Here is a 71,630-nt window from a genome sequence, read left to right as displayed (position 1 = left end):
TCTCTCCTTCTACAGCACAGCCTGCACCCTCCGCTCCTCTGACACTAACTGCCTCACTGTGCCTCGTTCTTGCCTGCCCCGCTTTTGACCCCCGGCCCACGTCCTTTCCCTGGCCTGGAATGCCCTCCCTCCACACATCCACTAAACTAGCTCTCTTCCTACCTTCAAAGCCCTACTGAGATCTCACCTCCTCCAGGAGGCCTTCCCAGATTGATCCCCCTTTTCCTCTCCTCCTCCCCTTCCCATCGCCCTCTGCCCTACTCCCTTCCCCTCCCCACAGTACTTTTATATATTTGTACATATTTATTACTCTATTTTATTTGTACACATTTACTACTCTATTCTATTAATCATCATCATCAGTCGTATTTATTGAGCGCTTACTATGTGCAGAGCACTGTTCTAAGCGCTTGGGAAGTACAAATTGGCAACATAGAGATACAGTCCCTACCCAACAGTGGGCTCACAGTCTAAAAGGGGGAGACAGAGACCAAACATACTAACAAAATAAAATAAATAGAATAGATATGTACAAATAATTTAAATAAATAGAGTAAAAAAAATGTACAAACATATATACATATATACAGGTGCTGTGGGGAAGGGAGGGAGGTAAGATGGGGGGATGGAGAGGGGGACGAGGGGGAGAGGAAGGAAGGGGCTCAATCTGGGAAGGCCTACTGGAGGAGGTGAGCTCTCAGTAGGGCTTTGGAGAGAGGAAGAGAGCTAGCTTGGCGGATGGGCAGAGGGAGGGCATTCCAGGCCCGGGGGATGACGTGGGCCGGGGGTCGATGGCGGGACAGGAGAGAGCGAGGTACGGTGAGGAGATCAGCGGTTGAGGAGCGGAGGGTGCGGACTGGGCTGTAGAAGGAGAGAAGGGAGGTGAGGTAGGAGGGGGCGAGGTGATGGAGAGCCTTGAAGCCCAGGGTGAGGAGTTTCTGCTTGATGCGCAGATTGATTGGTAGCCACTGGAGGTTTTTGAGGAGGGGAGTGATATGCCCAGAGCGTTTCTGGACAAAGATGATCCGGGCAGTAGCATGAAGTATGGATTGAAGTGGAGAGAGACACGAGGATGGGAGATCAGAGAGAAGGCTGATGCAGTAGTCCCGATGGGATAGGATGAGAGCTTGAATGAGCAGGGTAGCGGTTGGGATGGAGAGGAAAGGGCGGATCTTTGCAATGTTGTGGAGCTGAGACCGGCAGGTTTTGGTCACGGCTTGGATGTGAGGGGTGAATGAGAGAGCGGAGTCGAGGATGACACCAAGGTTGCGGGCTTGTGAGACGGGAAGGATGGTAGTGCCGTCAAAAGAGATGGGAAAGTCAGGTAGAGGGCAAGGTTTGGGAGGGAAGACAAGGAGTTCAGTCTTCGACATGTTGAGCTTTAGGTGGCCGGCAGACATCCAAATGGAGATGTCCTGAAGGCAGGAGGAGATGCGAGCCTGGAGAGAGAGGGAGAGAGCAGGGGCAGAGATGTAGATCTGGGTGTCATCAGCGTAGAGATGAAAGTTGAAGCCGTGGGAGCGAATGAGGTCACCAAGGGAGTGCGTGTAGATCGAGAACAGAAGGGGATCAAGCACGGAACCTTGGGGAACCCCCACAGTAAGAGGATGGGAGGGGGAGGAGGAGCCTGCAAAAGAGACTGAAAAAGAACGACCGGAGAGGTAAGAGGAGAACCAGGAGAGGACAGAGTCTGTGAAGCCAAGGTCAGATAGCGTGTTGAGAAGAAGGGGGTGGTCCACAGTGTCAAAGGCAGCCGAGAGGTCGAGGAGGATTAGGACAGAGTAGGAGCCGTTGGATTTGGCAAGCAGGAGGTCATTGGTGACCTTTGAGAGGGCAGTTTCCGTGGAATGTAGGGGACGGAAGCCAGACTTGAGGGGGTCGAGGAGAGAGTTGTTATTGAGGAATTCTAGGCAGCGAGTGTAGACAACTCGTTCAAGGAGTTTGGAAAGGAATGGTAGGAGGGATATGGGACGATAACTAAAAGGTGAGGTGGGGTCGAGAGAGGGTTTTTTTAGGATGGGAGAGACATGGGCATGTTTGAAGGCAGAGGGGAAGGAACCAGTGGAGAGTGAGCAGTTGAAGATGGAAGTTAAGGAGGGGAGAAAGGATGGAGCGAGAGATTTAATGAGATGAGAGGGAATGGGGTCAGAAGCACAGGTGGCCGGAGTAGCACTTGAGAGGAGGGAGAAGAGCTCCTCTGAGGATACTACTGGGAAGGATGGGAGAGTAGCAGAGAGTGTTGAGAGCCGGGGGATTGGACAAGCGGAGGAAGTGACTTTGGGGAGGTCGGACCTGATGGATTTAATTTTATTAATGAAGTAGGAGGTCAGATCGTTGGGGGTGAGGGAAGGAGGAGGGGGAGGAACCGGGGGCCTGAGAAGGGAGTTGAATGTACGGAAGAGCTGGCGGGGGTGATGGGCATGGGTGTCAATAAGGGAGGAGAAATAGTTTTGTCTGGCAGAAGAGAGGGCTGAGTTAAGGCAGGAAAGGATAAACTTGACGTGAACGAGGTTGGCATGGTGTTTAGACTTTCGCCAGCAGCGTTCGGCAGCTCGAGCATAAGAGCGAAGGAGGCGGACAGTGGCAGTGATCCAGGGCTGTGGGTTAGTGGTGTGAGAGCGGCGAAGGGAAAGGGGAGCGAGTGAGTCTAGCTGAGTAGAAAGGGTAGAGTTGAGAGCAGTAATCTGATCATCAACACGTGCACATAGGTATAATTCTATTTATTCTGATGGCTTTTACACCCGTCTACTTGTTTGGTTTCGTTGTCTGTCTCCCCTTTCTAGACTGTGAGCCTGTTGTTGTTTAGGGACTGTCTCTATATGTTGCCCACTTATACTTCCCAAGCTCTTACTACAGTGCTCTGCACACAGTAAGCACTCAATAAATATGATTGAATTGATGAATGAATGAATGATTGAATGAATAGAACACAGTCCGTGTCCCACGTGGTCTTCACAGACTAAGCAGGAGGGAAAACAGGTATTAAATCCTCATTTTACTATTGAGGAAACTGAGGCATAGAGAAATTAAGTCACTTTCCCATAACTATGCAGCAGAGAACTGGTAGAGGTGGGAGTAGAACCTAAGTCCTCTGACTCCCAGGAATGTGCTCTTTCCAATAGTGCACCCTAGTGCTGCACAGCTCGAAGCTTGGTGCTTCCAACAGAATGGAACCTCCTTGGGGGCAGTGATCATATGTACTAATATGATCTAAGAGAAGCAGCGTGGCTCAGTGGAAAGAGCACTAGCTTTGGAGTCAGAGGTCATGGGTTCATATCCCGGCTCTGCCAACTGTCAGCTGTGTGACTTTGGGCAAGTCACTTAACTTCTCTGTGCCTCAGTTACCTCATCTGTAAAATGGGCATTAAAACTGTGAGCCCTCTGTGGGACAACCTCATCACCTTGTAACATTCCTAGCGCTTAGAACAATGCTTTGCACATAGTAAATGCTTAACAAATACCATTATTATTATTATTATTATTATTATTATTAATACTGTGTCCACTGTAGATACTCAATAAACAGATTGATTGACTTAATCCTATTCCTTCACCCCAACATCAATGTCTCTAAATTGAAATCTTCACTGTTCCTGTATAGGGAGTCGACATCATTCCCCAGATATTTTCAGTGTCTCCACGGTGAACTCAAAGATCATTTTGAATTCAACAACTGTCTTCTCTCCATAGAAAATCACGAGCAAGTCAATTCCTTCACTCATACTATCAATTGACTCTAACTTTGGATCTTCCCTCACCCATTGCAGAAAGTCAGTCCTGTCTCCCCAAAAATTCTTAACGTCTCCGTGGTGAGGGAATTCCTCCTGCTGGAATTCTCAGACATCCGGGAGCTGCAGCTCGTCCACGCCGCGCTGTTCCTTCTGGTCTACCTGGCGTCCCTGATGGGGAATCTCCTCATCGTCACAGTCACCATCTTCGATCGGCGCCTCCACACCCCCATGTACTTCTTCCTCAGAAACCTGTCCATTGTCGACCTCTGCTTCATCACCGGCATCTTCCCAAACGCCGTCCTCAACTCCTTGATCAACCACAACTCCTTCTTGGGCTGTGCCGCTCAGGTCTTCCTGGTTGTCCTATTTGTCGGTTCAGAGTTTCTCCTCCTCACAGCAACGACATACGACAACTACGCTGCCAATCAATCAATCAATCAATCGTATTTATTGAGCGCTTACTGTGTGCAGAGCACTGTACTAAGCGCTTGGGAAGTACAAGTTGGCAACATATAGAGGCAGTCCCTACCTAACAGTGAGCTCCCAGTCTAAAAGAGGGAGACAGAGAACAAAACCAAACATACTAACAAAATAAAATAAAATAAAACCAAACATACTAACAAAATAAAATAAATAGAATAGATATGTACAAGTAAATTAAATAAATAAATAGAGTAATAAATATGTACAAACATATATACATATATACAGGTGCTGTGGGGAAGGGAAGGAGGTAAGATGGGTGGGCTAGAGAGGGGGACGAGAGGGAGAGGAAGGAAGGGGCTCAGTCTGGGAAGGCCTCCTGGAAGAGGTGAGCTCTTAGGAGGGCCTTGAAGGGAGGAAGAGAGCTAGTTTGGCGGATGGGCAGAGGGAGGGTATTCCAGGCCCGGGAGATGACGTGGGCCGGGGGTCGATGGCGGGACAGGCGAGAACGAGGTACGGTGAGAAGATTAGCGGCAGAGGAGCAGAAGGTGCGGGGTGGGCTGTAGATGGAGAGAAGGGAGGTGAGGTAGGAGGGGGCGAGGTGATGGAGAGACTTGAAGCCCAGGGTGAGGAGTTTCTGCCTGATGCGCAGATTGATTGGTAGCCACTGGAGATCTACCATCTACCACCGCCTGTACTATGAGCTCATCATGACCAACACGGCCTGTAGAAAGATGGCAGCCTTTTCCTGGCTCAGCGGAATGCTTTTGAGGGTTTTGTATTCACCGTCGACTTTCTCCCTGAGATTCTGTGGGTCCAACAACATCCAGCAGTTCTTCTATGACGTCCCCACTGTGCTGAAGATCTCCTGCTCCGAGGACCATGACATCAATGATGTGAGCGTCACCGGTGGGGTAGCTTTAGGTTTAGGCTGCTTTGACTTCATCATCATCTCCTAGGTTCACATCTTGCAGGCAGTGCTGAGGATGCCGGCCACCGAGGGCCGGGCCAAAGCCTTCTCCACCTGCCTGCCTCACCTCGCTGTTGTCACCATCTTCATCTCAACGGCCGCCGTTGCCTACCTCAAGCTTGTGTCTTACTCCCCCTCGACCCCGGACCTGCTGGTGTCCGTGTTCTACAGCATGGTGACCCCCATCATGAACCCTGTCATCTACAGCCTTAGGAACCGGAACATGAATTCTGCCCTGGGGAGAATTCTAAAGGGGAGATTCCACTTCCCTCCTCTAAGGGATAAAATGTCTGTTTCCCTTTGCTGATTATCCCATTCCCCATCGGGGTTCTGACCGTGAGGTTATCCATATGAAAAGCTGTCCAAAGAGAAAGTCCAGGGTCTAAGGATTTGTCAATGTCTGGGAAAAAGTTTGATAAGACGTGTGTGACTGTAAGCCCGGTGAGGGCAGGGATTGTCTCTCTTTATTCTTAATTGCACTTTCCAAGTGCTTAGTCCAGTGCTCTGCATACGGTAAGCACTCAATAAATATGATTGAATGAATGAATAAACGACTGACAAGTGATTGTTTGGGTGGCATCATGGCTTAGTGGAATGAACATGTGGCTGGGAATCATGAAATTTGAAAGGTCTGCCCGATTCTACCACCGGCCTGCTGTATGATATTGGTCCAACCAGGTAGCCGCTTTGGGTCTCTCTGTAAAATCGGAATTCAATATGTGCTCTCTCTTTCTCTTACAGTCTGAGCCCCTGTGTGTCAGGAAACGTGTCCGATCTGATGAGTTTGTTTCTACTCCAGCACTTGGCAGTCTTTTGCAAGTAAATTCTTAATAAATTCAATGATGATAATGTACTACTCCTGATAATAACAATAATTCTATGAATATTAAGATCACTCTTGGTGGTTATGAAAATCAGAAAATCAGAGGGTGACAAGGGAGCAGGAATGCAATCATGAAAACTTTCCCCTACATTTGACTGCCTGTTTACTTGTTTTGATGTCTGTCTTCCCCCTTCTAGACTGTGAGCCCGTTGTGGGCAGAGATTATCTGTACTTGCTGCTGAATTGTACTTTCCAAGCACTTAGTACAGTGCTCTGCACACAGTAGGCACTCAATAAATACGATTGAATGAATGAATGAATTTGAGCAAATTTTGTCTCTAATCAATTCATTCATACATCCATCCGCCCGACCATCCATCAGTCCATCTGTCTGTCTGTCAATCAATCAATCAATCAATCGCATTTATTGAGCGCCTACTGTGTGCAGAGCACTGTACTAAGCGTTTGGGAAGTACGAGTCGGCAACACATAGAGACAGTCCCTACCCATCAGGGTACCCATCTGTCTGTCCATCCATCCGTCAGTCCATACATCCATCCACCCATCGATAATAATAATAATAGTGGTATTTGTAAAGCACTTACTATGGGCCAGGCACTGCGCTAAGTGCTTGGGCGGATACAGGCTAATCAGGTTTTACACATTCCCTATCCTACATGAAGCTCACAGTCTCAATACATATTTTACAAATGAGATAACTGAGGCACAGAGAAGTGAAGTGCCTTTCTCAAGGTTACACAGCAGACAATCCACCCATCCACCCATCTATCCATCCATCTACCCTCCCACCCTTCTATGCATCCATTCTTCCATCCATCCAACAATCCATCCAAGCATCTGTCTGTCAATCCATCCATCTATCAGTCAATCAGTGATATTAGTTGAATGCATCCAGGGTGTAAAGTACTGTAGTGAACCCTTCAGAGAGATCAAAATAAATTAAACAGCATCCCTGCTTTCCAAGAGCTTAAACTCTAACAGGGGAGATAGACACAGAACTAAGTAATGGGTGGATGAAGAAGAGAATTGAAATAATGCTAAATAAATGACTATATGCTTAAAGAGTATATTTTTAAAAAAGCCACTATGTACAAAACTATAATAGTGGGTATGAGTGCAAAAATGGAGAAGATGTTGATTGGTAGTTGGGAGAAGACTATTTAGGAAGAAGAAAACTGAGGTATACTGGAAGTGGTGGGATGACGAATGGAGGGGCTTTGAAGATGGGAAAAGCTGTGTTCTGACAGGCTGGAAGGGGGGAGGAGGAAATGTGGGCTAACAGACTATTTCTCTATTTTCCATTACTGAGATGTTTTGAAAGGAGACAGGGCCATTCAGAACAGAGAGTGCAGTGACTTCCTCACCCCAGTTTGGTACAGCGTTTCAATTCTGAGATAGAAGAGTACTAACCCTAGGCTACAACCTATTCCTTCTAAAACCAGGGATTTTCCTGTCCTGTCCACCCAGCCGGTATCAGTGGTTCCTTCCCATCAACCCCTTCTCAGAAACCCTCAGCCCCTACCAAACTGATAATAATAATATCAATAATAATAAGTGCATTTGTTAAGTGCTTACTTTGTGTCAAGCACTGTTCTGAGCGCTGGGGTAGATACAACATAATCAAGTTTTCCCATCTGGGGTTCACAGTCTTATTGGCAGTGTCAAAGGGGAAATTTGGTTCAAGCAGAGAATCTCCACTTTGCTTTCCCTAGCTAAGGAGTTCTTCAGGGCCGTGAGATGAAAAAGTGGAAATCTGCTCTAAGAGGAAAGTCTCCTGCTGTAATTTCTCTATCTAAAGTTTTCAAAGCCTGAAAATACAATATTTGGGGTTAGAAAAGGAAAATTTTGCTTCAGGCAAAAACTCTCCTCCTTATTTGTCCACCCAAGGTCTTCAAGGCATCAAAAGAGAGTACTTGAGGGGCCAAAAAAGAAATCTGTTTCCCTGCAAATGCATCCCCTGCTCCTTTCTCCACTTCGGACCTTCAGGGTCAATTAATTGAGAATTAATAAAGAGAATATTTGAGGAAAAAAGGAAGAAATTTTCTGCATGTGAACGATCTTGGCTTTTCTCTTTCTGACTGAGGATTTTGAGGCCTCCGAAAGAGGGTATTTGAGGTGAAAATGGAAAGGTTTGTCTCACGCACAAAATCTTTAATTGATACTTTTCTAAGATCTTCGAGGCCTGAAAAGAGAATCTTTCCAGGGAAAAAGGAGAACCTTGCTTTATGCAAATCATTTCCTGCTTTCATTTTACTCACTAAGTTCTTGAGGGCCTGAAAAATGCTATATGGCATTAAAAAAAGGAGACTTTTACTTAATGCAAAAACTGTCCTGCTTATTTGTCCACCTTAGGTCTTCAAGGCCTTCGTAGGGCATCTGAGAAGTGAAAAACGATCCATTTGGTGCATGCAAACAATTTCGAGGTTTAATTCCCATAAGGTCTTCAAGGCCTTACAAGAGAATGATTTAGGTGGTAGATACATCTTCTGTTCATTACTCCACTTCAGGCCTTGCAGGCGTTTTCACTGAGAATGAATAGAGACTATTTGAGGTTCAGAAGGAGTAATTTGCTTCATGCAAACCATTTCCAGCTTTTATTTCTCCTTCTGAGGTCTTCAAGGCTTTCAAAGGGAATAGCTTAGGTGAAAACAGATAAATTTGTTTCATGCAAAACCATCTCCTGCTTTCATTTGCCTACTTAAATCTTCAAGACCTGAAAAGTGGATATTTGAGATGGAAAAGAGGAATAGTGCTTCATGCAAAGCCTTGCATCTTAGATTTCTCTACCGAAGGTCTTCAAGGCCAGCAGAATATTTGAGGAGTATGAGGAGAAATATGCTTTGTGCAAACCTCCTCCAGCTTTTACTTCTCTACCGAAGGTCATCAAGGCCCAAAAAGTGAATATTTGAGGTGCAAAAGGAGAAATGTGCTTCCTGCAAACACCTCCAGGTTTGCCTTTTCTACCCAAGTTCTCTAGGCGAGAAGAGAGGGCATTTGAGGTGCATAAGGAGAAATTTGTTTCACGTAAACCATCTCCAGCTTTGCTTTCTCTACTTAAGGGCTTCAGGACCTTATAAAAAGAGAATATTTGAGGTGAAAAGGGAGAAATTTTCTTCCTGCAAATACCTCCAGCTTTGATTTCTCCACCTAAGGTCTTCTAGTCCAGAAGAGAGGGTATTTGAGGTGAATAAGGAGAGATTTGCTTCATGCAAACCGACTCCCACTTTTACTTCTCTGTCTAAAGTCTTCAAGGCCCCAAAAGCAAGTATTTGAGATGAAAAAGGAGAACATTTCCTTCTTGCTAACAACCTCCAGCTTTGATTTCTCTATTAAGGGTCTTCAAGGCCAGAAAAGAGAATATTTGAGGTGGAAAAGGAGAAATTTACTACATGCTACAAGTGTCTGCAGCTTCTACCAAGGGTTTTCAAGGTCCCGGTAGAGGATATTTGAGGTGAAAAATGAGAACGTTTCGTGCAATCTCCCAGTTTGTATTTCTCCAACGTCTCCAAAGAGAATATATGTAGTGTAAAAGGAGAAATTTGCTTTATGCAAACAATTTCCCATGCTGATTTTTCTAAATCTGATCTTCAAGGCCAGAAATATATATATATATATATATATATATATATATACACACACATATACATATACTATATGTATATGTATATATATATGTATATGTGTATATGTATATACATGTATATGTATGTATATGTATATACATACATATATGTATGTATGTGTGTATGTATATGTATGTATGTGTGTATGTATATACGTATGTATGTATGCATGTATATATATATATATATATATATATATATATATATATATATATGGTTAAAGAAGGATAATTTTGCTTCATGAAAATACTGTCCTGCTTATTCATCCTCAATAAGTCTTCAAGGTCTTTGAAAGAGAATATATGAGGGGAAAAATGATCAGTTTTCATCCTGCAAATAATCTCCAGCAGTTATTGCTGTAAGGTCTTAGGTCTTTAAGGCCTCAATAGAGAATATTTGATGTGGGAAAGGAGAAATTTGTCTCATGCAAACGAAGTCTAGCTTTTATTTCCCTAAGGTCTTCAAGGCCTGAGGAGATAGTATACGGCATTAAAAAAAAGAATTTTGTTTCATGCAAAAAATGTCCTGCTTATTTGTCAAACTAAGGGCTTCAAAGCCTTTCCAAGACAATATATGAGGTGAAAAAGGATTAGTTTACTTTCAGAAAACAATCTCCCGGTGTTATTTCTGTGAAATGTTCTGTGAGAACATTTGAAGTGGAAAAGGTGAAATTTGCTTCATGCAAACCATCTCCAGCTTTTACTTCTCTGATTAAAGTCTTCAAGGCCTCAAAAGAGAATATTTGAGGAGGGAAAGGAGAAACCTGGCTTCATGCAAACAACCACCAGCTTTAATTTTTCTATCTAAGGTCTTCAAGGTCAGAAAAGAGAATACTGGATGTGAAAATGGAGAAATTTGGTTCGTGGAAGCCAACTCTAGTTTTTGATTTCTCTAAAATCAATCAATCAATCAATCAATCGTATTTATTGAGCGCTTACTATGTGCAGAGCACTGTACTAAGCGCTTGGGAAGTACAAATTGGCAACACATAGAGACAGTCCCTACCCAACAGTGGGCTCACAGTCTAAAAGGGGGAGACAGAGAACAGAACCAAACATACCAAGAAAATAAAATAAATAGGATAGAAATGTACAAGTAAAATAAATAAATAAATAAATAAATAGAGTAATAAATATGTACAACCATATATACATATATATAGGTGCTGTGGGGAAGGGAAGGAGGTAAGACGGGGGGATGGAGAGAGGGACGAGGGGGAGAGGAAAGAAGGGGCTCAGTCTGGGAAGGCCTCCTGGAGGAGGTGAGCTCTCAGCAGGGCCTTGAAGGGAGGAAGAGAGCTAGCTTGGCGGATGGGCAGAGGGAGGGCATTCCAGGCCCGGGGGATGACGTGGGCCAGGGGTCGATGGCCGGACAGGCGAGAACGAGGTACAGTGAGGAGATTAGCGGCGGAGGAGCGGAGGGTGCGGGCTGGGCAGTAGAAGGAGAGAAGGGAGGTGAGGTAGGAGGGGGCGAGGTGATGGAGAGCCTTGAAGCCCAGGGTGAGGAGTTTCTGCCTGATGCGCAGATTGATCGGTAGCCATTGGAGGTTTTTGAGGAGGGGAGTAATATGCCCAGAGCGTTTCTGGACAAAGATAATCCGGGCAGCAGCATGCAGTATGGATTGAAGTGGAGAGAGACACGAGGATGGGAGATCAGAGAGAAGGCTGGTGCAGTAGTCCAGACGGGATAGGATGAGAGCTTGAATGAGCAGGGTAGCGGTTTGGATGGAGAGGAAAGTGAGGATCTTGGCAATGTTGCGGAGCTGAGACCGGCAGGTTTTCGTGACAGCTTGGATGTGAGGGGTGAATGAGAGAGCGGAGTCGAGGATGACACCAAGGTTGCGGGCTTGTGAGACGGGAAGGATGGTAGTGCCGTCAACAGAGATGGGAAAGTCAGGGAGAGGACAAGGTTTGGGAGGGAAGACAAGGAGCTCAGTCTTCGACATGGTGAGCTTTAGGTGACGGGCGGACATCCAGATGGAGATGTCCTGAAGGCAGGAGGAGATGCGAGCCTGGAGGGAGGGGGAGAGAGCAGGGGCAGAGATGTAGATCTGGGTGTTATCAGCGTAGAGATGATAGTTGAAGCCGTGGGAGCTTCAAGACTTCAAGATCTCCCAAGAGAATATTTGAGGTGGGAAAGGAGAAATTTGCTTCATGCAAACAAACTCTAGCTTTTATTTCTCTAAGGCCTTCTATGTCTGAAGAGATAGTATTTGGCATTAGAAAAGGAGAATTTTGCTTCATGCAAAAAATGTTCTGCTTATGTGTCAACCTAAGGACTTCAGAGACATCTGAGAGAATTTATATGGTGAAAAAATGTTGGATTTGCTTCATGGAATCAATCTCCGGCTGTTATTTCTCTATATAAGGCAGTCCTTCAAGGGCAGATACACTTCCTGTGCATTACTCCACTTCAAGGTCTTGTACTGCAGAGTGAAAAGAGAATATTTGAGGTGCAGAAGCAGAAATTCGCTTCATGCAAAGCTTTTCCAGCTTTTACTGGAAAAAGGAGAAAATTGCATGCATACAATCTCCAGTTTATATGTCTCTAAGGCTGTCAGGGCCTCATAGGAGAAGATTTCAAGTGAAAAGGGGGAAATCTACTTAAGGCAAAACAATTTCCTGCCCTTATTTTTCTAAATCGGGTTGTCAAGAAATTAAAAAATATACGAATTTAAAGGAGAATTTTGCTTCGTGAAAAAAACTGCCAGCTCATTTGTCCACCTTAGTTCTTCGAGGTCTTTCCAAGAGAATATAAGAGATGAAAAATATTTATTTTACTACATGTTAAACAATCTACAGGTGCTATTTCTCTAAGGTCTTATGTCTTCTAGGCCTCTAAAGAGAATATTTAAGGTGAAAAGGGATAAATTTGCTTCATGCAGTCTAACTCTAGCTTTTATTTCTCCAAGGCCTTCCAGGCCTGAAGAGATAATGTATGACATTAAAAAAGGAGGCTTTTGCTTCATGAAAAAAATGTCCTGCTCACTTAACAACCTAAGGTGTGCAAGTCCATCAAAGAGAATATCTGCGGTGAAAAAGGAGGAATTTGCTTCATACAAACTATCTCCAGCTTTGATTTCTCTATACAAGGTCTTCAAGGGAGATCTTCAAGTGCAGATATACTTCTTGTGCATTCCTCCACCTCAGGCCTTCAGGGCACTTTATTTGAGAATGAATAGAAATTTTGCGGAGGTGTAAATAGGAGAATCTCCAGTATTTTCCATCTCTTAGATTTTCAAGACCTCAAAAGTGAATACTGGAGGGAAACCAGAGAAAATGGGTTTCATGCAAACCACCTCCAGCTTTTATTTCTCTACTCTAAGGTCTTCAAGTCCAGAAAAGAGAAAAATTGAGGTGTGAAAGGAGAAATTTGCTTCATGCAAAAATCGTCTCCAGCTTTTACTTCTCTGTCTAAGGTCCTCAAGGCCACAAAAGAGAATATTTGAAGTGGGAAAGGAGAGGATTTGCTTCATGCAAACAACTTCCAGCCCTTATTTTGCTACCTAAGGTCTTCAAGGCCAGAAAAGAGAATATAGGAGGTGAAAATGGAGAAATTTGCTTCATGCATACAATCTCTAGCTCTTATTTTTCTAAAGGTCTTCAAGGCCTGAAAAAATAATGTTTGAGTTGAAAATGGAGAAATCTGTTTCATACAAGCCATATCCTACTTTGATGTCTCATACTGAATGTCTTTAAGACCTGGCAAGAGAATATGTGTATTGAGAAAGGACAAGTTTTCTTCTTGCAAACAATCTCCTGGTTTTGTTTCTGTGCCTAAGGGCCAGAGAAAGTAATATATGGAGTTAAAAAGGAGAAATTTCCTTGATACAAAAACTCACCTCATAATTTTCCACCAAAGGTTTACAAGACCTGAAGGGAAAATGTACGAACTGGAAAAGGAGAAATTGGCTTCCTGCAGAAACACCTCCTGTGTAGTAGTTCACCTCAGGCCTTCACGGACCCTTAAATAAGAATGAATAGGGCATATTGGTGGTGAAAGGGAGAAATTTGTTTCATGCAAAAAAAATTCTGCTTTGAGTTCTCTCCATAAGGTCTTCAGGGCCTGAAAAGAACATATTTGAGGTGTTCTCTCCATAAGGTCTTCAGGGCCTGAAAAGAACATATTTGAGGTGAGAAAGGAGAGGTTTGCTCAATGCAGATTTATCTCCTGTTCATTACACTACTTGAGAACTTCTAGGCATTTTAATGGAGATTATTGACTCATTGGTTCGCTCGGGCCCCGGCCAACTCTGTTGCTGACCCACTGGGTCACCAAGCTACTGACTATGCATCCTAGAGGTTTCAGTGAGTGGCGAGCGATGCTTTCAGCTCGGGTAAGAGCCCAGGACACAGGGGAGTAGAAGGGAAGGAGACTTAGACATGAAAGGGAGTCAAAGGAAAGGAATCCGTTCAAATAATACCTAAACGAAAAAATGACTCCAGAGAAACTGAAAATACTAGTCGGATCATTGTACCCCCGCTTCTTGGGGAATTTGACAGGATTTGCGTGGCTAGGTGGAAAAAGCGTGGGCTTGGGAGTCAGAGGACGTGGGTTCTGATCCTGGCTCTGCCACTGTGTTGCTGTGTGACCTGGGGCAAGTCACTTAACTTATTTGTGCCTCAGTTACCTCATCTGGAAAATGAGGATTAAGACTGTGAGCCCCACGTGGTACAACCTGATTACCTTGTAACTACCCCAGTGCTTAGAACAGTGCTTGGTACATAGCAAGCACATAGCAAATACTATTATTGTTATTGTAATAATTATAATTATCATTATTATTATTATTATTATTATAATTAATCCCCATTTTCCAGATGAGGTAACTGAGGCACAGAGAAGTTAAGTGGCTTGCCCAAGGTTATACCGCAGACAAGTGGTGGAGCCTGCATTAGAATCCACATCCTCTGACTCCCAAGCTCGGGCTCTTGCCAGTAAGCTATGCTGCTTCTTATGTTGTTTCTCTGGGTTGACTCCCCAATCCAGCCAGGGGGAGGGTCTTAGGATGGATTTAGAGTCATTTCTCATTCTCTCTAGATTTGCAATCAGAAGACGTCAGAAAATACAACTGATTAAATGACCGATTGATTGTTTGAGGTCATGAACAAAATGAAACTCAGAGAAGCAGCGTGGCCGTGTTGATAGAGCATGGACCTGGGGGTCAGAATGACTTGGGGTTTAATCTTGGTTCTGCTACCTTTCTGCAGTGTGACCTTAGGCAAGTCTCTTCACTTCTCTGGGCCTCAGGTCCCTCATCAGTAAAATGGGGATTGAGCCCCATGTGGGACAGGGACTATATCCCACCTGATTAGCTTGTATCGAATCCCAGCACTTAGTACAGTGCCTGGCACATAATAAACACTTATCAAATATTACAATTATTATTTTTGTTATTATTATTATAATTAAGGATGGAGAGGCAGGCTTTTTACACGGACCCAGACTGAGACAATTAAGCACCCAGGGAAACGGAAGCACAGGGAAGCAGCATAGACTAGTTGATAGTGCATGGACCTGGGAGTCAGAGGACCTGAGTTCTAATACTGCCTCCACCACTTGTCTGGAATGTGAGGTTGGGCAAGTCAACTAGCCTCCACTAGCCTCAACTAGCTCATCTGTAAAATGGGGATTAAGACTGGAAGTCCTATGCGGGACAGCGACTGTGTCCAACCTGACTAGCTTGTATGTACTTCAGTGCTTAGAATGGTCCCAGGAAAACAGTAAACATCATGTACCATTATGAAAAAAATAATCAGGGATGGTCCTGTGGATTTTATATAGTTTCAGGGAGGAAATTTGAAGATGGGAAGCCCTGTGGTCTGGTGGATATGAATGGAGAGGGAATTCCTAGTGGGGGAAATGTAGTGAGGTAGGGTTCTGAGTGGGGGGAGTTGGGAATGATGCACAGTGAAATGGTGGGTTTGGGAGGAATGGAGAATGCAGATAGAAATTCAGGAGGGGAAAACAATGCATATCAATAGATCGACCGCATTTATTGAGCGCTTACTATGTGAAAACCGTGGTACTAAGCGCTTGGGAGAGTACAATATAACAATATAAAAGGATTGGTAGCCACATTCCCTGCCCATGATTAGCTTGCAGTCTAGAGGGGATTGTCTAAAATGGATTGCTGCAGATTGCAGCTCGTCCCAAACGCTGGCATAGGATGAAGCTCCAAACCGCAGAGCTTAACCAGAACGCTATTATTAATCGCAGAAATGGAATGATGATTAGTCTGTTTATGTTGTCATGAGAAGGAGTCCCAGAGTGGGAACCACATGGGATTGGGCAGTTATTTAAGTTGTGGGGGCTGGGATCATAGAGAGCCCACGATACCAGCCTTCCGAGATTCCCGGATAGTCAACTGTCTCAGCGGAGCACTGGACCCGTCCTCCCATGGGGAATCCCCCAGGAAATAACCCGGCCGTCACGTAAAGGGACGGTGCAGCCATCTGGAAAGCCGAGAAGGGGAGGGAGGATCCTAAGAGCTCTCACCCCTCAACCAGACCTTCCTATCACCGCCACAACCGACGAGATGCAGTAAGCCTCTCTCTCAGTAGAGGTCGATGCTCCCCAGTCCAGGACAGATCCGGTGTCTCCGGGTAGGAGCAGAGGAAAGGTGAGGGAAATTACAATAAGGAACTTGAAGGGTGACCAGGATTAGAATCACAATTTCTCTATATTAGAAGCAGTGTCACTTAGTGGAAAGAGAATGGGCCCAGTAGTCAAGAGGGCCTGGATTCTAATCCCAGTTCTGCCACTAACTGGTATGTGACATTGGGAAAGTAACTTCATTTCTTGTGCCTCAGTTACCTCATCCGTAAAATGGGGATTAAGACTGTGAGCTCCATGTGGTACAAGGACTGTGTCGACCCAATTTGCTTGTGTCCCCCCAGTGCTTAGTACAGTGCCCGGCACAGTGTAAGCCCTCAGCAAATACCATTAAAAAATTCTGAGAATAAGAGCTTGTTGATAGACTCAATTTTGCCATAATCCTTGCTTTTGCTGGAATGTGTCGTGGCAAGGAGGCTGTCTGAGAATTAGCAAATTTCCATTCTCGGTGCCTGTTTGGATGCAGAGTGCTGTATTGCAGGAAGAAATGGCTTGTGTGTATGTGTGTAGTGTCGGACAAAGTAAATTGCACAGCATCAGCCTTCCTTAAACACGGAGTTTTGTGATTACATAACCCCTGCGTTCTAGATTTTTATAAACCCAAATAAATCAGTGGAACATACTGAAAACTTACGGTGTGCAGAACAATGGCCACACAAGCATCCTTGCTCAGTGGATAGAACATGGGGCTAGGAGTCAGGAGACTTATTGGTAGCCCCCACCCCTTTCTAGACTGTGAGCACGTTGTTGGGTAGGGATTGTCTCTATGTTTTACCTTAGTGTACTTTCCAAGCGCTTAGTACAGTGCTGTGCACTCAGAAAGAGCTCAATAAATGCTATTGAATGAATGAATGAATGAATGGCCACAATCACTGCAGATGTTTCAGGATAAAATGGACATCAACGTGGAACATTTTCTGTATTGTACTGAATTAAGACAGAAGGAAGAACGAAATGACCAGGTGAGGTTCTCCTTCTAGACTGCAAATTGGCTGTGGGAAGGGAACGTGTCTACCAAATCTGTTGTAGTGGACTTTCCCAAGTGCTTAGTACAGTGCTCTGCACACAGTAAGCTCTCAATAAATACCATTGATTGATTGATTGACTGAGGTTCATCCCCGGACAAGGGCATTCTCTTGCAATGTGAGTTTCTCCCTGAATGTTTTTAATCCCTATCTGAAATCAGGTCCTATCATGATGCTCAAGGGCATTTTGCAGGAGATTCCCAAAGTTTCCACGGTGAGGGAATTCCTCGTGCTGCGATTTTCAGAGATCCGGGAGCTGCAGCTAGTCCACACCGCACTGTTCCTCCTAGTCTACCTGGCGGCCCAGATGGGGAATCGTCACCATCACCGCCATCGATCGGCGCCTCCACAACCCCATGTACTTCCTCCTCAGAAGCCTGTCCATCCTCGACCTCTGCTACATCTCCGTCATCGTCCCCCAATCCATCCAAAACTCCCTTACCGACCGTAGATCCATCCCCTTCCTGAGCTGTGTCACAAAAGTCTTCTTAGTGGTTTTCTTCGGAGCTGCAGAATACTTTATACTCATGGTGATGTCGTTTGACCACTACACCGCCATCTGCCTCCCCTTGCGCTACGACGTCGTCATGAACAGAGTGGCCTGTGGGAAGATGGCTGCTGCCTCGTGGCTCGGTAGGAGCCTGTTTGGAGTCTTGTTCTCAGCTTCGACCTTCTCCCTCTCCTTCTGCGGGTCCAGCGTCATTCAGCAGCTTTTTTGTGACGTTCCTTCCTTACTGAAGATCACCTGCTCCGAGGACCACATCGTCATCGACGTGAGCGTCACCGCCGCGTTAGCGTTAGACGTCGTCTGCTTCATTCTCATCATCGTCTCATACGTCGCATCTTCCGGGCTGTGCTGAGGATGCCGGCCACTGACGGTTGGGACAAAGCCTTCTCCAACTGCCTTCTATACCTCGTCGTCATCACTCTTTGTGTCATAACTTGTTTCTACGCTTACGTGAAGCCACCCTCAGATACCCCTTCAGAACTGGACCTGTTGATATCCGTGTTCTACATCATGGTGGCCCCCGCCCGCCCTGAAACCCCTCATCTACAACCTGAAGAACTGGGACATGAAGGCCGCCATGGACAGGATCCTTAAGGGGTCCCTCATCCAGCCTCCACTCTGGGATGAAATGTCTCCTTCTGTGTGCAAATAATCGAACACCACCACTTAAACAAGGAATTGCCCTTGGACCTAGTCAGATACTAAGCTGTTTTACAGGGTTCAAAGAAAACGCTGGACGTTGATGAATTGTCAAAATCTGGGAAGGTGGCGGCTAGCACTGAAGTAGGACTGACAATCCAGGTTTGGGGAGGCATCATGGCCTAAAGGAAGGGGAGTCTCTGTAGACTGCAAGCTTATTGTGGGCAGGGAAGTTTTTCTACATCTCTGTTAAACTGAACTGTCCCAAGTGCTTAATCAGTAAATCCTGTTTTGGGGCGGTTCTAATCTCTGCTCTACCACTTGTCTTTTGTGTCACCTTGGTTGAAGCACTGAACATCTCCGTGCCTCAGGTACCTCATCCGTAAAATGGGGATTAAGACTGTGAACCCCATTTGGGACAACCCGATTACCTTATATCTACACCAGTGCTTAGAACAGTGCTTCGCATATAACAAGTGCTTAAAAAAGACCATAAGGTTTTTTTCTGAATTTTATCATGGCCTAAAGGAATGGGAATCGTCCTAGACTGTAAGCTCACTGTGGGCAACGAACGTGTCTACCGACTCTCTTATATTTAACTTTTCCAACTGCTTAGTAAAGTGCTGGGACCAGAGTAAGTGCTCAATAAATATTGTTGATTGATTGATTGAGACTTGAGTCCTGAGGCCAGCTCTGCTACTGGCCTTCTGTGTGACCAAGGGTCAGTGACTTAACATCCCTAGGATCTCTCTTCCTCCTACACTTTGAGCACCTGTGAGACAGGAATTGTGTCTGAACTGATTCTTTTGTTTCTACTCCATGAATGAAACGATTTAGGCACACAACCTCTTAATACAATAATGATATCATTATTAGTAATGTCTATGAAATTGTAATGATACACTCTTTAGCATGACTCTGAGACTGGGAATAAAAGTTGGAAAATGGGAAGAGGTATGGAAGAAGGAAAGAAAGGATGACTGCAGCTTCATCTGTCTTGTCAAATCCATCTTCTCTCATTAATCCATCTTTTCTTGCTTACTTCCATCCATGCTTCCAACCGTTCATCTATCCATCCATCCATCCACCCAGAGCAAGGGTTGGGGAATCAGAAGTAGTGGGTTTTAATCCTGGTTCCGGTACTTGTCTGCCATGGGACTTTGGGCAAGTCACTTCATTTCTCTCTCCTTCAGTTTCCTCATCTGTAAAATGGTGATTAGGACTGTGAGCCCCAAGTGGGACAGGGACAGTGTCCAGCCTGATTACCTTGTATCTACTTCAGCACTTAAAACAGTGCCTGGCACATCGGAAGCGCTTAACAAAGACCATAAGTATTACTATTATTATTATCAATGGTATTTGTTGACCACATTCTGGGTGCAAACCACTGTAGGAAGCTCTCAGGAGAGTTGAAAAGAGAGATAAAATTGAATTGTTCCTGCTCACCAGGAGATTATGATCTAATGGGGGACAAGACACAGAATAAATTACGTAGAGGAGGAAGGAGAGAAGGGAAAGATGAGAAAGTGGATGAATGATTTATTCAAGTGTACAGTTTATGTTTTGTTTTGTTGTGTGTCTCCCCCTTCTAGACTGTGAGCCCGTTGTTGGGTAGGAACCATCTCTATATGTTGTCGACTTGTACTTCCCAAGCTCTTAGTACAGTGCTCTGCACATAGTAAGCGCTCAATAAATACGACTGAATGAATGAAAGAATGAACAAAGCTTCAACGGATTTGCAATCAGGACAAGTCAGAAGAAGCAGCGTTGCTTAGTGGGTAGAGTGAAGGGCCTGGGATTCAAGCGGACCTGGGTTCTCATCCCGGTTCCACCATATGTCTGCTGTGTGACCTTGGGCAGGGTCCTTTAACTTCTCTGTGCCTCGGTTCTCTCATCTGTAAAATAGAGATTGAGATGTGGGCCCCACGGGGGACATGGACTCTGTCTAATCTGATTGGCTTGTAACTACTCCAGCACTTAGTACAGTGCTTTATATATAGTAAGCGCTTCACAAAGACCATAAGAAAAAGTTACAGTTGGTTGATTGACTGACAGATTGAGTTTAGACAACGGTGAAAGCATTCATAGTGGCTAAAGACTGTTGTTGAAACCAGGAACCGTTGGGAGACTGGAATGCAGATACAGCAGTTTCCACGGGAATTCCGAGGGTCAGCGCAATCGCTGATGCTGGAGGGACCGGGCCCTTGCCTCCCAGAAGCCTCAGGAAACATGTGACCTTGGCAAGGCCCCAGTCCATCCTCCAGCGATTCCCCCAGGAGGAGTTGCTGCTTTATCTACAGAGACGGGGGGCCTAACTGGAGAGCTTCTCAGGGTCTGAGGGAAAGCGGAGAGGGATTGAGGGCTCCTCTCTGTTCCTTTCTTTCTGACCTAACCCAGGGGTCTGAGGGGAAAGAGAGGACCAACCCGGGCCTGCAGAGGTCAGCGGCCCCCAGCCCCACCCTGACTCGGTGAGAGTGACCGGGGGTGAGTGGGATGGAAGGGCAGGGGAGGACAAGGGTAAGGATGGAAGAGAGGGAGCCAGCCTGGGACCTAACTTGGGGTTTGGACCGGGGCCACAGCATCCAGCGGGGCAGGGGGGCTGGCAGGAGGGGAGGTATTTTCCAGTTCACTAACCCCCAACCTTCACACACCTTTCCTCCTTCCTCTTCAAACCTTGCCACCATGCCAACTACCCACCAGGATAGAGTGCTCCAGCACAGAGTCAGCAATGTGGACAGTCACTTTAGCTTTCAGTGGGACCCAGAATCCCTTGCAGAGGGTAAATGACAGGTAGAGTTTAGAGAGTGTGACCAACTTTGAATAGCTACTGACACTATCAGCAATTCCTCCCTATAAGAGTTCTTCCCACATATTGGGAGAAGACAAATAGTGGGAAAGGTTGGAATCCCTGCCCTCAAGAATTTTCCACCCTACTAGTCTAGGTTGACAAAGTGTAATTTACTATCAATCAATTAACCTTGAATCATATTTATTGAGCGCTTATTGTGTGCACTAAGCACTTGGAGAGTAATAATAATAATAGTAGTATGAGTTAATCTCTTACAATGTTCCAAGCCCTGTCTTAAGCCCTAGGGTAGATACAAGTTAAGCAGGTTGGATACTATCCTTGTTTCACATGGGGCTCACAGTCTTAACCACATTTTACAGATGAGGTAACTGAGGCTCAGAGACGTTAAATGACTTGCCCGAAGTCACACAGCTGGCAAACAGCAGATCCGGGATTAGAACCCAGGTCCTTCTGATTCCTTCTGACTCCCAATCCCGTGCTCTAGCCACTTCGTAACACCATAGCAGACACAATCCCTGCCTCTTCTAGAAGGAAAGGAAGAATGGAAAGGTGAATACACAGTTATTGAATGCCATTTTACATATAAGGAAACTGAGGACCAGAGAAGTGAATCGACTTGCCCAAGGTCCCACAGCAACAATGGGACAGAGGCAGGATTAGAACTAAAGTCCTCTGACTCCCACTAAACTATGTTTGGGAGAGTGCAATAGAACAGAGCTGGTAGATGTGTATTCAGCCCTCAATGAGCTCACAGTCAAGAAGAGAACTCCTGGGCCATGCTCTTTCCACTAAATGAGGATGGAAATGAGTTGATTCGTGCTTGAGTTAGGTGAAGTGAGTTTAGAAGGCTGGGAAATGAGTCAGGGAAGCTGGCTGGAGAAGCGGGGATTTTAGCAGTTCTCAGAATTCGGAAAGAACTGTGCTCACTCTGATTTTGAGTGGATAAGAGAGGGAGTTCCAGGCTAGGATGGAAATGGGAGAATCGATCACGTGTAACATCTAGAAAGTTCTTTGAAATCTGAGAAGACATGTTAAACAATTGGAAGGGGGTGAAGTGCCGTCATAGGACAGAGAACATTCAAGCCGATTGTGAGTTTTTGTTGCTTGTGAAAAGACACAGCTTGTCCTGAGAGGAAGTTGAGGAGAGGAGAGATTTAGGCTGAATGATACTTTAGTAAAGGACTAAATGAATGATGAGGTATTCTTGTGTTTATATGTGTATAAGTGTGAATGCATCATCATCATCATTATCATCAATCGTATTTACTGAGCGCTTACTATGTGCAGAGCACTGTACTAAGCGCTTGGGAAGTACAAATTGGCAACATATAGAGATAGTCCCTACCCAACAGTGGGCTCACAGTCTAAAAGGGGGAGACAGAGAACAAAACCAAACATACTAACAAAATAAAATAAATAGAATAGATATGAACAAATAAAATAAATAAATAAGTAAATAGAGTAATAAATATGTACAAACATATATACATATATGCAGGTGCTGTGGGGAAGGGAAGGAGGTAAGATGAGGGGGATGGAGAGGGGGACGAGGGGGAGAGGAAGGAAGGGGCTCAGTCTGGGAAGGCCTCCTGGAGGAGGTGAGCTCTCAACAGGGCCTTGAAGGGAGGAAGAGAGCTAGCTTGGCGGACGGGCAGAGGGAGGGCATTCCAGGCCAGGGGGATGACGTGGGCCGGGGGTCGATGGCGGGACAAGCGAGAGCGAGGTACGGTGAGGAGATTAGTGGCAGAGGAGCGGAGGGTGCAGGCTGGGCTGCAGAAGGAGAGAAGGGAGGTGAGGTAGGAGGGGTCGAGGTGATGGAGAGCCTTGAAGCCCAGGGTGAGGAGTTTCTGCCTGATGAGCAGATTGATTGGTAGCCACTGGAGATTTTTGAGGAGGGGAGAAATATGCCCAGAGCGTTTCTGGACAAAATTAATCCGGGCAGCAGCATGAAGAATGGATTGAAGTGAAGAGAGACACGAGGATGGGAGATCAGAAAGAAGGCTGATGCAGTAGTCCCGACGGGATACGATGAGAGCTTGAATGAGCAGGGTAGCGGTTGGGATGGAGAGGAAAGGGCGGATCTTGGCAATGTTGTGGAGCTGAGACCAGCAGGTGTTGGTCACGGCTTGGATGTGAGGGGTGAATGAGAGAGCGGAGTCGAGGATGACACCAAGGTTGCGGGCTTGTGAGACGGGAAGGATGGTAGTGCCGTCAACAGAGATGGGAAAGTCAGGTAGAGGGCAAGGTTTGGGAGGGAAGACAAGGAGTTCAGTCTTCGACATGTTGAGCTTTAGTTGGCCGGCAGACATCCAGATGGTGATGTCCTGAAGGCAGGAGGAGATGCGAGCCTGGAGAGAGAGGGAGAGAGCAGGGGCAGAGATGTAGATCTGGGTGTCATCAGCGTAGAGATGATAGTTGAAGCCGTGGGAGCGAATGAGGTCACCAAAGGAGTGCGTGTAGATCGAGAACAGAAGGGAACCGAGCACTGAGCCTTGGGGAACCCCCACAGTAAGAGGATGGGACGAGGAGGAGGAGCCTGCAAAAGAGACTAAGAAAGAACGACCGGAGAGGTAAGAGGAGAACCAAGAGAGGACAGAGTCTGTGAAGCCAAGGTCAGATAGCGTGTTGAGAAGAAGGGGGTGGTCCACAGTGTCAAAGGCAGCCGAGAGGTCGAAGAGGATTAGGACAGAGTATGAGCCGTTGGATTTGGCAAGCAGGAGGTCATTGGTGACCTTTGAGAGGGCAGTTTTCGTGGAATGTAGGGGACGGAAGCCAGACTGGAGGGCGTCGAGAAGAGAGTTGTTGTTGAGGAATTCTAGGCAGCGAGTGTAGACAACTCGTTCAAGGAGTTTGGAAAGGAATGGTAGGAGGGATATGGGACGATAACTAGAAGGTGAGGTGGGGTCAAGAGAGGGTTTTTTAGGATGGGAGAGACATGGGCATGTTTGAAGGCAGAGGGGAAGGAACCAGTGGAGAGTGAGCGGTTGAAGATGGAAGTTAAGGAGGGGAGAAGGGATGGAGCGAGATATTTCAAGAGATGAGAGGGAATGGGGTCAGAAGCACAGGTGGCCGGAGTAGCACTTGAGAGGAGGGAGGAGAGCTCCTCTGAGGATACTGCTGGGAAGGATGGGAGAGTAGCAGAGAGTGTTGAGAGCCGGGGGATTGGACAAGCGGAGGAAGTGACTTTGGGGAGGTCGGACCTGATGGATTTAATTTTGTTAATGAAGTAGGAGGTCAGATCGTTGGGGGTGAGGGAAAGAGGAGGGGGAGGAACCGGGGGCCTTAGAAGGGAGTTGAATGTATGGAAGAGCTGGCGGGGGTGATGGGCATGGGTGTCAATAAGGGAGGAGAAATAGTTTTGTCTGGCAGAAGAGAGGGCTGAGTTAAGGCAGGAAAGGATAAACTTGAAGTGAACGAGGTTGGCATGGTGTTTAGACTTTCGCCAGCAGCGTTCGGCAGCTCGAGCATAAGAGCAAGGAGGCGGACAGTGGCAGTGATCCAGTGCTGTGGGTTAGTGGTGCGAGAGCGGCGAAGGGAAAGGGGAGCGAGTGAGTCTAGCTGAGTAGAAAGGGTAGGGTTGAGAGCAGTAATCTGATCATCAAGACTGGGTAGAGAGGAGAGGGCGGCGAGGTGGGGTGTGAGGCGCTCCGAAAGATGGGTGGGGTCCAGACAGCGGAGATCTCTGTGAGGGAGTAATACGGATTTACAGGGGAAAGGAGTGTGAGTGAGGAGGCAGGTGAGAAGATTATGATCAGAGAGAGGGATCACAGAGTTGGTGAGGGTGGACACAGTGCAGCGGTAGGAGATGATGAGGTCGAGGGTATGACCAAGTTGGTGAGTGGGTGAGGTGGGGTGGAGGAAGAGGTTGGCCGCGTCAAGGAGAGATAGAAGGTGGGCGGCAGAGGAGTCGTTAGGGATATCCATGTGGAAATTGAAATCTCCGAGGATCAGAGTGGGCATGGAAAATGAGAGAAGGAAGGTGAGGAAGGGGTCAAAGTCGTTAAAGAAGTTGGAAGTGGGGCCGGGAGGGCGGTAGATGACGGCTACAAGAATCTGGAGGGGGTGGTAGAGGCGAATAATGTGGGCTTCAAAGGAAGGGAAGGAAAGGGAAGGGGGAGGAGGGATAGTGCGAAAGCGACATTGGGGGGCGAGAAGGAAACCGACACCTCGTCCTTTTCCGGTGAGTCTGGGGGAGTGGGAGAAGAAGAGGCCTGCACTGCAGAGAGCAGCAGAAGAGACCGTGTCGTCTGGAGACAGCCAAGTTTCAGTTAGGGCGAGGAGGCGTAGAAAGCTGGAAAGGAATAAGTCCAGGATGAAAGGGATCTTACTTAAAACGGAGCGGGGGTTCCAGAGGCCACACTTGGCAGCTGCTGTCGAGGGAGGGGAGGGAGGGGGAAGGGTGGGAGGGGTGGGGAGGGTTTGGATTGGGATGAGTTGGCGGGGTCTGGGCGGGGAGAGTGGGAAGGGGGGTGGCGATGGGAAAGGAGAACTGGGATGGGGTGGGCCGGGGAGAAGGGGAGGGAGGGGGCCGGGAGGGAGGCGCGGGGGATCTGCGCTGGTACAGAGGAACCCTTGGTAGGTGGTGAGGGGGAGTGCTCTTGGTGGGAGAGAGGGAGGGAAAAAGCTGGGTGGGAGAGGGGAAGAGGAAGGTGAGGAATGGGAATGGCAGTTGGGAGCAAGGGAATTGAAAGTTCATGGTGAGTTCAGCAGGGCGAGTGACAGAACAGCGAGAGGTTAACAATTGAGATGCAGAAGCAATAAAACAGTAGCAATGATATAAGTAGGCGATGGCATCACAGGGTGTAGTTAAACAATCAATATGCTATAGCAATAATAAAATTGGCAGATAATTATGTCACAGAGAGCAGAAACAAAATATTAAGTGCTGGAGTAGGGTGGGCCTGTTAAGGGGGGGTCAGGAAGCAGAGATACCTGGGGAGAGCAGCGAACAGTCAACTAGCATGGGAGGGCTGAGGAGGTGCGAATGAGGTTGTCGTTAATGTAACATGGTGCTAACAAGGGCTTTTTACCTGGGGGCGGGGGGAGAGTCAGTCAGGACCGGACCGGGAAGGGGAGGATGAGGGGCACTTTAAGGAAGGTTGCCTAAGTGGCGGGGGGAGTGGAAGCAGTGGGGGCGTCCGTGGGGAGCTGTGATGGCGGGCGGGCGGGCCTCTCGAGAACGGAGTCCCGGGCGTCTATGGCGGCGCTCTGAGGAGAGGATCCTTCCGGGAGCAGCAAGGCCGCGCGGTGTGATGGCGGGTGGGCCTCTCGGGAACGGAGTCCCGGGAGTCTATGGCGGCGTTCTGAGGAGAGGATCCTTTCGGGGGCAGCGGGGGTCGCGCGGGGTGATGGCGGGCGGGCCTCTCGGGAACGGAGTCCCGGCCGTCTATGGCGGCGTTCTGAGGAGAGGATCCTTTCGGGGGCAGCGGGGGTCGCGCGGGGTGATGGCGGGCGGGCGGGCGGGCCTCTCGGGAACGGAGTCCCGGGCGTCTATTGCGGCGCTCTGAAGAGAGGATCCTTCCGGGAGCAGCAAGGCCGCACGGTGTGATGGCGGGCGGGCGGGCCTCTCGGGAACGGAGTCCTGGGCGTCTATGGCGGCGCTCTGAGGAGAGGATCCTTCCGGGAGCAGCAAGGCCGCGCGGTGTGATGGCGGGCGGGCCTCTCGGGAACGGAGTCCCAGGCGTCTATGGCGGTGCTCTGAGGAGGGGATCCTTCCGGGAGCAGCAAGGCCGCGCGGCGTGATGGCGGGCTTCTCGGGAACGGAGTCCCGGGCGTCTATGGCGACGCTCTGAGGAGAGGATCCTTCCGGGAGCAGCAAGGCCGCGCGGTGTGATGGCGGGCGGGCCTCTCGGGAACGGAGTCCCGGGCGTCTATGGCGGCGCTCTGAGTAGAAGATCCTTCCGGGAGCAGCAAGGCCGCACGGTGTGATGGCGGGCGGGCGGGCGGGCGGGCGGACGATGAGGAGATTCCCTGTCGGGGCCGCCAGGTAGACCAGAAGGAACAGCGCGGCCTAAACCAGCTGCAGCTCTCGGACTTCCAAGAATCCCAGCAGGAGGAATTCTATCTTCACGGTGACAGTCTTCACAGTTACAGAATGCACATATGTGAGCAAATGGAATCAGGAGTATACTTTTTTATTGTTGTTGTTTGTTCGTTTTATGGTATCGTTAAGGGCTTATTATGTGCCAGGTACTGTACTAAATACTGGGGTGGTTACAAGCAAATCAGGTTGGACATAGTCCATGCCCCATAGGGAGCTCACAGTTGCAATTCCCATTTTCAAATTAGTTAACCGAGGCACGGAGAAGTTAAGTGACTGACCCCAGGTCACACAGCAGACAAGGAGGTGAGAGAGGTTTAGAATCCAGACCCTTCTGTTTACACATTCTCTCTCCAGTAAATGGAAGAATTTATTGTGTAAAGACACTTCGTTTGACTCTAAAACCACCGAAAAAAATTTCACAAAATTCGTGTACATACCTTTATGTGTCATGTACATATATTTATGTTCTCTGACCTCTGCTATCTGATATTCATTTTAGTTTCGGTCACCTCAACAAAAAATAATTCTCTTGATATTTTTTAACTGCTTATTTTATGCCGGGTAAAGTATTAAGTACTGGGGGAGATACAGGACAATCTGGTAGAACACAGTCCATATCTATCCCAAGAGGGATGCACAGACCATATAGGAGAGAAAACAGGTGTCGAATCCTCTTTTTGCTATTGAGTAAACTGAGGCAGAGAGAAATTAGTCACTTTCCTATGACTATGCAGCACGGAATTAGTAGTGTTGGGATTAGAACTCAGGTCCACTGTCTCCCAGGTCTGTGTTCATCCCATCAGTGCACCCTGCTTCTACACGGTTCAAAGCTCGGTGTTTCCAATACAATGGAAGCAATGTGAGGGCAGTGATCATATGTACTAATACCATGTCCTCTGAAAGTACTCACTAAATAGGATTTAGTGATTTAGTGATTCAGAGCGCCGCCATAGACGCCCGGGACTCCGTTCCCGAGAGGCCCGCCCGCCCGCCCGCCATCACCCCGCGCGACCCTCACTGCTCCCGGAAGGATCCTCTCCTCAGAACGCCGCCACAGACGCCCGGGACTCCGTTCCCGAGAGGCCCGCCAGCCATCACACCGCGCGGCCTTGCTGCTCCCGGAAGGATCCTCTCCTCAGAGCGCCGCCATAGACGCCCGGGACTCCGTTCCCGAGAGGCCCTCCCACCCGCCATCACACCGCGCGGCCTTGCTGCTCCCGGAAGGATCCTCTCCTCAGAGCGCCGCCATAGACGCCCGGGACTCCGTTCCTGAGAGGCCTGCCCGCCATCACACCGTGCGGTCTTGCTGCTCCCGGAAGGATCCTCTCCTGAGAGCGCCTCCATAGACGCCCGGGACTCCGTTCCCGAGAGGCCCGCCCGCCCGCCATCACACCGCGCGGCCTTGCTGCTCCCGGAAGGATCCTCTCCTCAGAGCGCCGCCATTGACGCCCGGGACTCCGTTCCCGAGAGGCCCGCCCACCCACCCGCCATCTCAGGGCCCCCACGGACGCCCCCCCCCTGCTTCCACCCCCCCCACTTAGGAGGCCTTCCGTAAAGTGCCCCTCATCCCCCCCTTCCCGGTCCGGTCCTGACTGACTCTCCCCCCGCCCCCAGGTAAAAAGCCCTCGTTAGCACCGTTACATTAACGACAACCTCACTGGCACCTCCTCAGCCCTCCCATGCTAGTTGACTGTTCGCTCCCCTCCCCAGGTATCTCTGCTCCCTGACCCCTCTTAACTGGCCCACCCTACTCCAGCTCTTAATAGTTTGTATCTGCTCTCTGTGACATCATTATCTGCCAATTCTATTATTGCCATAGCATATTGATTGTTTAACTACACCCTGTGATGCCATCGCCTACTTTTATCATTGCTACTGTTTTATTGCTTCTGCATCTCAATTGTTAACCTCTCGCTGTTCTGTCACTCGCCCTGCTGAACTCACCATGAACTTTCAATTCCCTTGCTCCCAGCTGCCATTCCCATTCCTCACCTTCCCCTTCCCCTCTCCCACCCAGCTTTTTCCCTCCCTCTCCCCCACCAAGACCACTCCCCCTCACCCCCTACCGAGGATCCCTCTGTACCAGCGCCAGTCCTCCACTCCTCCCTCCCGGCCCCCTCCCTCCCCTTCTCCCCGGCCCCACCCCATCCCAGTTCTCCTTTCCCATCACCACCCCCTTCCCACTCTCCCCACCCAGACCCCCGCCAACTCATCCCAATCCAAACCCTCCCCACCCCTCGCACCCTTCCCCCTCCCTCCCCTCCCTCGACAGCTGCTGCCAAGTGTGGCCTCTGGAACCCCCGCTCCGTTTTAAGTAAGAGCCCTTTCATCCTGGACCTATTCCTTTCCAGCTCTCTACTCCTCCTCGCCCTAACTGAAACTTGGCTGTCTCCAGACGACACGGTCTCTTCTGCTGCTCTCTGCAGTGCAGGCCTCTTCTTCTCCCACTCCCCCAGACTCACCGGAAAAGGGCGAGGTGTCGGTTTCCTTCTCGCCCCCCAATGTTGCTTTCGCACTATCCCTCCTCCCCCTTCCCTTTCCTTCCCTTCCTTTGAAGCCCACATTATTCGCCTCTACCACCCCCTCCAGATTCTTGTAGCTGTCATCTACCGCCCTCCCGGCCCCACTTCCAACTTCTTTAACGACTTTGACCCCTTCCTCACCTTCCTTCTCTCATTTTCCATGCCCACTCTGATCCTCGGAAGCTACAATATCCACATGGATATCCTTAACGACTCCTCTGCCGCCCGCCTTCTATCTCTCCTTGACACGGCCAACCTCTTCCTCCACCCCACCTCACCCACTCACCAACTTGGTCATACCCTCGACCTCATCATCTCCTACCGCTGCACTGTGTCCACCCTCACCAACTCTGAAATCCCTCTCTCTGATCATAATCTTCTCACCTGCCTCCTCACTCACACTCCTTTCCCCTGTAAATCCGTATTACTCCCTCACAGAGATCTCCGCTCTCTGGACCCCACCCATCTTTCGGAGCGCCTAACACCCCACCTCGCCGCCCTCTTCTCTCTACCCAGTCTTGATGATCAGATTACTGCTCTCAACTCTACCCTTTCTACTCAGCTAGACTCACTCGCTCCCCTTTCTCTTCGCTGCTCTCGCACCACTAACCCACAGCCCTGGATCACTGCCACTGTCCGCCTCCTTCGCTCTTATGCCCGAGCTGCCGAACGCTGCTGGCGAAAGTCTAAACACCATGCCAACCTCGTTCACTTCAAGTTTATCCTTTCCCGCCTTAACTCAGCCCTCTCTTCTGCCAGACAAAACTATTTCTCCTCCCTTATTGACACCCATGCCCATCACCCCCGCCAGCTCTTCCGTACATTCAACTCCCTCCTCAGGCCCCCGGTTCCTCCCCCTCCTCCTTCCCTCACCCCCAACGATCTGACCTCCTACTTCATTAATAAAATTAAATCCATCAGGTCCGACCTCCCCAAAGTCACTTCCCCCGCTTCTCCAATCCCCCGGCTCACAACACTCTCTGCTACTCTCCCATCCTTCCCAGCAGTATCCTCAGAGGAGCTCTCCTCCCTCCTCTCAAGTGCTACTCCGGCCACTTGTGATTCTGACCCCATTCCCTCTCATCTCATGAAATCTCTCGCTCCATCCCTTCTCCCCTCCTTAACTTCCATCTTCAACCGCTCACTCTCCACTGGTTCCTTCCCCTCTGCCTTCAAACATGCCCATGTCTCTCCCATCCTAAAATAACCCTCTCTTGACCCCACCTCACCTTCTAGTTATCGCCCCATATCCCTCCTACCATTCCTTTCCAAACTCCTTGAACGAGTTGTCTACGCTCGCTGCCTAGAATTCCTCAACAGCAACTCTCTCCTCGACCCCCTCCAGTATGGCTTCCGTCCCTTACATTCAACCGAAACTGCCCTCTCAAAGGTCACCAATGACCTCCTGCTTGCCAGATCCAACGGCTCATACTCTGTCCTAATCCTCCTCGACCTCTCAGCTGCCTTTGACACTGTGGACCACCCCCTTCTCCTCAACACGCTATCTGACCTTGGCTTCACAGACTCCGTCCTCTCTTGGTTCTCCTCTTACCTCTCCGGTCGTTCATTCTCAGTCTCTTTTGCAGGCTCCTCCTCCCCCTCCCATCCTCTTACTGTGGGGGTTCCCCAAGGTTCAGTGCTTGGTCCCCTTCTGTTCTCGATCTACACGCACTCCTTTGGTGACCTCATTCGCTCCCACGGCTTCAACTATCATCTCTACGCTGATGACACCTAGATCTACATCTCTGCCCCTGCTCTCTCCCCTCTCTCCAGGCTCGCATCTCCTCCTGCCTTCAGGACATCTCCATCTGGATGTCTGCCCGCCACCTAAAGCTCAACATGTCGAAGACTGAACTCCTTGTCTTCCCTCCCAAACCTTGCCCTCTCCCTGACTTTCCCATCTCTGTTGACGGCACTACCATCCTTCCTGTCTCACAAGCCCGCAACCTTGGTGTCATCCTCGACTCCGCTCTCTCATTCACCCCTCACATCCAAGCCGTCACCAAAACCTGCCGGTCTCAGCTCCGCAACATTACCAAGATCCGCCCTTTCCTCTCCATCCACACCGCTACCCTGCTCATTCAAGCTCTCATCCTATGCCGTCTGGACTACTGCATCAGCCTTCTCTCTGATCTCCCATCCTCGTGCCTCTCTCCACTTCAATCCATACTTCATGCTGCTGCCCGGATTATCTTTGTCCAGAAACGCTCTGGGCATATTACTCCCCTCCTCAAAAATCTCCAGTGGCTACCAATCAATCTGCGCATCAGGCAGAAACTCCTCACCCTGGGCTTCAAGGCTCTCCATCACCTCGCCCCCTCCTACCTCACCTCCCTTCTCTCCTTCTACAGCCCAGCCCGCACCCTCCGCTCCTCCGCCACTAATCTCCTCACCGTACCTCATTCTCGCCTGTCCCGCCATCGACCCCCGGCCCACGTCATCCCCCTGCCCTGGAATGCCTTCCCTCTGCCCATCCGCCAAGCTAGCTCTCTTCCTCCCTTCAAGGCCCTACTGAGAGCTCACCTCCTCCAGGAGGCCTTCCCAGACTGAGCCCCTTCCTTCCTCTCCCCCTCGTCCCCCTCTCCATCCCCCCATCTTACCTCCTTCCCTTCCCCACAGCCACCTGTATATATGTATATATGTTTGTACATATTTATTACTCTATTTATTTATTTATTTTACTTGTACATATCTATTCTATTTATTTTATTTTGTTAGTATGTTTGGTTTTGTTCTCTGTCTCCCCCTTTTAGACTGTGAGCCCACTGTTGGGTAGGGACTGTCTCTATATGTTGCCAATTTGTACTTCCCAAGCGCTTAGTACAGTGCTCTGCACATAGTAAGCGCTCAATAAATGCGATTGATGATGATGATGATAATGATTGACTTAGTCCTCTTCCTTCACCACCAACATCAATGTCTCTAAATTGAAGTCTTCCCTCCCTCTTCTTGTGAAGGGAGTCAACTTCATTCCCCAGAAATGTTCAATGTCTCCACGGTGAACTCAAATAATAATAATAATGATAGTATTTATTAAGCGCTTACTACGTGCAAAGCAGTGTTCTAAGCGCTGGGGAAGTTACAAGGTAATCAGGCTGCCCCTCGTGGGGCTCACATGCCCATTTTAGAGATGAGGTAACTGAGGCCCAGAGATGTTAAGTGACTTGCTCAAAGTCACCCAACTGACAGATGGCAGAGGCGGGATTTGAACCCATGACCTCTCACTCCCAAGACCGGGCCCCTTCCTACTGAGCCACATTGCTTCTCTAAGCATTCAAAGATCATTTTGAATTCAGTAACTGTCTCCATAGAAAATCACCAGTAAGTTTCCTGTCAATTTCTTCACTTATCCCATCAATGGATTTTAACTCTGGCTCTTCCCTTATCCACTGCAGAAAGTCAAAGCTGCTTCCTAGAAGTGCCCAAAGTCTCCACGGTGACAGGATTCCTCCTGCTGGGTTTCTCAGAGATCCGGGAGCTGCAACTAGTCCACGCTGCGATGTTCCTCCTGGTCTACATGGCGGCCCTGACGGGGAATCTCCTCATCGTTTCCACCACCGCCCAGGACCGGCATCTCCATTCATTCATTCATCTATTCATTCATTCATTCATTCGTTCATTCAATCGTATTTATTGAGCGTTTACGGTGTGCAGAGCACTGTACTAAGCACTTTAAAAGTACAAACCAGCAACATATAGATATGGTCCGTACCCAACAACGGGCTCACAGTCTACAATGGGGAGACAGACAACAGAAAAAACAAGTAAACAGGTGTCAATACCAACGGAAAAAATAGAATTATAGCTATATACACATCATTAATAAAACAAATAGAGTAATAAATATGTACAAATATACACATGTGCTGTGGGGAGTGGAAATAGGTAAGGCAGAGGGATGAAGGGTGATGGGGAGCATAGGAGGAAAGGAAAAGGGCGGCTCAGCCCGGGAAGGCCTCCTCGAGGAGGTGAGCTCTCAGTAGGGCTTTGAAGGGAGGAAGAGCGCTGGTTAGGCAAATGTGTGGAGGGCGGGCATTCCAGGCCAGAGGTAGGGGGTGGACCAGTTGTCGACAGCGGGACAGGCGAGAACGAGGCACTGGGAGGAGGTTAGCAGCAGAAGAGTGGAGGGTGCGGGATGGGCTGTAGAAGGAGAAGAGGTAGGTGAGGTAGGAGGGGGTGAGGTAATGGAGAGTTTTGAAGCCTAGAGTGAGGAGTTTTTGCTTGATTCGAAGGTTTATAGGCAACCTCTGGAGATTTTTCAAGAGGGGAATGACATGGGCAGAGTGTATCTATAGAAAGATAATCCGGGCAGCAGAGTGAAGTATAGACTGAAGTGGGAAGAGACAGGAGGAAGGGATATCAGAAAGGAGAATGATCATCATCATCATCATCAATCGTATTTATTGAGCGCTTACTGTGTGCAGAGCACTGTACTAAGCGCTTGGGAAGTACAAGTTGGCAACATATAGAGACAGTCCCTACCCAACATTGGGCTCACAGTCTAAAAGGGGGAGACAGAGAACAAAACCAAACATACTAACAAAATAAAATAAATAGAATAGATATGTGCAAGTAAAATAAATAAATAAATAAATAGAGTAATAAATATGTACAAACATATATACATATATACAGGTGCTGTGGGGAAGGGGAGGAGGTAAGATGAGGGGGATGGAGGGCGACAGAAGGGAGAGGAAGGAAGGGGCTCAGTCTGGGAAGGCCTCCTGGAGGAGGTGAGCTCTCAGTAAGGCCTTGAAGAAAAAAGGGAGCTAGCTTGGCGGATGGGCAGAGGGAGGGCATTCCAGGATCGGGGGGTGACGTGAGCTGGGGGTCGATGGCGGGACAGGCGAGAACGAGGCACGGTGAGGAGATTAGCGGCAGAGGAGCGGAGGGTGCGGGGTGGGCTGTAGAAGGAAAATGATTTGCCCAAGTTCACACAGATTAAGTGACAGATCCGGGATTAGAACCTAGGTCCTTCTGACTCCCAAGCCTAAACTGTATCCATTAGGCCATGCTGCTTCTTTTCAGATTAGACCCAGGTCCTTCCTGCCCACAGTCGGATCGAGTAAGTGCACACAGTAAGTGCTCAATAAATGCGTTGGAATGAATGAAGGAATCGAGGTAACCGCCCGTGGATGGCAGAGGAAAACGGGACCCGGTTAATCGGATTCCTCCTGAAGGGACTGTCGGATTGGCCGGAGGTGCGATTCGTGGCCTTCGACGTGGTCTACTCGGCAACGCTCCTGGTCAACGGTGCCCTCCTCCTCGCCCTTCTCGCCGACCGCCGTCTCCACACGCCCACGTACATCTTTCTTGCCAACCTGTCGTTGCTAGACATTTCACGCCCTACGGCCGCGGTGCCCAAAATGCTGTGGGGCCTCGCCACCGGAGACCAGCGATCTCGTTGGTCGGGTGCGCCCTGCAGCTCTATTTCCTGGTGGCCCCGGCGGGGATGGATGTCTTGCTCCTGGCGGTCACGGCCTCTGAGCATGGCTTGGCCGTCCTCCGCCCTCTCCTCTATGCTGTTTTTATGGATGGGAGGGTGTGTCTCGTGCTGGTGGCTGGAGCCTGGCCGGCCCGCTCCAACTCCCGCCGGCACAAGTCCTTCACCTTCACGCTGACCTTCTGCCGCTCCAACCGGGTGGCTCAGCGTGGCTCAGCAAAAAGAGCCCGGGCTTTGGAGTCATGGGTTCAAATCCCGGCTCCGCCACTTGTCAGGTGTGTGACTTCGGGCAAGTCACGTAACTTCTCTGTGCCTCAGTTATCTCACCTGTAAAATGGGGATTAAGACTGTGAGTCCCACGTGGGGCAACCTGATCACCTTGTAACCTCCCCAGCGTTTAGAACAGTGCTTTGCACATAGAACACGATTAATAAATGCCATCATCATTATGATTTTTTTATTACTGAGACGTCCCTGTCCCGCTCTGGCGGTGGGCGGGATCGGCGCCTTCTCCATCACTTTAGGCTCCTAGGTTCTCATCGTAGCCGTCATCTTGAAGGGCCACTCGGCCGAGGGGAAGTGCCGGGCTTGGTCCAGCTGCACCTCCTGCCTGCTAGCCGTAGGCCTCTTCTACGGCCCTTCCACCTACACCTACGTACGCCTCCTTCCGATCACTCTCCCGGAAGCGACGGGCTCTTGGGCATGCTTTATGGCGTCCTCAAACCCCTTATCGACGGCCTGAGGCACGAGGAAGTCAAGGGGGCCCTTCGGAAGTTGCTGAGGCAGAAGTTAGGCCCACTGGAATCTCTTCGGCATCCATAGGAGTGCTATGGACTGGACTCCCCCGGGAGATGGTGTCCTGGACTGAGTGCTTGGTTAAACGCAACAGGAGACTCATTCCACGGGGAGTTTACCAACCTCGGAAGCAGCGTGGCCTACTGGAAAGCTCACGGAGCTGGGCGTCAGAGGACGTCATTCAGTCATTCAGTCAATTGTATTTATTGAGCGCTCCCTTTCATTCCTTCAACCATTCAATTCTATTTATTGAGTGCTTACTGTGTGTAGAGCACTGTATGCACGGTACTGTACTAGGCACTTGGGAGAGTACAATATAACAATAAGTAGACCTTTTCCCCGCCCATAACGAGCTCGCAGTGTGTTCTGATCCTGGCTCCACCACCTACCTGCTGTGTGACCTTGGACAAGTCACTTCACGTCTCTAGACTGTAGTTCTAGACTGTAGCTCTACACTGTAAGCTCGTTGAGGGCAAAGAACATGTGTGTTTATTGCTTCATTGTACTCTCCCAAGCACTTAGTTCAGAGTTCTGCACATGACAAGCGCTCAATAAATGCGACTGAATGAATGAAACGAACTCTCTATGTCTCAGTTCCTTCATCTGCAAATGGAGGTACAATACTTGTTCTCCCTCCTACTTGGACTGTGAGTCCCATGTGGGACCTGATCATATTATCTAACCCAATGTCTATTGTGTCTAACACAGTTCTTGGCATGTAGTAAGCACTTTAGCAAGTACTCTAATCAGTGAAACAGATCAGAATGGGCTGACAGCTAGTGGACCCAGGATAAAGGATTAAAGTGGCACTGAATCTATGATTTATTTGAATGTTTGTCTCCCCCTGTTGTCTGTAAACTTGTTGTACTCTCCCAGGAGCTTGGTACAGTGCTCTGCACGGTCAGTGCTCAGTAAATATGACTGCTTGCTTGATTGATAGATATACATAAATATATAGACAAGTTTACAGAAACAGTGTGGCCAAGTGGATAGAGCACGGGCCTGGAAGTCAGGGGACCTGGATTCTACTCGCAACTCTGCCACTTGCCTGATGTGTGACCTTGGACTCGTCACTTCACTTTACTGTGCTTCAGTTTTTTTTCTATAAAATGGAGATTCAAATCATGTTGCCCCTTTTACTTCGAACTGAGCCCCCTTTGGGGCAGAGACTGTGTCTGACCTGATTAGCATGTGTCTACCGCAGTGCTTAGTATAGTGCTTGACACAGAATAAGCACTTAGCAAATGCCACAGTGTTGATGCTGATGATGATATTAATACTAATAATGCTAATAATGATTTTCTGATTATGTTTGAGAATGAAATACTAGCCACTTCACTTCTCTGTGCCTCAGCTGCCTTATCTGGAAAATGGGGATGAAGACTGTGAGCCTCACGTGGGACAACCGGATTACCTTGTATCTACCCCAGCACTTAGAACAGTGCTTGGCATATAGTGAGCACTTAACAAATACCATTATTATTATTATTATGTGCTTTGCTACACTTTTGCATACCTCCTCAACATTTAGTACAGTGTCTAGCACTCAGTAGGTACGTGATAGAATGAAAAGAACAAAATTGGTTGCACGTTATCTCCTTTGACCTGTAAACGTCTTGAGGCCCGGGGACAAGTGTCTTGTACTCTTCCAAGCATTTAGTTCCAAACCTACCACTGAGTAGGTGCTCAATAACTGCCAGTGAAAGATTGATCTCATGGATCTCCATTATACTGTAAGTTACTCAAGGGAAGGAAACGTATGACTTACTACTCATTCAATCGTATTTATTGAGCGCTTGCTGTGTACAGAGCACTGTAATGAGAGCTATTGTCGTATATACTTCAAGGATTTGAAGCAGCACGGTCTAGTGCAAAGATCATGGGTCTGGGAGTCAAAGGACCTGAGTTCTAATCCCGGCTCCTCCGCTTGTCTGCTGCGTAACCTCGGGCAAGTCACTTGACTTTTCTGTGCCTCAGTCTCCTTGTAAAATCGGGATTCCATCCCTGTTCTCCCTCTCCTCCACACAGAGAAGCCAGTTAACTTCTCTGTGCCTCAGTTAACCCATCTGTAAAATGGGGATTAAGACCGTGAGCTCCATGTGGGACACGGATTGTTTCCTATCCGATTATCCTGCCTCGACTCCCGAGTTTAGTACAGTCCCTGACACGTGGTGGGTGTTCAACAAATACCACAAAATAAGCAGAAAATGCAATAGACTGTGAGGCCAGTGTGGGACAGGGAATGTGTCCAAACTGAATTAGTTATTTCTACCCCTCTCCTTAGTACCAATATTATAATGATAATAATAATGATAATAATAATAATTATAATGTACTTAGTATAGGGTTAGCACTCAGTAGGTGCTCAATAAATGCCATCAATTGATCGATAATCGATAGTGTATTTGGTCCAAATAGCACCAAAATGGCTAACACATGAAGCGTGTTTCCCTGAAGCACTGTGGGAATATTTGCCACACTTAGGGAAGGTTGAAATCCTGATTCCATGCTTTTTTTTCTAAATGGTATTTGCTCAGTGCTTGCTATATGACAGGCACTATACTAAGCACTGGGGTACATACAGGTTAATAAGGTTGGAGAAGTTCATGTCCCACATAGGGCCCACAGTGAATTTAACATTCCAGAGGGGGAGACTGATACTCTCCCAAGCCTTTAGTACAGTGCTCTGTACAGAGAAGAAATTCAATAAATGCTATCAACTGATTGATACATACACATGTATATGTTTATTAATTGTTATATTCATCCTTATACATACTTACACGTATTCAATTTTTTATTCAACCATTTCATCCTGATGCATTTCCTGTTAAATCCTCATTTTTCCTTCTACTTTCATTCTTTCAAATACTTTTGATCTCTCCTCCCATTGAATGGTAAGCTCCATGAGGGCAAGGCACACACTGTCTCTTGCTTCTCTTAAACTCTTCTCAGTGCTTAGTACTTAGAGCTGAATGCTTAGTACAGTACAGAACTAAATGCTTAGCTCAGTACTAAGGACACAGTCGGCTCTAGATAAGCATCGCTGATTCATTGATTGGACAGGAGAAAAACGAGCTGGAAACCAAACTTGTCCTGTATAGAAATTTGGCGAATGGCCACCCTAGTGTGCGTGTATGTGTGTATGCATATGTATGTGTGAGAGTGTAGATAAATAATGACGGTATATGTTAAGTGCTTACTATGTGCCGAGCACTGTTCTAAGTGCTGGGGGAGATACAAGGTAATCAGGTTGTCCCACGTGGGGCTCACGGTGTTCATCTCCATTTTACAGATGAGGGAACTGAGGCACGGTGAAATTAAGTGACTTGTCCAAAGTCAAACAGCTGACAAGTGGCAGAGCTGGGATTAGAATGCGCGACCTCTGACTCCCAAGCCCGGGCTCATTCCACTAAGCCACTGCTGCTTCCCCCACATAAGTATGCGCTTATTCGTCTGCATATGCGTTCATGTATATGTGTGAGTGTAGTCACGTGATTTGTGATTGTGCATTCATATATAGGTGCATATGCACATACATGTATGCCCAAATACATGTGGGTGTATGTTTGCATATATGCATATATATGCTTATACATCTGTGCACATACACTTCAGCACAACTTCATTCAATCATATTTCATTTAATTGTATTCATTGAGCTCCTACTGTGTGGAGAGCACTGTACTAAGCGCATGGAAGAGGACAATTCAGCAACAGAGACAGTAATAATAATAATAACAATAATAATAATAATAATAATAATAATATTGGTATTTGTTAAGTGCTCACTATATGCCAGGCACTTTTCTACGTGCTGGGGTAGATACAAGGTAATCAGGTTGTCTCACTTGGGGTCACAGTCTTCATCCCCATTTTCCAGATAAGGCAGCTGAGGCACAGAGAGGTTAAGTGACTTGCCCAAAGTCACATAGCAGACAAGTGACCGAGTCGGGGTTTGAATCCACGACCTCTGACTCCCATGTCCGTGTTCTTTCCACTAAGCCACGACAATCCCTACCCAACAACAGGCTCACAGTCTAGAACGGGGGAGAGAGACATCATAACAAGTAAACAGGCATCAATAGCATCAATATAAATAAGCAGCATTATAGATATATACACATCATGTACATAATATACATAATGGGTATAATGTATACAGATTTGTGCGTGCGAAGTCACTTAGCTTCTCTGTGCCTCAGTTCCCTCATCTGCAAAATGGGGATTAAGACTGTGAGCCCCACGTGGGACAATCTGATTACCTGGTACTTACCCCAGTTCTAAGAACAGTGCTTGGCACGTAGTAAGTGCTTAATAAATGCCATCAACATCATTATTATCATTTTTATTTGCACATATGTGTGGCTGCAAACATACAAATGCATATATGTACACCACAAACGTGTATGTGTGTGAGCATGTTTATGTGTGTGTGTTAGTATGGGGGTATGCACGTATGGATATAAATGTAAACGTATGTACATGTGTGCATGTCTGTGTTTTCAATGACCTCATCCATCACATTTTAACAAAGCCTCGAGACCTAGGAGAGAATTCAACTAGTCAGCCGAGGAAAACTGTCTAAAGAGACTTTGTCTGGGAGCTGAGAGCCGGGAGGACTTTACTCCAATCAGGAATGAAGCTGGCTGATTTACCCGGCCGCCTCCATCCTTGGCCTCCTCTATTCTGGGACCGCGCCTGAGTGTCACTTCTCGGACACAACAGAGACGGGGTGAGAGGTTGTCAGCATATTCCACCACCGCCTCGGCCCTCCCGGGGACCCTTCCGCCCTCCCTCCATCCCAGCAGCCCAAGAGCCACCAGAAGCAATATCTGTTGCTCTGAAACGAGCTCGTTGGATATTAGCAACTAAGCGTTGTCCAATGCAGGGAGTCTCTCGTGGACTCGTTAAAGGTGAAACGCGTGGAGACTTTCAAAAAGTTATTAATAAGACACAAGAGGGTGGACTTCCTAACGAGGTCTCACGGGCCTACCAGCTAGACAGAGCATTCGGTGGAGGCTTCCCAGGGCTGAGGGAAGCGAAAAAAGGAGATGGCAGCTACCTGAAAAGTTTAGCCCCTCTCCCTAGAGGAAAATCAATTCACACAAAGGCCCGGTTCTCACACAGTGAGGAGGGGTAGGTGGGGGAAATAAACAGCGGATGTGAAAGAATTCTGGACTTTATCCTGAATCCTTCTCGGGCCTGCTTCCCGCCTGTCCCTCCAAATTCCTCAGATCGCTGGACGCTGTCAGCACCCCTGGGCCAGCAGGAGGGATTTTATTTTCTCCTAGAGGGGTTCCCCCTCAGCTCACACCATGACTGAGAGGTGGAGAAGGAGCATGGGAAACAGTGTGGCCTAGTGGTTAGAGGCCGGGCCTGACTGTCGGAAGGACCTGAGTTCTAATTCCGCCTCCTCCTCTTGTCAGTTGTGTGACCTTGAGCAAGTCACATCTCTGTGTCTCAGTCCCCTCATTTGTAAAATGGGGATTAAGACCGGGCCCAAACTTATTAGCCTGTATCTGACTCAGTCCTTAGTACAGTGCCTGGTACATAGTAAGTGCTTAACAGTGTCTACCAACTCTGTTATGCTGTACTCTCCCAAATGTTTAGTCCAGTGCTCTGCACAAAGTAAACACTCAATAAATTCCATTGATTGATTGACCGACTGATTATCCTTTGTGATACTGTCATATGTGACTTTACAAATACTAGCCTAGTCCAGGACTGAAAGATAAGAGATATGGGTTCGAAACCTGAACTGCTACTTTTGGCTGTGTGACTTTTGGAAAGCCCCTTAACTTCTCTGCGCTTCAGTTTCCTCATTGGTGAAGTGGGGATTGAAATATCCTTTATTCTTCCCTCTTACAATATTAGTACAAGGACTGTGTTCAATGAGTTTATCTTGTATCAATCTCAGCATTCATTCATTCATTCAATCATATTTATTGAGCACTTACTATGTGCAGAGCACTGTACTAAGCACTTGGGAAGTAAACGTTGGCAACATATAGAGACGGCCCCTACTCAATAGCGGCCTCACAGTCTAGAACGGGTAAATAGACAACAAAACAAAACATGTGGACAGGTGTCAAGTAATCAGAATAAATAGAAATAAAGCTAGATACACATCATTAACAAAATAAATAGAATAGTAAATATATACAAGTAAAATAAATAGAGTAATAAATCAATACAGGTGCTGTGGGGAGGGGAAAGAGGTAGGGCGGGGGGATGGGGAGGAGGAGAGGAAAAAAGGGGGCTCAGTCTGGGAGTACATTGCTGGGGCAATAAATAACAGCGTTATAAACATTGCATAGGCATATGCGCTGAGGAAAGAATAAAAGTATAAAAGTGCAAAGACGTGTTGGAAGGAAAGGTTGGGAATTAATCTGAGAAATCTTCCTGGAGGAGATGGAATTTTTTAAGGAAGGCTTTGAAATTGAATTCACTGAGTCCAGTTCTCTTCTGTGGTATTAAATGTATTTATTAAGTGCATTGCATGCAAAGCACTGGATTAAGCGTTTGGGAAAATTCAACAGGAAGCAAAGCGCTTAGTACAGGGCTGTGGGTTCCAATCCCAGCTCTGTCTGCTGAGTGACCTTAGGCAAGTCACTTCACTTCTCAGGGCCTCATTTTCCTCATCTGTAAAATGGGGTTTCAATACCGGTTTTCCCCTCTAAACTGTGAGCTCATTGTGGGCAGGGACTGTGTCTACCAACTCTGTTTTATTGTACTCCACCAAGCGCTTAGTACAGTGCTCTGCCTAGAAGAAATGCTCAATAAGCGTGATTGATTGACTGATTTAAAGATTCTCTCTTTTACTTAGCCTTTGAGTCTCATGTCAAACAGGAACTGTGCCCAGCTTGATTATCTTTTATTTCTCTCAATTTTTAGTAGAGTGATTGGCACAGACTAAGCGCTTAACAAATACCACTACTCTTATTGTTATTATGAGGTTATTTATTATGAACTGATATTAGTAATAAAAACTTATTTATTAAGTTTATTTATTGTTATTAATAAAAATCAGCTTCCTCAGCACTTTGGCAATCACAACCTCCCTTGGATTTTTTGTACACGTGGATAGGCTTCTTCGGCTATACCAATCAATCAAAAAATCATATTTATTGAGCACTTCTTATGTTCAGAACACTGTGCTAAGCGCTTGGCACAGTAGAGTATAATAGAGTTGGCAGATATATTCCCCGCCCACAACGAGCTTCCAGTCTAGAGGGGCTCAGACGGCATACAAGAGGTGGAGCCGGGATTCAAACCCAGGCATTATGACTCCCAAGCCTGCACTCTATCCATTAGGCCACGCCGTTTCCAGGGATTAGAACAGTGCTCGGTATAAAATAAGTGCTTAACAAATAGCATATTTATTATTCTTACTGGAGCAGGCAATATTCACTTCGAACCTACAATGAGCTCAGTGCTGTAGCCTCGGTATGCTTTACCCACGCCCTGCTTCTCATGGACAGGGCTTCTTGGGATCGCTCAATCCGTCAATCAATCAATCAATCAATCAATCAATCAATCAATCAATGACCAACAGTGTTAATTGAGTGCCTTTTGAGTGCTAAGCACTGAACTAAATGGTTGAGAGAGTAAACAGAAACAAGATCCAAGGTCAAGGAATCAAAGGCATTTATTGAGCACCCACTACATACGGAGGGTTGCACTACTACTAATACTACTCCTACTACTAATTATGGCATTTGTTTAGCTCTTACTGTGTGCCAAGCACTGTTCTAAGCTCTGGGATAGATACAAGGCAATCAGGTTGAACACGGCTTCTGTCCCACGTGAATTTTCCCGGGGGCTCTCAGGCACAATCTACATTTTATTCATTCATTTCATTCATTCAATCACACTTACTGTGCATTCACTGTGTGCAGAGCATTGTACTAAGCGCTTGGAAAGTACAATTCGGCAATAGAGACAATCCCTACCCAACAACGGGCTCACAGGAGACAAACAACAAAACAAAACAAGTAGAGAGGCATCAACAGCATTTTACAGATGAGGTAACCGAGACACAGAGTAGTAAGAGACACAGACACAGTGAGACACAGACACAGTTAGTCACGCTGAGAAGCAGCGTGGCTCAGTGGGAAAAGCCCGGGCTTTGGAGTCAGAGGTCATGGGTTCAAATCCCGGCTCCGCCACTTGTCAGGTGTGTAACTTTGGTCGTCACTTAAGTACTCTGTGCCTCTGTTACCTCATCCATAAAATGGGGATGAAGACTGTGACCCCCGCGTGGGACACTCTGATCACGTTGTAATCAATCAATCAATCAATCAATCGTATTTATTGAGCGCTTACTATGTGCAGAGCACTGTACTAAGCGCTTGGGAAGTACAAATTGGCATCACATAGAGACAGTCCCTACCCAACAGTGGGCTCACAGTCTAAAAGGGGGAGACAGAGAACAGAACCAAACATACCAACAAAATAAAATAAGTAGGATAGAAATGTACAAGTAAAATAAATAAATAAATAAATAAATAGAGTAATAAATATGTACAACCATATATACATATATACAGGTGCTGTGGGGAAGGGAAGGAGGTAAGACGGGGGGATGGAGAGGGGGACGAGGGGGAGAGGAAAGAAGGGGCTCAGTCTGGGAAGGCCTCCTGGAGGAGGTGAGCTCTCAGCAGGGCCTTGAAGGGAGGAAGAGAGCTAGCTTGGCAGATGGGCAGAGGGAGGGCATTCCAGGCCCGGGGGATGACGTGGGCCGGGGGTCGATGGCGGGACAGGCGAGAGCGAGGTACAGTGAGGAGATTAGTGGTGGAGGAGCGGAGGGTGCGGGCTGGGCAGTAGAAGGAGAGAAGGGAGGTGAGGTAGGAGGGGGCGAGGTGATGGAGAGCCTTGAAGCCCAGGGTGAGGAGTTTCTGCCTGATGCGCAGATTGATCGGTAGCCACTGGAGGTTTTTGAGGAGGGGAGTAATATGTCCAGAGCGTTTCTGGACAAAGATAATCCGGGCAGCAGCATGAAGTATGGATTGAAGTGGAGAGAGACACGAGGATGGGAGCTTGTAACCTCCCCAGAGCTTAGAACAGTGCTTTGAATATAGTAAGCGCTTAACAAATGCCATCATCATCACAAATAAATGCCATCATTATTATTATTCAAGTGACTTGCTGAAGGTCACACAGTAGACAAGTGGAAGAGTCGGGATTCGAACCCACGACATCTGACTCCCAAGCCTGTGCCTGTGCCCTTGCCGCTAGGCTGTTCTCAGCACTTGGGAAGGTATAATAAAGGTAGAAGACCATGCCCCCCTTTTTCTCAGCTCCCCCTCCCCTACCCATCACCCTACCTCATTCCCTTGGCTCTACCCCACCTCCCCACCCCACGGTACCTGTGTACATATGTACATCTCTATAATTCTATTTATTTACATTAATGCTTGTTTACTTGTTTTGATGTGCATAAATCTATAATTCTATTTATTTATATTGATACAATTGATGCCTGTTTACTTGTTTTGATGTCTGCCTCCCCCCTTCTAGACAGTAAGCCTGGTGTGGGTGGTGACTGTCTTTATTGCTGAACCATACTTCCAAGCACTCTGTACAGCGCTCTGCACACAGTAAGCACTCAGTAAATACAATTGGATGAATGAAAGAATGGTCCTTACCCTCAAGAAGCTTACACTTTAATAGGATGAGCATTTACTGTGTCCAGAGCACTCTACCGTTCCCTGGGAGAGTAGAAAAGAAATAGAAGATCTGATCCCTGACCTTACACTCTAGTAGTATTAAGTGAACACCTACTGGGTACAGAGCACTATATTGAGCATTTGGGAGGGTAGGATAGAGGTAGAAAATTTGATCCTTGCTTTCAAGGAGCTTCCACTCTAAAGGGGATGGCAGACATGCAGTGAGCAGTGGGAAAGAGTGTGGGCTAGTGGAAAGAGCCCGGGCTTGGGAGTCAGAGGACCTGGGTTCTAATGCCGGCTCTGCCTTTTGTCTTCCATGTGACCTTGGGCAAGTCGATTCGCTTCTCTGGGCCCCAGTTACCTTATATCTACCCCTACGCTTAGAATAGTGCTTGGCACTTAGTAAGTGCTTAACAAATACCATTATTATTGATATAGTGGGACAGAAACTGTGTCCAACCTCATGAGCATCTATCCACCCCAGAGCTTAGAACAGTTCTCGACCCATATTAAGCACTTAACAATGAAGGAATACTGCGATAGTGCAATTCGTTAATTTACAGCCATGAGGAAAAGATGGCTAAAATAGTCACATATGGAAATGTCGATGTTCAAAAGGACTACAGGAGAATATGGGTGCAAACGTGATGAGGCTCTCACTCAGGGTACAAATATGCAAATTTTTCCGTCATTTGCTATCGGATATCGTTTATCCCTTGCTCTCTTCAGGCCCTCCAGCTGAGTGAACAGGAAGTGATTTTGGACCGCTCCCGGAAGGGCGGCTAAGGAAGGTGTAGATGACTTGAAGAAGGCAAAGTCTCTGCCCTTAATGGGCTGCGAGATCCCAAAGGCCACATCTTGTTGAGTTGAGGTGGATGAGCTAAGCAGCTTGGCTTAGAGGAAAGACTCTGAGCCCAAACCTTGTCCTCTCCCTGACTTTCCCATCTCTGTTGACGGCACTACCATCCTTCCCGTCTCACAAGCCCGCAACCTTGGTGTCATCCTCGACTCCGCTCTCTCATTCAACCCTCACATCCAAGCCGTCACCAAAACCTGCCGGTCTCAGCTCCACAACATTGCAAAGATCCGCCCTTTCCTCTCCATCCAAACCGCTACCCTGCTAATTCAAGCTCTCATCCTATCCCGTCTGGACTACTGCACTAGCCTTCTCTCTGATCTCCCATCCTCGTGTCTCTCTCCACTTCAATCCATACTTCATGCTGCTGCCCGGATTATCTTTGTCCAGAAACGCTCTGGACATATTACTCCCCTCCTCAAAAACCTCCAGTGGCTACCGATCAATCTGCGCATCAGGCAGAAACTCCTCACCCTGGGCTTCAAGGCTCTCCATCACCTCGCCCCCTCCTACCTCACCTCCCTTCTCTCCTTCTACTGCCCAGCCCGCACCCTCCGCTCCTCCACCACTAATCTCCTCACTGTACCTCGCTCTCGCCTGTCCCGCCATCGACCCCCGGCCCCCATCATCCCCCGGGCCTGGAATGCCCTCCCTCTGCCCATCCGCCAAGCTAGCTCTCTTCCTCCCTTCAAGGCCCTGCTGAGAGCTCACCTCCTCCAGGAGGCCTTCCCAGACTGAGCCCCTTCTTTCCTCTCCCCCTCGTTCCCCTCTCCATCCTCCCATCTTACCTCCTTCCCTTCCCCACAGCACCTGTATATATGTATATATGGTTGTACATATTTATTACTCTATTTATTTATTTATTTATTTATTTATTTTACTTGTACATTTCTATCCTACTTATTTTATTTTGTTGGTATGTTTGGTTCTGTTCTCTGTCTCCCCCTTTTAGACTGTGAGCCCACTGTTGGGCAGGGACTGTCTCTATGTGATGCCAATTTGTACTTCCCAAGCGCTTAGTACAGTGCTCTGCACATAATAAGCGCTCAATAAATACGATTGATTGATTGATTGATTGAGGGGTCAGAGGTAGTGGTTTCTAATATGGGCTCTGCCACATATCAGTTGTGTGAACTTGGGCAAGCCACTTAATTTCTCTGTGCCTCAGCTGCCTCACATGTAAAATGGGGATTAAGACTGTGAGCCCCACGTTGGACACATGACCATGTATCTACCCCAGCCCTTAAAACAGTGCTTGGCACATAGTAAGCGCTTAACAAATACAATAATTATAGAGATGCAGCATTGGCTAGTAGAAAGAGCACAGTCTTGGGGGTCAGAAGTCATAGGTTCTAATTCCCGCTCTGCCACTTACCAGCTGTGTGACTTTGGGCCAGTCACTTAAGTTCTCTGTGCCTCAGTTCCCTCATCTGTAAAATAGAGATTAACTCTGTGAGCCCCACGTGGGACAAACTGATTTCCTTGTATCTACCCCAGCGCTTAGAACAAGGTTTGGCACATAGTAAGAGCTTAACAAATACCATCATCATTATTATTATTATAATGGCCAGCGTGTAACTCCATCCTCTTCCAGGGACTACAAGGGATTAGGATGAGAAAATGTTTAGTTGTCCTTTATGCTCTTCCATTAAGCAGCGTGGTCTAGTGGATAGAGCATAGGCCCACGGTCTAATCTCGGCTCCACTACTCATCTGCTGTGCAACCTTGGGCAAGTTACCTGACCTCTCTGAGCCTCTGTGACCTCATTTGTAAAATAGGGATTAAGACTGTGAGCCCCATGTGGTACAGGGACTATGTACAGCCGATTTGGTAGTATCCACCCCGGCGCTTACATCAGTGCCTAGCACATATGAAGTGCTTAATAAACACCACAGTTATTAGTATTATTATTCACTGGGCCTCAGTAATCTCATTTGTAAAAGGGGGATTGAGACTGTAAACACAAAGTGGGACAGAGAATTTGTATTCACCCCGGTGCTTAGTATGGTGCCTGGAACGTAGTAAGTGCCTAAAGCTACCATCATCATTATCATCATTATTATTATTATTATTACTGGAGGGGGCGGTGGAGAAGAGAATCTCGCTCCACATTGGTGAGAGAAGCAGAGAAGCAGTGAAGCTTACTGGATAGAGCCCAGACCTGGGAGTCAGGCGGATGTGGGTTCCAATTTTAGCTCTGACGCATGTCCGCTATGTGACCCCAGCCAAGTCACTTCACTTCTCTGGGCCTCAGTTCTGTATCTGCAAAATGGGTATTAAGAGCTTAAGCCCCATGTGGGACAGGGACCGTGTCCAACCTGATTAACTTGTATCTATCCCGGAATTTAGAACAGCGCTCAGCACCCAGTAAGCTCTCAGTGAGTACCATAATAGTGATAATGATCATTATTATCATTATCGGCACTTCACAGAAGAGGGGACCTTCCAGACGCCAGCCTGGATCTCTCTGTTGCAGAGGCTGTAGACCGCCACCACTTTTTCTTGTCGAAGGAGGAGGAGCAGGAGGGCTGGATGTTGGTGTAGATGACGAGGGAGTAGTAGAGGGAGACCACGAAGAGATGAGAGGAGCACGTGGAGAAGGTCTTCCTCTTGCCGTTGGCCATCCGGATAAGGAGGATGGAGGCCACGATGAAGCTGTAGGAGAGGTAGGTCAGCAGAAAGTCCCCCTTGGCCAGGGTGATGTCGACCGCGAAGACCATCACCTCATTGGCCCGAAAGGGGCTGCAGGAGAGGGCCAGCAGGGGAGGGGGGGATCTCGCAGAATAAGTGGTCAATGGCTTCCGGCCCGCAGATGGTCAGCCGGAGGATGAGACCCGTGTGCAACCAGGCGTTGGTGATGGCGATGAGGAGGACGGTGTCAAAGAGAGCGGAGCACGTCCGCCGGCTCATAATGGTAGCGTAGCAGAGTGAGAAGCAGATGGCCACGTAGTGGTCGTAGGCCATGGCAGTGAAGAGAATCACCTCAGCACCCAGGGACTAGAAGAAGACCTGGGCCATGCAGCCGCCGTAGTTGATGGTCTTCCAGCGAGCCAGCGTGGTCTCCAACATCTTGCGGACGATGGAAGAAGTGCACACGACGTGCATCACGGCCAGGGTCAGCGACAGGACGTACATAGGCGTGTACAGGGCTGCACTGAGAGAGACCACGGCCACGATGAGGGTGTTTCCCAGCACGGCCACCAGGTAGACACATAAGAAGACGGCGAAGAGGAGGGGCTGCATATCGGGGCGGTTTGACAGGCCCAGGATGACGAACTTGGACATCGTGCTGTGGTTCATCAGACTTGGGAGGCGGGGGGTCCGGGAGGGGGGCAGTGAAAGGGAGAGGGAGAGCTGGCCTTGGAATGAAGCAGGGGAGCTGGCAGGGAGGTAGGTGGGAGGGCTGGTGGGAAAGAGGAACAGGAGAACCGGTGACAGAGGTGAAAGGGAGACATGATGGAGAAGGACAGAGCTGGGGTGGAGGAAGGAGGCCGAACTGGTGGAGAAGGGGGGAAGGAGAGCTGATGGTTCAGGTCAAAGGAAGAGCTGTTGTCTGCTTCTTCTGTCTTCTCTGTCGTTCCTGGCTCTGGGAACAGGCCCTGGACGTTGTTCAATTGGGAGTAGTGAGAGAAACTGAGGAAACAATAGAAGTAGTTTACTACTACTATTACTAGTACTACTACTAATAAAGGTGTTTGTTAAGCGCTTACTATGTGCCAATCACTGCTGTAAGCGCTGGGGTAGGTACAAGGTAATCAGCTTGTCCTAGATGAGACTCACAGTCTTAATCCTCATTTTACAAATGAGGGAACTGAGGCACAGAGAATTGAAGTGGCTTGCCCAGGTGATACAGCAGACAAGTGCCGGGCCGGGATTAGAACACATGTCCTCTGACTTCCAAGCCCGGGCTCTACCCACTTCTTCTTCTTCCTCTTCTTCCTCCTCTTCCTCCTCTTCCTTCTCTTCTTCCTCTTCTTCCTCCTCTTCCTCCTCTTCCTTCTCTTCTTCCTCTTCTTCCTCTTCTTCCTCCTCTTCCTCTTCTTCCTCTTCCTCTTCCTCTTCTTCCTCCTCCACCTCCTCCTCCTCCTCCTCTTCTTCTTCTTTTTCTTCTTCTTCTTCTTCTTCTTCTTCTTCTTCTTCTTCTTCTTCTTCTTCTTCTTCTTCTTCTTCTTCTTCTTCTTCTTCTTCTTCTTCTTCTTTTTCTTCTTTTTCTTCTTCTTCTTCTTCTTCTTCTCCTCCTCCTCCTCCTCCTCCTCCTTCTTCTTCTTCTTCTTCTTCTTCTTCATTTCCTCTTCTTCTTCTTCTTCTTCTTCATTTCTTCTTCTTCTTCTTCTTCTTCTCCTCCTCCTTCTTCTCCTTCCTCTTCTCCTTCTTCTCCTCCTCCTTCTTCTTCCTCCTCTTCCTCCTCTTCTTCCTCTTTTTCTTTTTCTTTTTCTTCTTCTTTTTCTCCTTCTTCTTCTTCTTATCTAATATATTGTACTCTCTCAACCGCTTAGTGCAGTGCTGCGCCCACAGCAAGTGCTCAATAAATCCCACTGGTGCTGATGATGGTATGATAATTATGGTATTTTTTAAGCACTTACTATGTGCTAAGACCTGTACTGAGCACTGGGAAAGGTAGGAGATAATCAAGTCTGGCAACGATATGGCCCCAGAATTCCTGTATAGTAAGAAGAAATGTGGTATCTGTTAAACATTCATTATTTGCCAAGCAACCTGGGAGTCAGAAGGACTAGGGTTCTAATCCTGGTTCCTTTACCTGTCTGCTGTTTGACTACGGGAAAATCCCTTCACTTCTCTTCACCTCATTCGCCTCATCTGTAAAATGAGCCCAATGCAGTACAAGGATATTGTCCAACCTGATTACCTTCTATCTACCCCAGCGCTAAGAACAGTGCCTGGCACATAGTAAGCATTTAACAAATACCATTTAAAAAAATACAAGAAAGTCATGTCAGACACAGTTCCCATCCAGCACTGGGCTCAAAGGAGAGAGGGAGAGCAGGGTTTTTATCCACTTTTATCCCCATTTTCAGGTGAGGAACCCGAGGCTCAGAGAAGTTAATTGACTTGCCCGAGGTCACATAGAGCTAATGGAGGTGAGATTAGAGGCCAGGTTTCGTGACTTCATGTCTTCCCTTCTTTCCAGTAGGAGACAATTTATTTTAAGCTTTTCAATCTCTCCCCGCATGACCGTGACTCCGGCAGTCAAATTTTCTAATCTGTGAAATGGGGATTGAATATCCCTGATTAGCTTGTATCTAACCCAGGATTTAGCACAGTGCTTGGCACCTAGTAAATGCATAACAAACAAATACCCTTAGAAAAAGCCCCAAAATGCCTTCTATACCTTCTCTTTAGACTGGTAAGCCCCATGTAGGTCAGGGACTGTGTGTGACTTGATTATCTTGCTTCTACTCCAGCGCATAGAACAGTGTTTGGTACATAAGAAGTGCTTAAAAATATCAAAATTTTAATAATTATACCAAATAATAATAAAAACAACAATATTAAAAGTGGGTAATTCTATGAACAGGATAATTCTCTAAACACCAACAGATTTCATACAGATAGAGTCACTCTTCTCGTGTTATTTTTTAGGCACATACTCTGTGCCAGGCACTGATGTAAGTGCTGGGGCAGATATGAGCTACTGAAGTTGGACACAGTCTCTGTCCGACATGGGGCTCATACTCTTAATATCCCCATTTTACAGGTGGGGTAACTGAGGACCAGAGAATTTAATTGACTTGCCAAACGTCAGGCAGCAGACAAGTGGTGGAGCTGGGATTAGAACCCAGGTCCCTCTGATTCTTGCTACACGTCCCCAAATCCGCTGATTAATAAATCAATTTATGGCGTATACTGAGAACTTACTGGGTGCAGAGCACTGTGGTTAATGGAGTTACAGAGATAATTACACACTTAGCTGTAACTCACCGAGGTGTGTGAGTGGGGTGACAAGGAGGGGGGTTCGTATCTTCTAATTATTTCGTGTTCTCCCAGGAACACAATGCTCTATCCATGATAAATGCTATTGATTGATTATACGGTGTCCCGGTGGAAAGATCTTGAGTTTGGGATTCAGAGGATTAGAGTTCTAACCTCAATCCTAGCTCTGTCACGTACCTGCTGTGTCAACTTGGGCAAATTACTTCAATTCGTTGGACCTCAGTTCCCTCATCTGTAAAATGGGGATTGAGACTGTGAGCTCCAAGTGGGACAGGGATTGTGTCTGAACTGATTAGCTTGAACCTGGTCTGAATTGATTAGCTAGAACCTACCCCGGCGCGTAGTACAATGCCTGGCATATAGAAAGCGCGTTACAAATACCATACACACACACACACACACACACACACACACACACACACACACACACACACGAGTAGACCACCCCCATGCCTTGTTCTAAGATTACATTTTTATTTTGCATCTATTTCAGCACTTATCCCCTAATAAGTGACTTCAAGCGCCTAGTACAGTGTCCTGCACACAGTAGGCGCTCAATAAATACGATTGAATGAATAATAAGTGCTTCTGCAAAGCAGTCATTGTTATATTATTATATATAGTGTATAGCAATTATTATGGGTATTACATAGCACTTTTCTTTTCCAAAGCCCTTTTCACATTGTTCATTCCAACTTTGACCTTACAACATCCCTGTAGACTAGGGAGAGGGAGGAATCATCATTCCTAGACTGGCCCAGTGGGAAAGCCCCAGGCCCGGGAGTGAGAGGACTGGGTTCTAATTCCAGCTCTGCCTCTTGCCTCTGTGACTTTGGACAAGTCAATTTACTTCTCTGTGCACCTGATTCTTCTTCTCCTCTAATATGGGGATTCAATGATTGTCCTCCCTCTGTGAGTTTCGTGTGGGGCAGATACTGTGCCCAACCTGATTATCTTGCATATATCTCAGCGCTTAGTGCAGTGCCTGGCACATAGTAAGAGCTTAACAAATTTCATTGAAAACACCAAAAAATTCAGCTACTTATGTGCGTTCCTCAGGGGCAGCTATTTGGGTTAGGTTTTCCTACCATAGGAGAATAACAAAGAATAAATCAGAGTCTCGGATTCCTTTGGAATCGGCCACAGAGCCCACCGGTTAGGGAGGTGGCTTCTCAATCATGCTAAAGTAACCGACTGATGTGTTTGTTATGGATCAGAAGTTTCCTCAGTACAGAGGCAAGGCCTTGGGTTGCCCCTACTGGGGATAGGTCTGTTGCTTCCAGGTTGGGCCTCAGGGGGAAATTAGGAGGCGGGATTATCGGATTCCACCCTGGGATTTCCTCGTTTTCTTGGTTGGCTGTTGACTTCCTCTGGTTCTCAGTCCTTGGAGCAGAGGACTCTGGGAGAGGCTGAGAGGAGACTAGACCAGAGCGGGGCGATGTGACCATCAGAGTCATTAATAATAAGAATGATGGTATTTGTTAAGCGCTTACTATGTTTCAGGCAATGTGCTAAGCGCTGAGGTGGATAGGAATAAATTAAGTTGGACACAGTCCCTGTTCCATGTGGGGCTCACAGTCTCATGACAAGCGGGAGAGGGTTGAACTCTCACCAGGATGTGATGTCAATCTTTTTCTTACTCTTACCTCTTAAAGTGGTCAGTCATTTAGTTGACCAATTGAATTTACTGAGAGCTTGCTGTGTGCAGACTAATGAACTAAATGCTTGGGAGAGTACAGCGTAACAATAAATAGTCACATTTCCTGCTCACTACGAGTTTACAGTCTAGAGGGAAGACAGACATTGATAGAAATAAAGCAATTACAGATATGAACATCAGTGCTGTGGGATTGGGAGGGGGATTCATTCATTCATTCAATCGTATTTATTGAGCACTTACTGTGTGCAGAGCACTCTACTAAGCACTTAGGAAGTACAGGTTGGCAACATATAGAGACGGTCCCTACCCAACAACGGGCTCACAGTTTAGAAGGGGGAGACAGACAACAAAACAAAGCATGTGAACAGGCGTCAATAGCATCAAAATAGATAAATAGAATTATGGTTATATATACATCATTAATAAAGTACATAAAAAATAAATATGTAAAAAAGATGGAGGTCCAGTGAGAAGGTTGTCATTAGAGGAGTGGAATGTACCGGCTGGGAGTGTGACGGCAGTAGTAGACATCCCAAGTCCTCAGCCTTCTCTTACTCCTACCTCTTAAAGTGGGGTTCGGCCCCCAGAAACACCCTCCACGCCTGTGCATGACGTCCAGACCTTTGGGGAGTTTAGGTGCGGTTTTTCATGAGGTCGATTGATGCACTAATCTCTGGTACTTATTGGGTGCTTACTGCGTGCAGACCACTATACTAAACGCGTGGGAGAGGATGACATAGATGGTAGACACTTTCCCAACCCACAAGGAATAATTTGATTGATCGGTTGTGGTGTTTATTGAGTACTTACTGTGTGCAGAACACTATACTAAGCACTTGGAAGAGTCCCATACAGCACAATTGGTAGACACACTCCCTGCCCACATCGAGCTTACAGTCTAGATGGCAATGTAGCACGGGGGAAGCAGATGGCCTTGCAGTCAATTAATCAATCAATGGTATTTATTGAATGCTTACTAGGTGCTGAGCGTTGTTCTATCCTTGGGAGAGTACTATAAAATGGAATTAGCAGACCCATTCCTTGTCCACAATCACTGACAGAATGAATCAATGGTATTTACTGAGTGCTTACTATGTGTAGAACTCTGTACCAAGTATTTGGGAGAGTACAATACAATATAATTCGCAGACACGTTTCCTACCCGCAATCAATCAATCAATGGTGTTTACTGAGCAGCATGGCTTAGTGGAAAGAGCACGGTCTTAGGAGTCAGAGGACAAGAGTTCTAACTCCGGCTCTGCCATTAGTCTGCTCTGTGACCTTTGGCAAGTCACTTCACTTATCTGTGCCTCAGTTACCTCATCTGTAAAATGGGGATAAAAAATGTGAGCCCCTGTGGGAGAACCTGATTACCGCGTATCTACCCCAGTGCTTAGAATAGTGCTTAGCACATAGTAAGTGCTTAACAAACACATTATTATGATTATCATTATAGTTATTATTGTGTTCTTACTATGGGCAGAGTACTCTACTAAGCACTTCCTTTCATTCATTTTTTCATTCAATTGTATTTATTGAGCACTTAATGTGTGCAAGGCACTGTACTAAGTGCTTGGGATAGTACGTCATCACATTAAACAGACACATTCTCTGCCCACAATGAGCTTAAGGTCTAGAGGGGGTGACAGACATTAATATGAATAAATAAAGAAATTACAGATATGGACGTAAGTGCTATGGGGCTGGGAGGGGAGATGAATAAAGTAAGACCTGGCAGGTCTTACTCTGTGCCAAGCACTGTGACCATCACAAGGATAGTAATAATGATAACTGTGATACTTGTTAAGCACTTACTACTTTCTAAATAGTAAGTGTGGTATTTGTTAAGCACTTACTACGTTCTAAGCCTGGGGTAGGTACAAGAAAATCAGGTCAGATTTAGTCCATGTCCCAACGTGGGTCTCATAGTCTTAATTCCCATTTTTCAGATGAGGTGACTAAGACACAGAGAAGTCAAGCCATTTGCACCAAGACAAACAGCAGGCATTTGTCAGAGTGAGGATTAGAACTCAGGTCCTTCTGGTTCCCAGGCCGGGTCTCTATCGACTAGGCCATGCTGTTTCTTATTTTGGCCTAGTTGATAGTTCCTGAGCAGTTCCTGTTGGCAGAGACCTATACTAAGTGGTTTGGAAAGGAGAATTGATGTGGTACATACGGTTCCTGCCCTTGAAGTACTTACAGTCTGCAGTGGACTGTGTGAAGTGCTCGGAAACTAAAACCCAATCTCTGGCCACACTCTACAAAACTGTGGTATTTGTTGAGCACGGACTACATATCAAGCACTGTTCTCAGCTCTGGGGAAATTACAAGATAATCGGGTCAGACACAGTCCCTGTCCCACGTAGAGCTCACAATTTGTGGGAGAATAGATATTTAATCCCCATTTCATAGGTGAAGGAACTGAGGCACAGAGAATTGAAGTTACTTGCCCAAGGTCTCCCAGCAGGCAGGTGGTGGAGCTGGGCTCAGAAGCCAGGCCTTCTGATCCGTGCTTTTCCACTGGGTCTCGCTGCCTCAGTCTAATAGCTGTAGTGGGTGTAATGAGTAATACAAGACATTAAATTTGATAATTTTATCTTTCACAAGTAGTTCAGAGGATCAGCGAAATGACACCAAGAAGAGGTACTGACGGCTGGTCAGCAGTTCTGTGGGAGGGCCAGTTTCTCCACTCCACCGGTCCAAACACTGGGGAGAACCTTCTACCCTCCCTCTGCTTTTTAAAATTTTTATGGTGTTTGTTAAGTGCTTACTATGTGCTAGGCACTATACTAAGCGCCATGCAAGCTACATCAGGTTGGACACAGTCCCTGTCCCAAATGGGACTCACAGGCTTAATGCCCATTTTATAGATGAGGTAACAAAGAGATAAATTAAGTGACTTGTCCCTGGTCACGCAGCAGACAAGTGGCATAGATGGGATTAGAACACAGGGCTTTCCAACTCCCAGGCCCGAGCTCTATCCACTATGCCACAGTGCTTCTGCTCATAGGGGGGATGAAAATAGAGGAGACTGAGAGAGATGAAGAGAATCAAGATTGGCATATGGAAAGGAAGGGGATAATGAGGTCAGAGAGAATCAGGTAGGATGTCGTCACCTTAACTTTATTCCTCTCCTTCTACCAGTTTGCTTTCGTGCCCCTGATCCGATCAGACAGAAGACGTTTGGAGTCGTGTGGAAAGTAAGGGAAGATGGAGCCAGGAAGTCAATGACGATAATAATAATAATAATAATAATAATAATAATAATAATAATAATAATAATAACATTTGTTAAGTGCTTGCTATGTACCAATCACGGTTCAAAGCGCTGGGGTGGATACAAAGTAATCAGATTGTCCCACGTGGGGCTCATAGTCCTCATCCCCATTTTACAGATGATGTAACTGAGACTGAGGCCTAGAGAAGTGAAGTGAATTGCCCAAAGTCACACAGCTGATAAGTGGCAGAGTAGGGATTAGAAACCACGGGCTCTGATCCCCAAACCCCTGCTCTTTGCACTAAGCCACGCTGTGTCTCTACCAATTTCCAAAGCACTGAGCTAAGCACTGGATGTAGATAGGGAGGCAGGGCGGCCCAGTGGTGAGGACACAAGATAGAGAGTCAGGAAACCTGGGTGCTATGTATGTCTCCCCCTCTAAACTTCTCACTGACAGCAAGGAATGTGTCTGTCCTCTTCCAATCACTTGGTTCAGTGCTCTGCACACGGTAAGCGTTCAATAGACTTGTGTGACACCGCCCAGGAGGGAGATTTCTCTACAGTCGGTCAGGAGTTGAGGATGCATTTGGGGACGGTGACGGAGATGAGAAACAGATCCCTGCAAAACAGTACCTGAGGAAGAAGTACATGGGGGTGTGGAGGTGCCGGTCGAGAGACGTGACAACGACGATGAGGTGATTTCCCACCAGGACCGCCAAAGTAGACCAGGAGAAACAGCATGACTTGGATCAGCTGCAAATGCCGGACCCCCGAGAATCCCAGCAGGAGGAATTCCGTCACTCCAGTCCAGTTGACCATCTCCTGGAGAGGACTTCCTTTGGGTACGAAAAGAAGGAATTTGTTTCAGAACAGTGCTGCCCATTGGCGGGGCCGGGAGGAGGTTTTCATTTTATTTCTATGCTAACAATTACTTTGGGATGCATTAAATGCTGATTTAATCACAGTGCACTGTGATTAGGTTGTCTACTAGTCCGAGAGGCAGAGGAGTGACTTAGTGGATCGGGCACGGACTTGTTAGTAGATTTGGGTTCTGATCTCTGTCCTGCTACTGGCCTGAGACTTTGGGCAACTCACTTATTCCCTTGGTACTAGATTTTCTGGTCTTTAAAATGGAGAGGTTTTATCTGCTCTCCTCACGTGTTGGCCTGGAAGTCGCATGTGGGTCAGGGACTGTGTCCGATCTGCTTACCCTCAGTCAGTCGGTCTGTTATTATTATTATTATTATTATTATTATTATTATTATTATTATTATTATTATTATTATTATTATTATTATTATTATCAGAGGTACCTCTGGCATGGAACACCCTCCCTCCTCAAATCCGCCAAACTAGCACACTTCCCCCCTTCAAAGCCCTACTGAAAGCTCACCTCCTCCAGGAGGCCTTCTCAGGCTAAGCCCACCTTTTCCTCTGCTCCCTCTCCCCTCCCCATCGCCAACGCTCGCTCCCTTTGCTCTAGCCCCCTCTCCGCCCCACAACACTTGTGTATATATTTATACTAATTTATATTAGTATATAATATATTATTTATAGCAATTCCATTTTTATTAATGATTTGTATATATCAATCAATCAATCAATCAATCGTATTTATTGAGCGCTTACTATGTGCAGAACACTGTACTAAGCGCTTGGGAAGTACAAATTGGCAACACATAGAGACAGTCCCTACCCAACAGTAGGCTCACAGTCTAAAAGGGGGAGACAGAGAACAAAACCAAACATACCAACAAAATAAAATAAATAGGATAGAAACGTACAAGTAAAATAAATAAATAAATAAATAAATAAATAGAGTAATAAATATGTACAACCATATATACATATATATAGGTGCTGTAGGGAAGGGAAGGAGGTAAGATGGGGGATGGAGAGGGGGACGAGGAGGAGAGGAAGGAAGAGGCTCAGTCTGGGAAGGCCTCCTGGAGGAGGTGAGCTCTCAGTAGGGCCTTGAAGGGAGGAAGAGAGCTAGCTTGGCGGATGGGCAGAGGGAGGGCATTCCAGGCCCGGGGGATGATGGGGGCCGGGGGTCGATGGCGGGACAGGCGAGAACGAGGTACAGTGAGGAGATTAGCGGCAGAGGAGCGGAGGGTGCGGGCTGGGCAGTAGAAGGAGAGAAAGGAGGTGAGGTAGGAGGGGGCGAGGTGATGGAGAGCCTTGAAGCCCAGGGTGAGGAGTTTCTGCCTGATGCGCAGATTGATTGGAAGCCATTGGAGGTTTTTGAGGAGGGGAGTAATATGCCCAGAGCGTTTCTGGACAAAGATAATCCGGGCAGCAGCATGAAGTATGGATTGAAGTGGAGAGAGACACGAGGATGGGAGATCAGAGAGAAGGCTGATGCAGTAGTCCAGACGGGATAGGATGAGAGCTTGAATGAGCAGGGTAGCGGTTTGGATGGAGAGGAAAGTGCGGATCTTGGCAATGTTGCAGAGCTGAGACCGGCAGGTTTTGGTGACGGCTTGGATGTGAGGGGTGAATGAGAGAGTGGAGTCGAGGATGACACCAAGGTTGCGGGCTTGTGAGACGGGAAGGATGGTAGTGCCGTCAACAGAGATGGGAAAGTCAGCGAGAGGACAAGGTTTGGGAGGGAAGACAAGGAGCTCAGTCTTCGACATGTTGAGTTTTAGGTGGCGGGCAGACATCCAGATGGAGATGTCCTGAAGGCAGGAGGAGATGCGAGCCTGGAGGGAGAGGGAGAGAGCAGGGGCAGAGATGTAGATCTGGGTGTCATCAGCGTAGAATCTGGGTGTCATCAGCGTATATCTATAATTCTATTTATTTATAATAATGCTACTGATGCCTGTCTACTTGTCCTGATGTCTGTCTCTCCCCTTCTAGACTGTGAGCACCTTGTGGGCTGGGATTGTCTCCCTTTGTTACTGATTGTCTCCCAAACGCTTAGTAAAGTGCTCTGCACACATTAAGCATTACGATTGAATGAATTGTATTTATTGAGCGCTTACTGTGTGTAGAGCACTGGACTAAGTGCTAGGGAGAGTACAATATTACAATATAACCAACAACAAGATTACAGTCTGGAGTCTACAAGCTCACAGTCTTCCGTATTAACCTCAGCGTTTTGAAGAATGTTTAGCCCATTGTAAGTTCTCAATAAATATAGGAAGTAAGAATCATAACAAGGGCTTGACTTTACCACCACTCCACCCTCCAATCCCTTTCTATCCCAACAGGGCTCTCTGGATCCTTGCTCTGCCACTCGTCTGCTGTGTGATCGTGGGCAAGTCACTGCACTTTTCTGGGATCCAGTTAACTCACCTGTAAAATGGGGATTAAGACTGTGAGCCCCATGTGGGACAGCGACTGTGTCCAACCTGATTACCTTGTATCTACCCCAGCGCTTAGAACAGTGCTTTGTACATAGTTAGCGCTTAACCAATGCCATAATTATTAATTATTATTATCATTATCATAGACCCCGAATGGACTGGTTTTCTTCAATTCTCTCTTCCTCTCTCCCTGTTTTACGGGACTTCTTATGTGCAGTCAGTCAGCCAATTGCATTTATTGAGCACTTACTTTCTGCAGAGCAAACAGCACTAAGCTCTTGGGAGAGTACGACCCAAAACAAGCTTACAGTCTAGAGTACTTAAGTGCTTACTCTATGTCAAACACCGTTCTAAACGCTGGGGTAGACACAAATTAATCAGGATGGACACAGTCCCTGTCCCAAATGGGGCTCACAGTCAAGGAAGGAGGGACAACAGGAGAACTGAGGCCCAGAGAAGTGAAGCAACTTGCCCAAGGTCTCCCAGCCAGAAATTGGTACTACACCCAGGTCCTTCTGACTCCCAGATTAGGGCAATGCTGCTCTTTGACCACTAGCTCATGCCATTCCACCGATCTGGAATGCCTTCCCACTCCAAATCCACCAAGTCAATCAATCAATCATATTTATTGAGCGCATACTGTGTGCAGAGCTCTGAATTATGCCCTTGGGAGAATACAATGTCACAATATAATGGACACATTTCCTTCCCCCAACGAACTGACAGACTAGAGGGGGAGACACGCATTGATATAAATAAATGAATTAGGGATGTATGAATAAGTGCTGTGGGACAGAGTGTGGGGTGAATAAAGAGAGCAAATCAGGGTGACGCAGAAGAGAATGGGAGAAGACGAAAGGAAGGCTTAGTCAGGGAAGCCCTCTTGGAGGAGATGAGCCTTCAGTAAGGCTTCGATTGGGTGGCAGTGATTGTGTAAGGTCACAACACTCTTCATCTCTTCAGTGCCCTCCTAATATTATCATTTGTTTCCCTTGAATTCCCCATGGAGAACACCTTCTTCTCCCCACAAACTCTCCTCACTCACTCGATCAATGATATTTACTGAGCACGTATTCTGCGTAGAGCACCATACTAAGCCCTTGGGAGAGCAGAATACAACAGAATTAGCAGACACATTCCCTGCCCAAAATGAGCTACCGGCTCTGACTCATCATGACAAGCCCGAGCTGGGATTCGCTGTTCTCCCCTGGTTTCGGGTCCCGTCGACAATCCTTAGACCCCTCAATGTCCCCCTGATTGTCGGTGAGCCTTCTGAAAGGGAAGAGGGCGCAAGCCCCACCGGTTCTCTCTGTCGGAAGGAGAAGGGAGGCTCTGCAGATAGTGACATCTTCTTTTTTTCCCAAAGGTCCTGGGTCATCTGTGGGAGATTTTCAAGAGAAGACGAGGGTAGAGATCTTCAGAGGAGTCTGTGTGCATCATGGGATGGGCTCTCCGGGGTCTTTCAGGCCCTTGGTGGCTTCTATCTCACAGGTAGGTGTCGAGGTGGCTGGCCCATTCTGTAAGCTCACTGGTTTCTCCTGATTTCCTGGGTCAGAAGCTTTCACGTGCATCTTGCCTTACTACAGCCCAGCCCTCTCCTCTAATGCCAGCTTACTCACTGTGCCCCGTTCTCCTCTACCTCCCCTCCAACTCCTTTCCCACATCTTGCCTTTGGCCTGGAACCCCTCTACCGTATACCCCAGAACACCGCTCTCTCCATTTCTGAAGTCTTATTTAGGTCACATCTCTAAGAGATAATAATGATTGCATTTATTAAGCGCTTACTATGTGCAAAGCATTGTTCTAAGCGCTGGGGAGGATACAAGGTGATCAGGTTGTCCCACGGGGGGATCACAGTCTTAATCCCCATTTTGCAGATGAGGGAACTGAGGCACAGAGAAGTTAATTGACTTGCCCAAAGTCACACTGCTGACAGTTAGTGGAGCCAGGGTTTGAATCCATGACCTCTGACTCCAAAGCCCGTGCTCTTTCCACTGAGCTACGCTGCTTCTCATCTTTCCTGAAGAGATCTTTCCTGAAGAGATCTTTCCTGAATGAGCCCTCTTTTTCCTGGCTCTATCTCCCTTCTGCATGATCTTAGCACTTGAATCTGGGACCTTCTGGGGGATCTGATCTTTGCCCCACTGTCACCTTTCTTGAGAGAGAAGTGGGGCGGGGGGGGCGGAAAGCCTGAGTTTTATGTAAAATTTATTCCACGAGGCGAATTGAATTATGTAATTGTTTAGGCGCAATAGATTGTACTTCCCTTTCGGGAAAAACATAATCAATTAGTAATATTAGAGCTTCCTTAACGGGAGGAACACACGTATACATTACTCGCGCGTGGCAGAACCCCCAGGTCCCAACCAGGTGGAATTCCCTTACAGTTTGTTTGCACTTATGTGCACTTCCCACTCGGGAGGAATCCACTTGAGTTCCACACCCATGGGGGAAGCCCCTAGCTCCCACCCACAAGGATTTTCCATTTGGGAGGAATCCATTCATTCGTTACATACCCATGGCGAAGCACCTGGCTTCCAGATCCAGGAGCGTCCAGTGGGTTGGGACACTTCCCCATCCCAGGGCTCCTCACTTGGTGCAGGCAGACCGGGCTTCTCACGCTCTGGACAGAGGCGCCCTGCAGCTATTCCCTGCAAGTCTCGATACTCTGCCTAGAGGGCTAGAGGCCGCAGGTATTTATCACCTGTTCTCCTAGGCCTTTCCATTTTCAGGCTGTAGTTATCCAATCTCTTCCCTCCCCCTCCTCCATACCTCATTTGATTGGCACGGGAGAGAGGTACACCTTCTGTATTACCATCTTGGGCTGTCAAACTGGCAGCTTTGGTCGTGGGGGCGGTATCCCACCCTCACTTCCGAGTTCCTCCTGCTGGCTCAGGTAGCCACGAGATAGCATTTGACCTTGCGTTGGCTGGTACCCAAGGGTCACCTTGGGACACCCACCCTTATCCCCCCAGCATTTATATACATATATTTAAATTACAGACTATTAATTATGTATTCATATTAATATCTGTCTCCCCCGCTAGACGGTAGGCTTGTTGTGGGTGGAGAATGTCTCTGTCAACTCTGTTGTATTGGGTTCTCCCAAACAGTATATTTCTCCCTCCCCATCAACTCTTGACCACTGCCTTAAAAACGTCTCGCCAGCTTTCTCCATCTCACCCACCATCTCTTTCCAACCCACTCACCAGCTCTCCACATCTCACGCACCGTCTCTTTCCATCTCACCCACAAATTCTCTCCATCCCACCCACCTGTTCTCCTACCTCACACTTTTCAATCCTCTTACCGAGATCACCCTCCAACTGTACCTGGCTCTTGCCACCCAACTCTGACCCTCAACCCTTCTCCAGATTGTTTCCCTAACCTGGAACTCCTTCCCTTCCAAATCCTTTACCTTCAAAGCCTCCCTAAAATCTCACCTCCTATGATAAGTTTTCCTAATTAAATCACCTCACCCCACAACCTAGTCAATTTAACACACTCTTACCCGTTATGAGCTCCATCCCTAACCTGAGCATATGTGCATCTACTTTCTATCTACCTATGTATCTGTTTGCGTGTTTACTTGGACTGCAATTATTTATTTCCTCCTGATGCATTTTACAGCTTCCTGTGATACACTTCTTTATCCCGCTCCCTCTGTTTTTTTGTGGTATTTGTGAAGCGCTTTCTATGTGTTGAGCACTGTTCTAAGTGCTGGGGTAGATACAAGTTCGTCAGGTCAGACACAGTCTCTGTTCCACACAGGACTCACAGTCTAAGTATAGAATCCCCATTTTACAGTTGAGGAAACTGAGGCACAGAGAAGGGAAATGACTTGCCCAGGGTCCCACCGCAGGTAAGGGGCAGAGCTGGGATTAGAACCCAGATCTTTGGACTCTCAAGTGTGTGCTCTTTCCACTAGGCCACACTGCTTCTCTTCCATTAAACTTGGAAACAGGTGTTATATGTCTTCCTTCGTTATGGTATTCGCTAAGTTCTTATTATGTGCCAGGCACTGTTCTATGTGCTGGGATAGATGCAAGCTAATCAGGTTGGAAAAAGTCCTTGTCGCACACGGGTCTCACAGTCTGAATTTCTATTTCACAGATGAGGTAATTGAGGCACAGAGAAGTTAAGAGACTTTCCCAAGGTCGCACAGCAGATAAATGACAGAGCTGGGATTAGAACCCACATCCTCTGAATCTCAAGTCTTGTTGCCACTAGGCCATGCTGCTTCTTAGTATAGGGTAGAGTATAGTATAGATAATTATCTATATTTCTATCTATACCTATCGCTATCTCTCTATTTATATATATCTCTCTCTATATATATATCTTCTTTAGACTGTCACCTCCGTATGGACAGGGAACATGTAATAATAATAATAATAATAATAATAATAATAATAATAATAATAATAATAATAATAACATTTATTAAGGGCTTACTATATGCAAAACACTGTTCCAAGCGCTGGTGAGGTTACAAGGAGGTTACAAGGTCCCACAAGCCTGCAACCTTGGTGTCATCCTCGACTCCTCTCTCTCGTTCACCCCTCACATCCAATCCGTCACCAAAACCTACCGGTCTCACCTCCGCAGCATCTCCAAGATCCCCCCTTTCCTCTCCATCCAAACCGCTACCTTGCTGGTTCAATCTCTCATCCTATCCCGACTGGATTACTGCATCAGCCTCCTCTATATTGTCCCATACGCCTGTCTCTCCCCACTTCAGTCTATACTTCACGCTGTTGCCCTGATCATCTTTGTGCAGAAAAGCTCTGGGAATGTTACTCCCTTCTTCAAAAATCTCCAGTGGCTGCCATTCAACCTACTCATCAAGCAAAAACTCCTCACTCTTGGCTTCAAGGCTCTACGTCACCTCGCCCCCTCCTACCTGGTTCAGGTAAGATCAGGGATAGGTTTGTCAGGTTTGTCCCTCGGGGGGCTCACAGTCTCAATCCCCATTTCACAGATGAGGTAATTTAGTACCAGAGAAGTTAAGTGACTTGCCCGAAGTCACACAGCTGACAATTGGTGGAGCCGGGATTTGAACCCATGACCTCTGCCTCCCTTCTCTCCTTCTACAGCCCAGCCCGCACCCTCCGCTCCTCTGCCACTAACCTCCTCACTGTACCTCGTTCTCGCCTGCCCCGCCGTCGACCCTGGCCCACGTCCTCCCCCTGGGCTGGAATGCCCTTCCCCTCCACATCCGCCAAGCTAGCTCTCTTCCTTCCTTCAAAGCCCTACTGAGAGCTCACCTCCTCCAGGAGGCCTTCCCAGACTGAGCCCCTTTTTTCCTCTCCTCCTCCCCGTCCTCCCAGCCCTACCTCCTTCCCCTCGCCACTGCACCCGTATGTATGTTTGTACAGATTTATTACTCTATTTATTTTACTTGTACATATTTACTATTCTGTTTATTTTGTTAATGATGTGCATTTAGCTTTATTTCTATTTATTCTGATGACTTGACACCTGTCCAGATGTTTTGTTTTGTTGTCTGTCTGTCTCTTCAAGACTGTGAACCCATTGTTGGATAGGGACCATCTCTACATGTTGCCAATTTGTACTTTCTATGCGTTTACTACAGTGTTCAGCACACAATAAGCGCTCAATAAATACGATTGAATGAATGAATGAATGAAGGTGATCAGGTTTGTCCTTCGGGGGGCTCACAGTCTCAATCCCCATTTTACAGATGAGGTAATTGAGGACCAGAGAAGTTAAGTGACTTGCCCGAAGTCACACAGCTGACAATTGGTGGAGCCGGGATTTGATCCCATGACCTCTGCCTCCCAAGCCCGGGCTCTTTCCACTGAGCCACGTTACTTCTCAGAACACACGAGAACATGTCTCCTAATTGTGTTGTATCGTGCTCGTCCAAGTGCTTAACACAGTAAGTACTTAATAAATACTCACCATGTTATGGTCTAGGGTAGATCCAGGATAGTCAGATTACACACACTCACTCGTCCACACGGGGATCACTGTATAGGAGTGAGGAAAAGCAGGTATTTTGTCCCCATTTTCCAGATAGGGAAATCAAGGCTTGGTTCAGTGGAAGGGCTGGAATTAGAACCTCAGTGTCCTAATGAATCAATCAGTCAATGGTATATATTAACTGCTTACTCTGTCCAGAGCACAATACCAAGGGCTTGGGAGAGTAATAATAATAATTGCAGCATTTGGTAAGTGCTTACTGTGTGCCAGGTACTGTACTAAGCGCTGGCATGGAGACAAGCAAATCGGGTTGGACACAGTCCCTGGCCCACCTGGGACTCACATACTCAAACTCCATTTTACGGAGGAGGTAACTGAGGCACAGAGAGGTCAGGTGACTTGCCCAAGGTCACACAGCAGACACGTGGCAGAGCTGGGATTAGACCGCATGACCTTCTGACTCCTAGGACCATGCTTTCTCCCCTATGCCAGTTGATAGACACATTTTCTGCTCTCAAGATGCCGATGGCCTCGAGGGGTAGATAGGCATTAAAATAAATTACAGCCCAACCCGCGTATTCCGCTCCTCTGCCACTAACCTCCTCACTGTGCCTCGTTCTCACCTGTCCCGCCATCGACACTTGGCCCACGTCCTTCCTCCTACCTGGAATGTCCTCCCTCCTCACATCCGCCAAACTAGCTCTCTTCTCCTCTTCAAAGCCCGACTGAGAGCTCAGCTCTCCCAAGACACCTTTCCAGACGGAGACTCCTTTTTCCTCTGCTCTTCCTCCCCTCCCCATCGTCCCTACTTCCTCCCTCTGCTCTACCCCCTTCCCCGCCCCACAGCACTTGTGTATATATGTACATATTCATTATTCTATTCATTTTATTAATGATGTGTATATATTCATAATTATATTTATTTATTTTGATGCTACTGATGCCTGTCTACCTGGTTTGTTTTGTTGTATGTCTACTCCCTTTCAGACTGTAAGCCCGTTGTTGGGTAGGGATTGTCTCTATCTGTTGCCGAGTTGTACTTTCCAAGCGCTTAGTCCAGTGCTGGGCACACAGGAAGTTCTCAATAAACATGATTGAAGGAATGAATGAATAAATTACAGAGATGGATATAAGTGCTGTGGGCTGAGGGTGGGATTTAAAAAATCAAGTTCTGAAAGGGGACAGATCCAGTTTCACAGGTGATACACGGGGAGAAAGAGTAAGGGAAATAAGGACTTAATCTGGGAAGGCCTCTTGGGGGAGATGGGATTTTATACCTCGGGAATGTTGGTGAGAAGGTGATGGGAAGGAGGTGGTGTCGTAGAGGGAGAGAATCTGGGAGCTGGAGACTGGACATATCCCGGAATAGGTCATGATGCGTGGGAGGAGGAGGGAGAGGAAGCAAATGGCCGAGACAAAGAGTGAACTCCAGATCATACTAGGAAGAAGGTTGGGAGACAGAAAGTAATGACAACAGTGAGGCTGATTGGAGTTTCTCCGTGTTTCTCCGTGTGAGACACAAGACAGGACACATGTTCCCCGAGGGGAGGTCTCGTGGGGCAGGACCGCTATCCTGCCCTTGGGGCCAGACCCCAGAGATGCCGGGTCCCAGGGAAGCCAGACCCGAACATGACAGAATAAGGCCCCTCAGCCCAACGTGTGTCCCGTTCCCCAGGGGGAAATACCCCAGGAGCGGCAGGGAGCTTTTCCAGAAAGGCCCGGCCTCGCCGATAGCACGTCACGTTCCGAGTGGGAGGGAAGAGGAGCTGGGACCCTTTAAATCTCCCGGAGACCCTCCTGTGGACGACGTCCCGGGGCTGAGGAGACGGGGGTTTTTGTAGGACAGCAGAGACCAGTGCCCGCTCGTCACAGACTGACCGGTGAGTCTGGGTCGGGAGAACATGTTGAGGAAGTGGTTCACCGGGGGGGCCGACGGTGACAGAGAACGAAAGAAAGCTCCCCCATCTCCTCACATCTCCAGGCGTAACACATTTCCCTCCACCCGGCGTCGCCATCTCTCTGCATCTGCCGGATTTCCTGGATGGGTGGCGGGGATGGACGGGGTCGGATCAGTAAAAAATGTTCCGAGAAGAGCAGTCTCCATATCCCTGACAGAGCTGGTTATTTCTGCTACACAATGGTGTTTATTTAGCCACTAAGATGTGCGGAACACTGTACGAAAAGCTTTGAAAGGAAAGATTGGCTAAGTCCTTATCCCAAACAGGGGATCACAATCTGAAAACAAGGGGTGAAGGGGATTCCTACATGTACCTGATTATCCTTGTTCCTGCTTGGGTGGTGGAAGGCAGAGTGGATCTAGGTGGGTTTAGGGCAATTCTGTCAGTTCAGGCCCCATACTGGATGGGATCACTTGGACTATAATAATAAAATAATAATAATAATAATAATAAAATTGTGGTATTTGTTAAATACTTATCATGTGCCAGGCACTGTACTATGCTCTGAGATGGATACGAGAAAATCGGGTTGGACACAGTCCCTGTCCCAGTAGGGGCTCACAGTCTCATTCCCCATTTTACAGATGAGGGAACTGAGGCAAAGAGAAGTGAAGTGACATGCCGAAGATCACACAGCGGACAAATAACAGAGCTGGGATTAGAACCCAGACCTCCTCCCAGGTCTCTGAGTTATCCACTAGTCCATGCTGCCTCTCTAATCCAGAAAATATCTATAACACAGGAAATTAAGACAAGAACCAAGTGCTTAGTACAGTGCTCTGCACAGAGTAAGAGCTGAATAAACACGATGGAATGAATGAATGAATGAATGAACCTGGTGGTGACTCTTCATCCAGGACCTCCCCACTTTCAGCTAGTCTGTTCCTTCCTGGTCTGATTCCTTCGTGTAGGGTTTATTTTTATTTTCAGATCTCAACTTCCCTCTGCCCCTGCCTCTATCGCCAGTTCTCAAGGCTCTGAAGCCACTCAGCCACTCTGGGTTCCAAGGGGCCTGAGAGAGGATCATTGATTCTTTCATTCATTAGATCGTATTTATTGAGGCATTACTGTGTGCAAAGCTCTGTACTGAGGCTCTAGACCTCATTGGGTGTGTGAGGAGGGAGGTGTTTTTCTAATGGTATTTGCTAAGCACGCACCAGTGTCAGGCACTGTATTAAACGCTGGCGTAGATACAGGTTAGTTGGGTCAGACACAGTTTCTCTTCCACCTAGGGCTCACAGTCTTAAACCTCATTTCACAGATGAGGTAGCTGAGGCACGGAGAAGTTGAAGTGACTTGCCTGAGGTCACACAGCAGAAATTTGCTGGAGCTGGGAATAGCACCCAGGTCCTCTGACTCCCAGGACCACACTCTTTCCAATAGGCCATACCGTTTTTCCATTTCGGAAGGCAATGTTGTCCTGTACTCTCCTAAGCCCTTAGTACAATGCTCTACACACAGTAAACACTGTGGCTCAGTGGAAAAATCACGGGCTTTGGAGTCAGAGGTCACGGATTCAAATCCCGGCACCGCCAATTGTTAGCTGTGTGACTTTGGGCTAGTCACTTAACTTCTTTGTGCCTCAGTTCCCTCAACTGTAAAATGGGGGTTAAGACTGTGAGCCCCCCGTGGGACAACCTGATCACCTTGTAACCTCCCCAGAGCTTGGAACAGTGCTTTGCACATAGTAAGAGCTTAATAAATGCCATTTTCTTTAAACACTTAATAAATACGGTTGATTGCTTGAATTCACTCATTCACTCAATCGTCTTTATTGCGCGCTAACTGTGTGCAAACCACTTTTCTTTCATCTGCGTATCTGTTATTATTTTATTTCCTGTCACCCCAGCCAGATTCTAAACTGCTCCTTGTCCCTTTAGATGGTTTCGAAAATCTCCTAGAAATGTTCAATGTCACCAAGGTAACGGAATTCCTGCTCCTGGGATTCTCAGAGGTCCGGGAGCTGCAGTTGGTCCACGCTGCGATGTTCCTCCTGGTCTACCTGGCGGCCCTGACGGGGAATCTCCTCATCGTCGCTGTCACCGCCCTCGATCGGCGCCTCCACACCCCTATGTACTTCTTCCTTAGGAATCTGTCCATCCTCGACCTCTGCCTCATCTCCGTCACCGTCCCCAAATCCATCCACAGCTCCCTGACCGACCATAGATCCATTTCCTTCCTGGGCTGTGCCTCCCAGGTCTTCTCCGTGGTTCTGTTTGCTACCTCAGAGCTGTTCGTCCTCACGGCGATGTCCTACGACCGTTATGCTGCCATCTGTCTTCCCCTGCGCTACGAGGTTCTCATGGACCGAGGGGCTTGTAGCAAGATGGCGGCCGCCTCATGGCTCGGCGGGGGGTTGTTTGCAGTGATGTCATCCTCTGGGACGTTCTCCCTACCCTTCTGCGGTTCCTTCCTGATCCCACAGTTCTTCTGTGATATCGCCTCCGTGGTCCGACTCTCCTGCTCCGAAACGCACCCCGTCATCGTTGTGCTTCTAGTCACCGGAACCCTTTCAGGCGTCTTCTGCTTTGTCTCCATCCTCGTTTCGTACGCGCGCATCTTCTGGGCCGTGCTGAGGATGCCGGCCCACGAAGGCCGGGCTAAAGCCTTCTCCACATGCCTGCCCCACCTCACCGTAACGACTATGTTTTTCACCACGGCTATCTTCGCTACTTTAAAACCATCTTCAGGCTCCTCTTCTGCTCTGGATATGGTACTGTCTGTGTTCTACGTTGTGATGCCCCCCGCCCTGAACCCTCTCATCTACAGCCTGAGAAACAGGGACGTGAAGGCGGCGGTGGGGAGGGTCTTAGTTGGGAGTCCTTTCACGCAGGGAAGAAAGCTTCTCCTTCTGACTTGACTATCATTTTTCACCCCCTGGATTGTTGCATTAGCATACTGCCTACGTGATATAATTCAGTGGCATCCCTGACATCTAAGTGGCCTGTGCAATTTTGGTTGTTCTTGGGATTCCCTGGGGCAGGTTGGTATATGGCCTCTATTTTCTTCAGGTTTATTCTCTGTCCATTCCCTTGTAACACCACCCCACAATCACCATCATCAATGGTA

General features: G+C 47.5%; 2 protein-coding genes and 2 pseudogenes across 2 annotated transcripts; 3 read left to right on the top strand and 1 right to left on the bottom strand.

Moving 5' to 3' along the window:
- The first annotated feature begins 3,902 nt into the window (after window positions 1-3,902).
- On the top strand, window positions 3,903-28,093 carry LOC119921901 (olfactory receptor 8B8-like). The gene is made up of 8 exons (XM_038741880.1): window positions 3,903-4,100; window positions 4,985-5,068; window positions 5,243-5,299; window positions 8,321-8,441; window positions 17,393-17,492; window positions 17,683-17,864; window positions 18,122-18,252; window positions 28,034-28,093. Exons 1-8 carry the CDS (start codon window positions 3,903-3,905, stop codon window positions 28,091-28,093), a joined length of 933 nt encoding a protein of 310 aa, XP_038597808.1.
- Window positions 28,094-34,887: 6,794 nt separating this feature from the next.
- LOC119921900 lies at window positions 34,888-46,447 on the top strand (annotated as a pseudogene).
- A 2,485-nt stretch (window positions 46,448-48,932) lies between these two features.
- Window positions 48,933-49,817, bottom strand: LOC119921899 (annotated as a pseudogene).
- A 20,647-nt stretch (window positions 49,818-70,464) lies between these two features.
- On the top strand, window positions 70,465-71,421 carry LOC119921898 (olfactory receptor 14A2-like). Its single transcript, XM_038741879.1, has one exon. It carries the CDS (start codon window positions 70,465-70,467, stop codon window positions 71,419-71,421), a length of 957 nt encoding a protein of 318 aa, XP_038597807.1.
- The last annotated feature ends 209 nt before the right edge of the window (window positions 71,422-71,630 follow it).

The sequence above is a fragment of the Tachyglossus aculeatus genome, unplaced genomic scaffold (assembly GCF_015852505.1).
Source record: "Tachyglossus aculeatus isolate mTacAcu1 unplaced genomic scaffold, mTacAcu1.pri SUPER_32, whole genome shotgun sequence".
NCBI classification, from domain to species: domain Eukaryota; kingdom Metazoa; phylum Chordata; class Mammalia; order Monotremata; family Tachyglossidae; genus Tachyglossus; species Tachyglossus aculeatus.
The sequence above is the reverse complement of the archived record's forward strand: the minus strand, read 5'-3'. Positions and strand labels throughout refer to the sequence as shown.

Coding starts and splice junctions, on each gene's coding strand:
- LOC119921898 (XM_038741879.1), top strand. CDS start 70,465: ATGTTCAATGTCACCAAGGTAACGGAATTCCTGCTCCTGGGATTCTCA.
- LOC119921901 (XM_038741880.1), top strand. CDS start 3,903: ATGGGGAATCTCCTCATCGTCACAGTCACCATCTTCGATCGGCGCCTC. Junction 4,101..4,984: donor TCTTCCTGGTTGTCCTATTT/GTCGGTTCAGAG, acceptor AACAACATCCAG/CAGTTCTTCTATGACGTCCC. Junction 5,300..8,320: donor TGTCCGTGTTCTACAGCATG/GTGACCCCCATC, acceptor TGTCCACCTTAG/GTCTTCAAGGCCTTCGTAGG.